Raw genomic sequence first — 71,541 nt, 5'->3', positions numbered from 1 at the left:
TAAATGTTGTGAGGGTATAGCCGAACAATGCTGGCTCCAACAAATCAGGGAGACAGTCGAGCGACGTCCGATTGAACCCATGCCTGGCCCAGCCCAGTAGCGGTCCAGCTGAAAGGGAAAAACCCTACTCCACCGCTTGGCATTCTCGCCCCACGATTCCGTAGAATTCGCCACGACTCTTCGCTCCGGCTTATAAATAGACCCTTCCGTTAGCCTTCATCGCTATCTTCGCTTTAGCGTTCTCACATCCGTCTCCTCCACTTCCTTCGTCCGATTCATTCCAGAAGAAAAACCCTAACCTCCACCAAAGCAAATGGCGAACAGTGGCGACCGTGGCAAGTGTCCTGCCGACGGGGAGGCTGAAGGAAGCAGAGCATCGCGCTGCCGGCATCGTGGGTACGATTCGGCTTTTTGCCCCTTGCAATTTTCTTGTTCATCTCTTAGTTTCGATTTTTTTCTTCCTCATTCATCAGGATAAGGGTCATCAGCTCTAGCCAATATCATCTCCTTCCTCCGGCAACAGCAGCTCAACCGGGAACTCCATCATCCGGCTCTTCCAGCTCTTCAAGCTCCTATCATTCCAATCCTTGGGGCCCGGCGGAACCAGCAGACGCACACCATCCGTACTCTCACAAGGAGGCGCTCAAGTTTCGCCAGGAGAGGGACGAAGCCCGGGAGGAGCTAGGCGACGTCTCTAAGAAATTCGGCATCGATCAAGCCGAATGGGAGGACCAGCGGAAGCAACTCTGCGACGCCATCATCGGTTTGATATCTTCATTTGGTTCTATCATTCTGGCTTCCCTTGCTTGCCGATCCATTTTTTTCTGCCCAGCTCTTTCTGCGGAGAATGACCGTCTGAAGGCGGCGGCGAACAAGATTGCCGACAAGGTGAATGCCCAGGGGGAGACATCCGAGGCACGCCTTGATGCTGTGGACGGCCGTATTGATCAGGCCGTCATCCAAGGTGTGCACCTTGGCGCTTCTCTCGGGCTGGCGGCAATGACCTCCCAAACCAACGAGGACTACTCCTTCCAGCCAGTTGGCTTCGTTGGAGGACGCCCAGATGAGATCGACGACATCGATGAGCGTCTAGAGGCCTACGATGATCATGCCGCTGCCCTTGCCGAAATCACAAAACCCCAGTCCGTCCTCAACAAGTTATTTGAGGAGTAGTTTGTATTAGGATGGACTTTTATGAATAATCTCGTCTTTTGGAAGAATACTTATTTCTTTGATTTTTTTCGGTAAAATTCTGCCTGCGACTGTCAGAAAAATGCTGAAAACAACCCAGTCTTGAATAAACATTCTTGTGCTAGAGGCGATGCAAACTGCATCGGCTATTTTGTGCTAAAGGTGATATGAACAATATCGGCTATTCTCAGTCTTATATCTGATTTTTAGGCTAAAGGCGATTTTCTCTTTATCGGCTTTTCTGATCTACATTCATGAACCAACCTCAACACTGGGGTAGTATTTCTTAAGAAATCTTCCATTGATAGCTCTGGTAAACTCCTCCCCAAATAAAGTCTTCAATATGTTTGCATTGCCAGGTACACATTCTACTATTCGGAAAGGACCTTCCCAATTTGGAGACCATTTGCCGAACGCTCTATCCTTTGTTCCAACTGGCAATATAGTTTTTCAAACCAAATCTCCTTCTACGAATTGCTTCAGCCTAACCCTTTTGTTATAATACTTGGCAACGCGTATTTTATTTTTCTCAATATTTTCCAACGCCTTGAGACGAATCAAATATAAATCTTCCAATTCATCCATCATCAGATCCTTATAATCTTCTTCTACCAATTCTTTCTGTAACACAACTCGCCTTGAACCTGACCGTAATTCCCATGGTAATACAGCATGATGCCCATAAACCAGTTCATAGGGAGACGTTCGAGTGGACCCATGACAAGCCATTCGGTAAGCCCACAATGCTTCATTAAGAACCAAGTGCTATCTCCTTGGTCTTTCATCAATCTTCTTCTGGATGATTTTAATCATAATTTTATTTGATGCTTCTGCCTGACCATTAGCTTGTGCATAATAAGGAGAAGAATTATACAACTTAATCCCCATATCTTTGGCAAAATCACAGAATTCCGAAGAAGTAAACTGAGTTCCTTGATCAGTTGTTATAGTTTGAGGAATCCCGAATCTGTGAATTATATATTCCTTAACAAAATTGATCATATTTTCTGATGTTACTTTCTTCAAAGGGATAGCTTCAACCCACTTGGTGAAATAATCCGTGGCCAAGAGTACAAATTTGTGTCCCTTACTAGAAGAAGGATTGATCTGACCAATTAAATCTATACCCCATCCTCTGAACGGCCAAGGTATGATTATGGGATTCATAGCAGATGCTGGAACCTTTTGAATATTGCCGAATTTTTGACAATTGTGACACCCTTTGTAATATTCAAAACAATCCTCCAACATAGTCGGCCAAAAATAACCAGTTCTCCTAATTATCCACGTCATCCAATAAGCTGACTGGTGTGCACCACACAATCCTTCGTGAACCTCATACATCACCTTCTTGGCCTCTTCTTGACTTAAACATTTTAGCAATACTCCATCGATGGACTTGTAATATAATTGATCATCAAGAAACACAAATTTGAGAGCTTTGTACCTGAGTTTTCGGGAAACTTTTTGAGATAGACCTTTCAGATAATTGGCAATTTCGTGTCTCCAATCACCATCTACTTGATCAGTATTTAAAACACCTTCTTCTATAGCAAAAACTTCCCGACTCTCTCGATATCCAGAAATAGCTTGAGCTAACTTATTTGCTTCTTCATTGCACTCTCTAGGGATATGATGCAAGGTTACTACCAGAAAATTCTTCAAAAGTTCTCTACACTCCTTATAATATTCTCTTAACACATTGTTCTTGCATTCATACTGACCATTCAATTGATTAATCACCAACTTAGAATCCCCAAAGATTTCAACAGCAGCGGCCTTCACTTCTATAAGAAGCCGAAGCCCTCTAAGCAACGCTTCATACTCTGCCTGATTATTAGTAACATGAAATTCAATAGGAACCGCATACTCAAAAGTTTTTCCTTGTGGGGAAATCAAGAGAATACCAGCACCACCACCTTTGTTATAAGATGATCCATTGAAGAACAAGGCCCAAGGCACAATGCTTATCGCCTCAACAGAAAGATCCCGATGTTGGGTAATAAAATCGGCAATAATTTGACCCTTTACCGCCTTTGCCGATTCGTACCTTAAATTAAATTCTGACAATGCTAAAATCCATTTGCCAATTCTTCCATTCAAAATTGGCATCGATAGCATATGTTTGATTACATCAAAACTAGAAACTATCACGCATTCGGCATTCAACAAATAGTGCCGAGATTTGATACAGGAGTAATACACACACAAGCAAAGTTTTTCTATAGCCGAATACCTTGTTTCCGGGTCTAGCAGCTTTCGGCTAAGCTAAGCTATGACTCTTTCTTTTCCTTCAAATTCTTGCATAAGGGCCGACCCTATCGTTAGGCTATCGGCCGCCACATACAACTTAAAAGGCTTGTCAAGTTGTGGAGGTACCAGCACATGTGGTGCCTTCATATATTGCTTGATCTCATCAAAAGCCTTTTGTTGTATGTCACCCCATACAAATTTTTGATCCTTCTTGAGCTTTAATAAAGGAGAAAAGGGTAAAACTCTCTCTGATAGATTGGATATGAATCTTCTTACAAAGTTGATTTTGCCTAACAATCATTGTAATTCTATGAGATTAGTTGGCGGCACAACTTTGTCTATTGCTTCCATGCTCTTTTTCCCAACTTCAATTCCTCCTTTATGAACTAAAAATCCCAAAAACTCACCAGCCGAAACTCCAAAGGAACATTTGTTTGTATTCATCTTCAATCCATGCTTTCTTGTGCACTCCAGAGTCTTTCTTAAATCGGCTAAATGTCTTTCATGATTTCTAGACTTGACTACTACATCATCGATGTAGATTTCTACAATCTTGCCAATCAGCTTGTGAAAAATATAGTTCATAGCTCTTTGATAAGTTGCACCGGCATTCTTTAACCCAAATGTCATGACTATCCATTCAAACAAACCAATATGACCAGGACATCTGAAAGCTGTTTTTGAAATATCTTCCATTGCCATAAAAATTTAATTATAGCCAGCATTACCATCCATAAAACTAATGACTTCATAACCTGCTGCTGCATCTACTAGTAAATCGGCAACTGGCATTGGGTAACCATCCATGGGAGTTGCCTTATTAAGATTTCTGAAATCTATGCAAACTCTCATTTTTCCATTTTTCTTGTATACCGGTACTATATTTGAAATCCACTCTGCATACTTGCATGACCGAATGAAGTTTGCTTCTATTAATCTTTCAACCTCCTTCTTCACATCGGCCAATACCTCCTCTTTGTATATCTTCCGTGGAGGTTGTTTGTAAGGACAAAATCCAGGTTTAATGGGTAATCGATGCTCAACAATGGAACGATCCAATTCAGGCATTTCCGTGTAATCCCAAGCAAAACAATCTTTAAACTCTTTCAACAGATTTATCAACTTTGATTTATATTCTGGGTCTAACTTCGCACTAATATACATCGGCCTTGGCTTAGAACCATCACCAACATCAATTTCTTCCAACTTATCAGCCGACATAAAACCACGTCCCAACTTTCCTTTGTTGCCATCGATAGGATTTCCCATTAAAAATTACTATGAGAGCCGACTGCTTGGATCGGCTATTGGCCCTCGCTGAAAACATTTACAGGACCTTCTTTCCACACTTTTCCGGAGAAACAATCAATGCCTTCATATTCCCAGTAGGTAGACTCTATGGCAGCAACACTTACCGAATCATCAGCATGTATAATTTCAACATCATCTCCAATCCATTGAATGAGAATTTGATGCATGGTTGAAGGAATGCAGCAATTAGCATGGATCCAATCTCTGCCCAAGAGTAGACTATATGCCCCCTTGCCATCAATGACAAAAAAGGTAGTAATCAAAGTTTTCGACCCAATAGTCAGCTCGACATGGACAGCACCTCGGGTATCGGAAGGATTGCCAGCAAAGTCCCTAAGCACCATGTCAGTTTTCAACAATTCTTCATTAGCCATCCCAAGCTTTCTAAAGGTAGTATAAGGCATGATATTGATAGCAGCCCCTCCATCAACAAACATCTTGGTTAAAGGCTTGCCATTGACATATCCTTTTAAATAGAGTGGTCTCAAGTGACGATTCTTGATTGGTTTGTCAAAAATAGCCTGCTGCGTTAATACAAGCTGAGCCATCAAATCCTGACATTCACTTTCATCAAAATCAGAGTACACCTCTTCTTGGACATCTTGGCTTTCGGGAGCTATAAACTCTGATGGGAGGAAGAAAGCCATGCAAGCATCAGCCGAAGGACCACATCCATCAGGCTTCTTCTTAGGACGCCATATTTGCTTTGTCTCAGTAACTTCCTGTTCCAACTCCCTATTCCTCAACCGTTGAACTCTTCTTTTCTGACTTTTCTTCAGGCCTGGAGGACACCACTGTTCTTTTTGCCATACGTATCTATAGGAATCAGCTTCTTCATCATGCACCCTATCATGTATCCAACCTTGACTTACAAATCTTTTCCTTTGCTGATTCTCAAAATCATCTATTTTTAGGCGCCGATCATCTTCAGGAACCTTCGTTCCAAGTCTTTCATAGATGGGATGGCGGTTGACTCGAGATTGCCTATATTCGGAGTACTAAGCACTACACTCCGGACAATTATTTCTTGCAGGCAACCTCAAGCCTTCATTCCAACAATGCCTAAAGAACAAACAACCCTAATGAGACTGCTCCTGTTCTGTCATGTATTCTTCTTGCTCCCTTCGGTATACCTCTTCTTCATACCTCCGGCATTCTTCCATAAACCATTGCTTCTTATAGTATTCCTTCTCTTGCTGCTCTCTGCCACTTGTTTAGCAAAATACATGATGTAACTCTGGGTTTGGAAGTTTGACCTTTCTCGGTTCGGCTATTTTGAAACCGAACTCGTTGCTGCAGCTCTCTACTGGTGATTTGCCGATCCGGGTCAATAGCACCACTTTCCTTTGCTCTATCAGAAGTCAACACCTTCACCTTGCCTTTACCTTTGAGATCATTGGCAGAGACCATATTCACAGAGAAAGAAATCATATTTTGTGGAAAAGGCTGATCATCAATTTTCATCTTGCCATCAAACTTCAAATGTCCCTCTTGGATAGCTTTCTGGATTCATATTCTGAACACTCGGCAATCATTGATAGAGTGAGAATTAGTGTTATGGAAGCCACAATACTTTTTGTCTTTCACTCCTTCAGGACGTAGCATGGGATGTCCTTCTAGCAGCTTGATGCGTCCTTCCTTCATCAATAATGCAAAAAGCCTGTCTGCCTTAGTAACATCAAAATCATAGGTTCCCTTTTATTGTTTCAACCAACGTTGACTAACTTGAGTAGGCTCCTTTGCCCAATTCAACTCAGCTGCAGCTATCTCATCTTCATCAATATACTCAGTCGCTTCATCCAGAAAACCTTGATACACCTCATTAGTGGCATTGTTCTTCTGAAAGCGGTTATCTCTCCTAAATCCTTGGGCCTGATTACTCATAGCTGCTAAACGCTGTGCAAGTTGGCCAAGATCATCAAACTCCATGCTGAACAACTTCTCCCTGATATTCGGCAGCATTCCTGCTATAGCTATTCCAGGTAGTTGATCATCTGGTAAATTCAGAGAATAACACATATTCTTGGTCTCCCTAAACCTGCAAAGATATTCCAATGGTGTCTCATTTGTTCTCATCCTCAGATTCATAAGGTCGACCAACTTCTTCTCATTAGTACCCATGTAGAAATATGAATGAAACTTCTGCTCTAGCTCTGCCCACGTACCAATGGAATGAGCTGGTAAAGACGTGAACCACGTGAAAGCTGGTCCTGTAAGAGACAAAGGAAAATATCAAATCCTCCAAGCTTCATCTGAAGTAGCTTCTCCAAGCTGCATTAAGTACCAACTGACGTGCTCTATGGTACTAGTATCATCTTGACCAGAAAACTTGGTCAAATCCGTTGGAGGCTTCACCCTTGGAGGTAACACAACTCTGTTGTACCACTCTGGATAAGGAGACTTGTATGAATAGGATTGATTTTTTTGGCTTCAAGCCAAACTGATTCTGCATCATATCAGCCATCCTGTGCATCAAAACATCAATATCTGAATCCTCATTTCCTTGTACTTGCACTCCAGAAGGCAATCCTGAAACACTCCTATACCCTGGATTTGGTACAGCATTGATAGCATTGTAATCAGTAAATTCTTGATACCCATCTCCATACATATTCTTCTGCAACCTGTTTGATGCTGGAGAAACTCTATAAGCTGAAGGTGGCACTTCTCCTGTGGTACCAAATGTCACCTGGCCATAGGTGGGATGTGATTGCTTTTCAGTGTGGGTCAATCCACCTATATTTGAAGTCGACGCTATTTCTTTTCCAATAGGCTTCTCTTGATGCTTTGGAACATTGAAAAGTGTCGGTCCGCTGAGTGGGCCAACATTTTCTTCAAAGTATTTATCAACCATTGGACCAAAAGTACTGATCATGATTGCCCGAAAGGTATTCAGAAAAGCTGTGTGATGATTTGTCATGGTTTCTCCCATGGCTTTATAGACCAGGGCTGCCATCTTCTGAGCATCCTCCTCTTCAGTGTAATCAGTCTGATGCGGAAGAAGAACCCTTGGCATTAACTGCTTTTGAAACACTTTATTGCTCTTGTTTTTGGAAAAAGACATCAAACACTTCCGTTGGTATTGCTCACATGCTTGTAGCACGAAATCCCTGTAATTATTTGGCAATTCTATCATGCTTACATCCAGAACATGATCATTGTTGATCTCAGACGTCATCTTGAACTAACAGATTGTCCCACCGAGCGTGCCAAAAAGTGTGTTACAAATATATAAAATATTTAAAAAAACATGCAACACCAGATAACTTAATGAATCTATTTAGATTTGCCATATCTAATAGAGCCGATAACTATCTTGCTTTCACTAAGCATATTGAGCAAACGCCTGCCGCACGGTATCTACTCATAAACAAAGCATAAGCAAAGACTTCTTGGTTGTCAAGCAAAGATCCGCCGCACGACCATTGAAAACAAACAAGACTACTTGCATCACGTCTAAATCCACCGCATGATACTAAACATGATAACAAGGTTGTCGGAACTTACGGAGGTCGACGGATCGATGACTCCTCTCGAAGAACTCGACGACACGACAAAAGGACTCGAAAGTTGGCACGGGGCCGGTTGTATTGATTTGGTTGTGAACCCCTATTACAATGGTCGAGGGTCAATATTTATACCCTAGACAAAACACGAGTCCTAGAAGACTACGATTTACAAAGGAACTTTTAAAAAACTTGGAAACTTACGATTCCTTACTCTAAACTCTCAGAGTCCTTTATTATTACAACTTTCATCTTTTCGATCGGCCTCGCCTGCCATCTTCTGCTTTCCCGAATGGAGTCACCGCCTTCTGGAGTAACCGAGCACACAAGCATTTAGCCGACCGCTTGTTTTGTTTGCCGAACACCCTTCTTCCCGCATGCGGGTCCACCTGTCATCCTCCAGAATCGACCAAAATCCAGTGTTAACAGTCATATTGTCATCAATCACCAAAAAGGGGGAGATTGTAAGGAAAATGGACCCTAGGTCCATTTACTTTGGATTTTGGTGTTTAATGATCAATATAATCAAATTGGACTAATGAATTTGCAAGTCTTTGTTTTGAGTCCAATAGGGTGCAAGACGTGACTTGGATGAAGGCGGAGTGATGATCCAACGATCAACTCTATAATCAAGGCCTTATAAGCTCAAGAGAAGACCCATGATATCAAGTAAAGTCCAAGCACAAAGATAGGAACCAAGCCGTACGCAAGATCGCAAAGCAACGAGCTCACAGAGGTGACCGGACGCTGGACCGGACGCTGGCAGAAGCGACCGAACGCTGGACCGGATGCTCCGATGAAGAGGCTTGGCAAACAGGCGTCATCAGTAGCGACCGGACGCTGGCGGCAAACCGGCCGAACGCAGGGCAGCAGCGTCCGATCGAGTATAGAGAGGTTCCAGAGCGGTGAAACTACAACTGGACGCATCTGGTGGTAGGTGACTGGACACTGGTAGTGTCCGATCAATGTTCATGGCTTCAACGATCGGGACGACCGGACGCGTCCAGTCAGGACGTGATCAGTGTCTGGTCAGTAGCAGAAAAGTAGGATTTCATCCCCAACGGCTACTTTCTCAGTGGGGCTTATAAATAGACCCCCCAACTAGCCATTTGAGGAGTGTGGAGCTGAGGAAACATAATAAGGGTGCTTGTACACCATTTTAGTGATCTCCACTTGCATAGTGCTTAGTGATTCATTAGGTGATTAGCGTCGGTGCTTTACAAAGTGCTTAGGTTGATTAGACCACCGCTTATGCACTTGCTCTAGGTTTAGGCCTAGTGTTTAGTGAGGTTTGCATACCTCTTACCACTCGGTGCTTGTGAGCACCATTGTAATACATCGGAGGGGCTTGAAGTCTTGCGAGATCACACCAACCGTGTTTGTGGTGTGGCCGCCACCGTGTACCGAAGGGAACAAGACCCGCGGCGTTTTGGCTGAAAGCTTGATAGTGAAGACAGCAGGGAGCATCCGAGAGAGGCTTGCCGGAAGGCACATCGGAGACCCACTTGAGCATGGGGAAGGCCCAAGGCTATCCATGGAGTTACCCGACCGAGAGCTTGGCCCTTGCGAGGGATTCCTTGCGAGGGGCTCCAACAAGGACTAGGGGGATGCTTGCGCGCTTCTCGATACCTCAGTAAAACTACCAGAGTCATCGATGTGAGTTTGCATATCTCTACCTTGCTCTTTAGCTTCCACATTTACATTGATTGTATTACTTCTTTTGCGGTAGAGATAGCAATACACTAGCAAAACCATAGTTGCACATTTAGATAGTTTATCTTTTGCACAGGTTTTGCTAAGGTTAGAAAAAGAGGCCATAGTTTAGAGTTAGAATTTTAAGTTGCCTAATTCACCCACCTCTTAGGCATCACGGTCCAGTTTAGCTGTAAAGCTCGAGGTGCGGTTGAACAAACTTTGATCATGCTGGTGAACAAAAATGTTGTAGCCGCTGGGGCGTAGGTTTCTTGTAGTCTAACCAGTTTTACTTACCGTTCGTTTCCGCAACCCTTGCTTCTAGATCTTAACGTGAGAGAGGGTCGGGCACAGAGAATGTTTGCTAGGTGGATATACTATTAAATGAGTTCTGACTCTTTCCATAGTTAAGGCTAAAAAGCTCATGGTGCAGGAAAAACTTTGATCATGTTGGTGAGCAAAAACACCGTAGCCGCTGGGGACGTAGGTTTCTTGAGGTCCGACTAGTTTTACTTAGCATTTGTTTCCACAACCCTCACTTCTAGGTCTTAACGTGAGAAAGGGTCAGGTATAGAGAATGTCTACTAGATAGATATGCTCTTATCAGCCCCTGAGTGAGGCCCGACCCCCTATCGTTGCTAGGGTCGGGTGTCACTAAAGATCGAGGAGTTGATAGCGAAACTGATAAGAGAAAGCGTGCGTAAATTAAGGGTAAAAGCGATATAGCTATTCGATGTTCCAAGCGATGACGAAGACTTCGTCGTCGATGGTCCTAAGCCCCTTGCCGTTGCTAGGGTTGGGTGTCACTAAAAATCAAGGAGTCGATAGCGAAACCGATAAGAGAAAGCATGGGTACATTTAAGGGTAAAAGCAACGTAGCTGTTCGATGTTCCTGGTGTTGATGAAGACTTCGCCGTCAATGGTCGTGAGCTTATAGGTGCCTAGTCAGAGCACCTCCATGATGACATACGGTCCCTCCCATGGTGGAGAGAGTTTGTGGTGGTTCTTGTTGCTCTAGATGAGGTGGAGTGCCAGGTCCCTGATGTTGAAGTCCTGACCCCGCACTCGACGGTTGTGGTATCGGCGCAACAGTTGCTGGTACTTGGCAGAGTGGAGGAGGGCAATGTTGTGTGCTTCATCTAGATGGTCCATGGCATCCTTGAGGGACGCCTCGGCTCCCTGTTCGTCGTACGCCCTGACCCTCGATGCTCCATAATCGAGGTCGGTTGGGAGGATAGCCTTTGAACCATAGACCATGAAGAATGGCATGTAGCCGGTGGCCCGGCTAAGGGTCATCGTCAGGCTCTAGAGCACTGTGGGAAGCTCTGTGACCCATCGTCTGCCAAACTTGTTCAATCGGTTGAAGATCCTAGGCTTGAGGCCTTGTAGGACCATGCCGTTCATGTGCTCGACCTGCCCGTTCGTGCGGGGTTGCGCCACGGCGGCCCAATCGACGCGGATGTGGTATTCATCTCAGAATCAGAGGAACTTCTTCCCGATGAATTGCGTGGTGTTGTCCGTGATAATGGAGTTTGGGACCCCAAAGCGACGGATGATGTCAAGGAAGAATAGCACGGCTTGCTCAAATTTAATTGTGGAGATCGATCGAGCCTCAACCCACTTTGTAAACTTGTCTATGGCGACAAGCAAGTGCGTATATCCGTTGGGGCCCTCTTGAGAGGTCCGACCAGATCAAGCCCCTAGACCACGAACGACCATGTGATTGGGATCATTTGGAGTGCTTGGGCCAGCAGATGGGTCTACCGAGCATAGTATTGACACCCTTCATAGGTGCGCATAATCTGTTCAACGTCGACTACTGTGGTCAGCCAATAGAAGCCTTGTCGAAACACGTTTTCGACCAGGGTCCTATGTGCGGCATGGTGCCCGTAGACCCCACCGTGGATATCACCCAGCAACTTCTTCCCTTGTTCGATGGGGATGCAGCGCTGTAGGATCTCGATGTGGCTTCGCCTGTAGAGCTCGCCCTCAACAATGACAAAGGACTTGGCACGATGCGTGAACCACCGAGCCTCCATTTTGTCCATTGATAGCGCCTCATGGGGGAGGTACTCGAGGTAAGGTGTCCTCTAGTTGGCTAGAGGGTCAGGCTCTATCGCTGGATCCTCGTCAAGCTCCATGACTTCGGGGTCGAATGGAGCTACCGGCTGGTTAGCCCCCGAGCCTAGGGCCGATGGCCCATCACCGGTCTATTCTAGCTCCTCATAGCGGACCAAGGGCTCATACTGATCACTGGCGAAGACGCCTGTCGGCACTGGCTCTCAGCCAGATGCCATTTTCACCAGCGTGTCGGCCGCCTCGTTGAGACATCTCGGGATGTGATTGAGCTCGAGACCATCGAACTTGTCCTCTAGCTAGTGAACTTCTCGGCAATATGCAACCATCATGGCATTATGGCAGCTTGATTCCTTTATGACTTGGTCAATGACCAGCTAGGAGTCACCCTAGACGTCAAGCCATCGGATACCCAACTCGATAGCGATGCATAGGCCATTGATGAGTGCCTCATACTCGGCCACATTGTTGGAGGAGGGGAAATGGATGCGAACCATGTATCTCATGCATACCCCAAGCGGCGAAATGAAGACCAGCCCCACGCCAGCACCTTTCTTCATCAACGATCCATCGAAGTACATCGTCCAGTACTCTTGGTCGACGACTGCTAGCGGCATTTGGATCTCGGTCCACTCCGCAATGAAATTAGCTAGCACTTGGGACTTGATAGCCGACCGGGGGGCATATGAAATGCCTTGACCCATCAGCTTGAGTGTGCACTTCATGATTCTTCCCGTGGCATCCTAGTTTTGGACGACCTCACCAAGAGGGAAGGATGTCACGACCATCACTAGATGCGACTCAAAGTAGTGACGCAACTTCCTCTTGGCAATAAGGACGGCGTATAGGAGCTTCTAGATTTAGGGATAACAGGTCTTGGAATCGAACAAGACCTCGCTAATGAAGTACACGGGACGCTGCAGTTTGAGGGCGTGTCCCTACACTGCCACTAGGGTGGCGCTGACCACTTGTGTGGTGGCCGTAATGTAGAGCAGAAGGGGTTCCCCGTCATTTGGGGGGACTAAGATTGGGGCCTTCGTTAGGAGCTGCTTGACCTTGTCAAGTGCCTCCTGGGCCTCGGGCGTCCATTCGAAGCGGTTGGCCTTCTTCAGAAGCTGATAGAGGGGAGACCTCATCTGGCGAGGCACGAGATAAAGCGGCTAAGCGCGGCGAGGCACCCTGTACCTCGCTATACCCCCTTTATGTTCTGAATTGGGCCCATCCTTGTGATGGCCGAGATCTTCTCTAGGTTGGCTTCAATGCCACGCTCAGAGGCGATAAAACCCAGCAGTATACCCCTTGGGACCCCAAAAATGCACTTCTTGAGGTTGAGTTTGATGCCATTTGCTCGGAGTTTTATGAAGGTCTGCTCTAGGTCGCCTATGACCTAGTCAGCCTGTTTGGACTTGACCATGATGTCATCCACATAGGCCTCAATAATCTACCTGATGAGACCCCCAAAACACTTGAGCATGCAATGTTGGTACGTAGCCCTCGCGTTCTTTAGGCTGAACGACATTGTGATGTAGCAGAATGATCTGAATGGGGTGATAAAAGATGTCTTGAGTTGGTCGGACTCTTTCATCATGATTTGATGGTACCCGGAGTACGCATCAAGGAAGCAAAGGGTTTCACACCCTTTGGTCGAGTCGACTACTTGGTTTATGCGTGGCAAAGGAAACAGATCCTTTGGACATGCTTTGTTGAGACCCATGTAGTCAACACACATTCTCCATTTCCCTTTTTTCATACAAGAACGGGATTGGCTAACCACTCGGGGTGGTATACTTCCTTGATGAACCCAGCCGCCAAACGCTTTCCAATCTCCTCGCCGATGGCCCTGCATTTCTCCTCGTCGAAGCGACACAAGCGCTGCTTCACTGGCTTGGAGCCTGGCCTGATCTTCAAGGCATGCTCGGTGAATTCTCTCGGAATGCCTGGCATGTCTAAGGGTCTCCACGCAAAGATGTGTCTGTTGGCGCGGAGGAAGTTGGCGAGCGCGCTTTCCTATTTAGTGGAAAGCGTGGTGCCGATGCACACCACTTTGCCCTCGAAGCCGCTGGGGTCTATGAGGACCTCCTTGGCACCCTCTACAGGCATGAGAGACCTGGTCGACCATTTGGGGTTGGGGCTTCTTCGACGACCTCCTCCCTGATGGCCGTAAGCTTTTTGGAGGCGATAATTACCGTGGCGTGTTCGCAGCATTCGACCTCGCACTCATAGGCGCGTTGGAAGGAGGTGTTGATGGTGATGGCCCCGCATGGACCCGACAGCTTCAACTTCAGATAGGTGTAGTTGGGGACAACCATGAACTTCACGTAGCATGGACGTCCTAGGATGGCGTGGTAGGTTCCGTGGAACCCGACCACCTCGAAGGTAAGGGTCTCCATCCTATAATTGGCCGGATCCCCGAAGGTGACAGGTAGATCGATCTACCCAAGTGGCACGGCCTGCTTTCTAGGCATGATGCCATGGAAAGGCGTCCCGGTTGGCCAGATGCGCGCTCGATCGATGCCCATGGCATTGAGCGTTTTAGCATACATGATGTTGAGGTCGCTGCCTCCATCCATCAGCACCCTAGTGAGCCACTTCGTGCTGATGATCGGGTCGACCACAAGCGGATATCTTCTCAACTGCAGGACGCTTTCTGAGTGGTTGATCCGATCAAAGGTTATGGCGGACAACGACTATCGAAGAAAGGAAGGTGCGGCCGGCTCGGCCGTATAGACCTCACGACACGCAAGCTTCTGGTGGCACTTAGAGTCATAGGCCGCCAACCCTCCAAAGATCATGAGGCACCCATCCAGCGTTGGAAATCCACCGTCCTTCCCCTCGACGTCGTCTACGGCCGGCTTTGGCTCCTTCCAATGCCCCCCTTGTTGGAGCCTCTGGACAAGAACCGCTTCATGAGGACGCAGTCCTTATATAGGTGATTAATGGGGAAAGTATGGTTTGGGCATGACCCTTCGAGCAGCTTCTCAATGTGGTCTGGGGTACCCTCGATGGGCTTCTGACCCCCCTCGTGGCCTACGGTGGCCATGAGCGAGCCCTCACACCATTGCTTGTTCTTGTTCTTGTTGGGACGGTTGGAGGCGCCTTCGCCGGCATCCTTGTCCCGCTTTGCCTTGCCTTTGAGGCCGTTGAAAATCATCCTGACTGCCTCCTCGACCGAGGCATGGCTGGTGGCGATGTCAATGAGCTCCTTGGTGGTTCATGGGCCCTTACGCCCTAGCTTATGAACTAGGGACTCGTAGGTGGTCCTAGACAGGAAAGCTCCTATGATGTCAGCATCGGCGACGTTGGACAGCTCATTGCACTACCGAGAGAAGCGCCGAATATACTCATGAAGAGTTTCCCTGAACTTCTGTTGCCAGTTTTTGAGATCCATGGTTTCCCTGGACGTGCGTATGTGCCCTGGAAGTTTCCCACGAAGATCTCTTTTAGGTCCGCCCAACTTTGGATTCGGTTGGGCGGAAGGTGTTCCAACCACGCTCGTGCCGAATCGGCCAGGAACAATGGAAGGTTGCGGATAATAAAATTATCACTGTCCGCTCCACCGGCTTGGCAAGCAAGCCGATAATCCTCGTGCCACAGTCCGGGGTTTGTTTCCCCGAAGTATTTCAGGATGTTGGTCGACGGTCGGTACCATAGTGGGAAGACAGCGTTGAGGATGTGTCGGCCAAAGGCCTGAGGCCCCGGCAAGTCGGGGCTTGGGCTTTGGTCCTAACCGTTGTCGTAGCGTCCAACATGACGAGGGTGGTAGCCACGGTTAGCCTCCTCCCTCTCGTCGCTGTGGGCACCCCGACGGGTATCCAGGGTGTTGCGCGCATCATGGTGGAGGCCGAGACGCTCATGCACTAGGACCGCGATGCGCGGCCCGTCGCCTTGCTGCGCCTGGTGGACTGATATGTCCCTGTCGGGTTGCTCTGAGGGCATATACTGGCTAGCATCGAGCTTGCGTCATCGAGACAACGAGCTCTCGGCCTGTTGCACCGCCGCATGCTCGAGTAGCGTGTGAATCTCGCGATGGGCCCGATGATTCTCTGGGGTCTTGAGCTCTGGAAGCCCCCGGAGTAAGGCCACTGCGGCAATGATGTTCTGGCTTGCCTGGGTGAAGTGTGGGAGGGCTTCATCGTCCTCGATGATCCTCCGGTTCACGTCATGGGCCACGGCATGCGCACGCCCACCGTCTTCATGGCGCTCGATCTCTTGCTCGAGCTCTGCGCGTTCCTGCTTGAGCTGGAGTCATGCTTCTTTGAGCTCTTAGTGTCGTGCCCTCAGCTGCTCTACCCGCAGGCAAGGCAGGGCCTCTGCATCCCCCTTGACCTCATCATCAAGGTCATATGTTGGGGTAGCCCCTACCTCATGGATGCTTTCGACGTATCCCTCGGGGGTACCTACCATGAAACATTCTCGCGAGGAGTGATGGCTGTCCCTAATGGAGTTAGAGCTGGAGGACGACTCTGATTCTCCCGCGAGGAGGTCGTGGAAAGATTCCATGACGTATTCAGTCATCCCCACAAACTCATCGTTCGTAGGGTGTGGGGGCGTGCGCTACGCCATAAGGTGGCTAACGGTCTTTGCGGCGTTGCACAGACTAAACGGGGGCGCTGTCTAGGCGCTCCTGATGAGGCATTCTAGGGAGAGTGGCTCTCCTCCGACAAGCTACATGATGACATTGGTGAACAAAAAGGTGAGGCAGCGTAGGTCCTCCTGAGACGGTCGGGGTCCTAGGAAGGCGCAGAGCTAGCGCTCTAGCCTCCTGTAATCAAAGCCGAGGAGCTGGTCGCTCCCGGGGGCATGGGCCTCTAGTGCGTGTAGCTGTAGCTCCTCAAGCGCCTCGGCGATCGCGTCGAGGCTGGCGGAGTGGAGAGGCTGGATGGCGGTGGGAACCTATGCCAACTCTCCCTCTGCCGTAACGATGAAGTCTAGGTTCCTGAAGCGCATGTGCATGCCTGGGACCCAGCTGACGCCATGACTAGCCATCCGAGGTCTGATGTGGACGTTGAGACGCACAAAAAGCCCCTACCTAGTGCGCCAACTGTCGGTGTTTTTGGACCACAGACGGGTAAATTTGTATTTGCGTGTCTGACTCGGATGGTGTGTACGGAGGACACAAGGTTTTATACTGGTTCGGGCGGAACGTCCCTACGTCTAGTTCATTGTTGCTCATGTTATTGGCACTTGGTTTGCAGTAGGGTTATAAACAGGCGAGAGAGGGAAAGAATCCTAAGTCTCTCGTGGAAGGAGTGAACGGGTCCTGAGAGCTCGATTGCCGCTCAACCGTGTGCTTATGTTATGCTCTTGTGTTTTTATCTCGTGGTCTACCCCCATTTTATGGGGTGCCCTACTTCCCTTTTATAGGCGAAGGAAAAGCACAGGTTATAGTGGAGAAAAAGGAGAAGAACGAGAGAGAGAGAGAGAAGAGAGAGAGAAGAAGGCTTCTAGGATTGTCGGGTCCTTCTTCTCCTTCGTGCGGGTCTCGCCAATCCTGTAGATGTCAACAGGGATGACTCCATGTCGTGGCCCTATTTGTCACTGGTGCCCTACACAGGCGTCATCTGTCGGTCATGGCATTCCACTCCATCCTGACGGACGTCGTGGTGAACTGACACGCCTGTCAGTGTCCGTACGAGGATTAGGCAGAACAGTACCGATACGCCCGACACTATTCTTGATGTGAATTGCCATGTATGGCCTGTCATGGCCATGGGTTACATCGAGGCGTGCCAGCCTCTTTCCTGGTGTCAGAGTTTTGACCCAAGCCCAAACGCTTGGACCTGGTGTGGTTGGCGGCAGTATGGGTCCTCATCGGACGAGACAGAACTCGCGTCCTTGGGGTCGGGCGAGACGGAGCACGAACCTAAGGGGTCGGGTGAGACGGAGCCCGCACTCGAGGGGTTAGGCGAGACAGAGCACAAACCCAAGGGGTCGGGCGAGACAGAGCCTGCATCCTCAGGGTCGGGAGAGACAAAGCCTGCGTCCTCGGTGTCGAGCGAGACAGAGCCCGCACCCGAGGGTCGGGCATGACAGAGCCCGCAACCGAGGGTTGGGCGAGACAGAACCCACGACCTTGGGCAAGACGGAGCCCGTGGCCTTAGGGTCGCTCAAGACCTTTTAATACGTCTCGAGCCATCTGGGAGAGTCAGCGTGGGCGCGAACCTCCTTGCTTCGGGTATCCCTAATAATGATACCCAGTAAAGATATAACCAAAAGTTAGCATCCCATCACGGCGACACAATCATCAGGCACCACCTTTTCTGCTACTTCGCTCGTCTCCACGATCCATCGTTTCCTATTATGATGTTCGTAGATGCAATGCAGAAACATAATTCACCAACGGCAACCGTAATTCTAAAAACACGACTACGCCTCGCAAGCTAACGGGCTAGCTCTAATGACTAACGTACTAGGCTACGTATCCATGTCATCAATTAAGACCTCATTTCTGAAAAATATTTTAGTTCTACAACCCTAAGGTACTTTGGCATTTTATTGATTAAATATATATATTTGAACTAGGGCTCATTTAGCTATCTTAGCAAACTAATTATTATAGAGCTACAAAAATTACAGTGAGCACCTAATAATGTTAGGAATTTACTATGAAAGTTTCAGAGCCAACACTATCACCAATTTATCACAATAATTCCTACAAGTTTGCGTCTTAACCATATTAAGCATCTCGAATTAATTAAATAACACCTAAAAATGCTATGACACTATTTGAACAAGATATACCGGTAGATATAGCATGATTTTAGGGACCTAACAAAATTAGTTTCACAATTTTTGGTTAACTACACAATTTTATATTGAATTTACAAGTTTACCTTAGAAACAAAATTAGAAAATGCTTAGAAAAGAAAAAGGACCGGTGGTGACCATTCGGCCTAGCAGCCCAGCGCGGGCGCGGTTGTGTGCGCGTCGCGACGGCCCAACGTGGCCCAAGGCCGAGGGAGCCTGCGAACGACGGCGGCTTTGTAGAAAAGCCCCTGAGCTTTTAGATAATAACATGACTACTATGCACACTATTCCTACCGACAGCGGTTTTGTAAACAAACCCTCGGTTGTTTCCACCTTTACCACGAGGAGGTCCCTGGGGATCCACGCGCTCGTCGGTGCAGCGACCGACGGCATAGGGCGATTACGTCGGGCCACCTAGGCATGCTACAACGGAAGTAAGGGGCCGACCACCATCTACGACTAAACGCGCAAGGATGGGTGGCGGTTAGCAACTCGGAGATGTACTGGCGCGAGTGGTAGCGGTGAGTGCTATCCGCGGTGGTGGCATGGCCGTTCCGATGACCTAGGGCACTAACGGAGAGATAGAGACGATGGGGAAGCACCAGAAACTCATAGAGCACCGAGCCGCGATGACAGTTGAAATCGGTAAGTGCTGAGGTGGTCCAGCCACATGCGCCCGCACCACGCGGCGGCACTCCAAGCCAGTCACCGACGCGTCACCACATCACCGATGAGTTCTCTGGCTAAAATAGTGCAAGCACCGGATGGAGGAAGTCAAGGCGAACTTAGGGTTACGAGCAATTGAACTATTACCACTCCTACGGGCCTTACCCCCAACTCTACCGGCTCGACGGCGCACCTGGTCGACGGCGAGCAAAACGTCGAATTGGTCGACTACAAGGCTCGTCTGCACCTTAGTGTGGGTCGGTTTGCTAGCTAGCTTCTAATCCTAGCCGCTGGGGTACTGAATAGAGGTGGGATATGATGGACTGCACGTTTTAAGCTTGCGAAGCGGCGCGGCTCCTTTGGCGGCAAGGGCAGCAGCTTCCAGGCCCGACCAACCTCGGTCGAGGCTGCGTTTAATGAGCGAGAGCATCCGCACGGTGCGGCTCAGAGGGAGCGTGTTATGGGGTGCGGGGATGGGACTGCTCGGCCTTGGCGAGACGCGGGCGGCAACAGTGAAGCAGCGATCGTGCGCGGGGGCCGTCTCGCAGGGCCGGTGCAACAAAACGACGTGAGGGAGGGCAGTGACACCGCAACAAAGGCATTAGTGCAACGTGACTACGGAGGCAGGCAGCGGCTCGGCAGTAGGTGGATTAAGCGGCGAGACGAGCGCCACGACGGCCAGACAACGACTGCCGCGGCGTCGGCTTGGCCCCGCGCATGGCCTGGCCGGTAGCGCGCATGTGGCAGCCGCGCAGTAGCAGCACCGCATCACCGCCTGGACCCACGAAAGACGGCTGGGGTCGACATAGCCCGACGTGCGGCCGGTAGCCAACGAGGTCGGCCAGCGGAGCAGCGGCTAGGCAGCGGCGGCGTGCTCACGTGGTGACTACGGGGCTCGGGATGAGAGATTGGGAACTACGCAACGCATGCTTTTCAAAGCAGACCGAGATCTACTTACTAATTCGTCGAAAGCTCAACCAAGTCCACGAACCCAAAATCAGCACTAACAGCTAGCTAACGAAGCAATTCCTACCACCAGAGGATGACCAGAGAGGAAGTTGGAGAGACGCCAAGATAGGTTCGTCGCGCCGAATGCCGGTTCACGAACAGAGCATCAACAACATGGTTTACATCGCGTTCTGACAATGTTTGGACAATTTTAAGTGGACAATGCGACACCCAACACATCTACAACCTACACCATGCTCACGTGCTCAGTTAGAAGCAACCAACAATGCAAGAATATGAAGCTAGTGTTTAAACATTTTTGTTTGAAATTAAATGTCAAGATAGCATTGTCTTACTACTTTTCTCATACTTAGAAAGGTTAAGGTTCACTTCGAACTAACAACCATTAACATTTTTGTTATAATTTTTAAAAGGTCTAAACCCTATTAACTCCAACCCACAGGTATTTCATGTAATGGTCCATACTTCATACTAACCTATAGGAACAAAATATTTAAGCATTAATTAATTATTTCGCCCACAATAAATCGTCAAAAATAGTACTTTAGACGTAAGTTCAAGTGTTTGCCGTCTTAACAAAAAGAGCTTATCTTAACTTCAAATTTGATTTTTTAGCTTCCAAGAACACTAGTTAACAATATTTATTTTGATTTTTCTCAACCACAAAAGTGAGTCGCGTGGAATTTATTTATTATTTCAGATAAGTTTTAAACTCTTAAATCCAAGAGACTTGTTTTGCTAATATCTTATGGGAGCAAGGAAGCTCGTAGCATCACATGGGTTACACCAACTGCCGCAACCGGACTACCCCGCCGGGGCCCCACACACACACGCAGCCACCACCACCCCGCTCTGTGCAAGTCTGCGTCCTCCAGTCCAGTCCTCATCCAATCACCCATCCATCCGCTTGCAGTCGATGTCGATCCCCCGATCTCTCCGTGCGGTGAGAGGCTCCGTCCGGACCGTCCTTCCACGAGACACGGGAGGCGCCCGGCCCGCCGGTCCGGCTGCGGCTGGCCATGCGCCCATGCCCTGCACGCGCCGTCGTCACCGCCCTCTTCCAGATCAGAGCGCTCCGTTCTGGCTCCATAGGTCACGGGTGGCTGCTGCGCCGGAGATCGAGGGCGGCTTCAGATTCGACCGCGACCTCTTCAGACTCCCAGGATCGGATCTACTACGGCGAAAGAAGAGATCGAGAAATATATATTGGATCGAAGTTTTTTTTTTACAATGACGGTTGGCGTTTGGATGCTGGAACAGAACCGAGGTTCGAGGAATTGTATGTCTTCTGACGATAGGAGACAGGGACCAAATCAAGAGGCTCTGAACCCAGCTCGCTGTTCTGTTCGTTCCACATGTCGAGGTCAGAGCTCGAACACACCAGCGCAGCACAAGGCGCTGCAGAGCTCGCAGTCGGAGAGGCTGACACGTACGTGCTGAGCCACACTTCGCTTCTTCCTCCCGCCGTGGTACATCACATAACTTGTTGGTCCACTATTTAATTTCTGCATGCTTGCATCCGGCAAAATCGCATATATTTTATACTCAGTCATCAGGTGAAGTCCTAAAAGTGCATGAATGCATGCAGTAATCAGATAGTATATTGCGAGTACAAGCCATGCTGTCATTCGGCATTAGTATACTCCTAGACATATGCACTGTGTGTCCGACAATAATGCTGCTTCACTCACGAGATGCTTGCTGTGAGATCCATGCAAGCTTTATTTGACAATATCACAACAGATTGGCATGTAGCAGCAGCATCTGCTCGGTGAAATTAAAGACAACAAGTACAGCCGACAGGTCCGAAGATTAATTGAAGTCATGGCAGCAGATAGGAACATTTTGCTTCTACAGACTACAGGCAGTAAACTTACAAAACGCAACTGGAACGTACTCCATGCTACGATCCGGCTAGCGTCTAGCGACCTGCAAGAGTCGCTAGTACTACGTACGTACGTAGCGTATGCTTCTACGCTCTGTTGTTTCGGTAGCTGTGGAGGCTCACGAGCGCATGCATGCCTCCAACTGGATCAATCTGACAGTATTCGTGAGATACAACTAGGCGAAAACATGCATGCAGATGCGGCTCCAACCCGTCGTTTGTGTCAGTCAGTCTGCCCGGCCGGGTAGATCGCCTGGGGGCCCAATTCTAGGTCGTAAACATATGTGGTGGTCAAGGCCCTTGGCGTATGGTAACCGGCTTTAGCATGTGACTCTTAGTTATATGTGAATTAATGCAGAGACCATAAGACTGACACAGCCTCACCACTTTGTCCATTTGGACACGCGTGTGTCGTCGTATTCTGGTTCTTCGACAGCGCTACAGCATGCAATTCTTGTTGGGCGCTAGACAGGTGTCTAGTATTTTATTTTTCTGTCGATCAACCTTATATTTATACCGTAGCTGATATATTTTTTTGGCAAGAAAATAGGTCATATGCAACCATCCTTTAAAGAGTGCGTAATAGCTCAATGATCAAGCAGCCCTTGCGCCAAAGATGAATGAGGCTAAGCGATCTGCCGAAGCTGTGGGATGTCAAACTGCATCCGTTGCGGAACGTTCAGGGAAGCAAACACAAAAGTAGGGGTGGACACCTATATATAGTAACAAAAAATTTTCCTATATGGAACTGTTATACAACTTTGTAGCTGACATTTTTTTATAAATGAAATCATTTATCGAAGGAAAAATCATGTTTGAATTTTTCAATTTGAAATTCGAATTTTTTCAAACAACCTAAAATGCTTTTGCCCTTTAGTCACAAGTAATATTGGGGTAGAGTGAAAAATCATGCATTGCTGCCTGGTGAGGGTTTCTCCAAATTTAAAAATTATTTTTGCTACTTTTTGTTTCAATTATGATTTATAGAAAACGATTTGTTGAGACAGCCGTCTCTATAAGTTGTTTATTTAATTTCTAGCAACCTAGGCATAGCAGACACCTCTAAAAAAACATCTACAACAACCGCCTCTAAAAAGTACTAGTACGTGGCGACAGGTATTGATGTCCTATCTGTTCAAAAGACGTTGACATTAACTGTGTATCTGTAGCACTATATTATCAAATCATAAACTAATTAGACATAAAAAATTTATCTCGTAAATTAGTCGCAACCTGTATAATTAATTATTTTTTAGTCTATATTTAATACTTTATGTATGTGTACAAACATCCGAGTGATAGAGACTAAACTTTGGGGAGAGAAACTGGTGTTGGGAAAACGCTATTGCTGCTCTGGCCTCTGCTGGGGGATGGTGATGATAGTAGAAGAAAAATAATGCGCGCGCGTGGTGGTCCAGCGTGAAGCCTCGTCCACCTAGCTAGCTAGCGCTGTCCGCTTGCGCGCGCTCGTGAACCGGCAGAGGGACGCTCGTGAACTCGATCCTCCCTCCCGTTTGCTTTTGTGTCCTCTTCATTCCCACGTACGTCGTCCTGGCCCTCGATGGCTGTGCTAGTTGGCGGTGTGATGTCACTAGTACTAACCCCTTTGTCTTGCAGCTCAGTGATCGATGGCTATTCGTGATCTCGATTAGCTTCTGCTTTTACGGGTGGGGAGCACAGATCGAGGAGGATTCTCAGGTCCGTACTCGTCAACGATCTTGGACCTGGCTGGGGACGGTGGTTCGGGGACGGCTTTCCCATATGATGATGGCCAGTGAATCGATCCGGACAGCAATCGCCTTTGGCTTATAAACCATACTTTTTTAATTAACGAACAATATTTTTCCTCTCACAACAAATCAGTCAACAGTACTTTCAGTCATGGTTTATCAGCTAAGCGAACAGGACAAATTTCATGGGTTCTCAGCAATCAGCATAATCATTGGAGGATACAGTCTGTTGATTCGGACTGGGTGAGGCCGTGAGTGCACCTATATACACATGCCAAAGTAACTGTACAATGTCCTAGTGGTGGGTTGCATTGATCGCCAAGTTATCGATTGTAGTTACCACCAGGCGCAAAGGGTGGACGCGGGAGCATCAGAGGAAAGCCGACGATGTGCACACCTAAGATGGGCCACGAAGGACATCAAGGCCCAGGTCCGGCAACTGTGCGTTTTCTCAGGTCCAGAATGAATTCGGTCCATGTAACAACGCCGTGTAGAATGAATTCGGTCCATGCGTGTCCGCTCCGGGAATCGGTCGTTTCTTCCACACGCTTCTTTCCCCAAGCTACAGTAGATCCCAGGCGAATCCCAACTGCCGATTTCCAACTTCCGCGTCGATTCCTTCTCGTCACCGGTGGCCACCTTGGCGCCGGGGACGGGGAGGAGTTGCGGAATCGATGGCCGGTGTATATACCCTTCCTTTTTAGCTTATGTTTGTGTAGGTTAGGGTTAGGGTTGGAGTCTTTCCCAAGCTTCTTCGACGTCAGCTATGTCGATGGTTGGCGGGTTTCGGTGGTGGTCTGTGGGCGGGAGGACCACAGCTGACAGTATCATCTACAGGAGGTTTGGCATCGACGATTTTTTCTTTGTTTCCTTCTTCTGCGTCGGTGCTCGAATCTTCTGTGTGCTTCTTTGGGTTGTTTGTGGCCTTCTCGTCAATGGCAACGCCGAATGCGTGACCTACAACATGACTGTTGTTCGAAGGAGACTCGGTGCGTTTACCGGTGGCGTTTTCACCGGGATTTTGTCCCTCCAAGGAGGTTTCCCTTGGAGGTTATGGATCCACTTGCTCCTGTATGCGGGCTGGTGTTCTTGGATCCCCTCTGTGGGATTGTTGCTTGTTGGCCAGAGCTTGCCGGTGATGCGACTGGTGTCTGTTTCCCGTGAAAGTGGGGGTTTGCCCGGGGCGTTCCACGGTTAAACAGCACGGTGTGCTGCTGACGGGCTTCAAAAATCAAGACTCGTTGTGTCGAATCGGGAATCGGCCGGAAGCTTCATTCTGGATCTTCTTCATTGCGGGAGATGGAGGACGAGGCTGCGGCAGCGATGGCCGGCGATGGCGACAGGCACTGAATGCTCCTGTAACGGACTTATGTGTAATTTTATTTTCTTTCAGGGGTACCCGGTCAGGGACTTGGATGTAAGCGTTCAACTTCTTAAAAAAAAAAAGAATTCGGTCCATGGGTTTCTTTTGTCGGTACAACCATAGCACTGTAGTACTCTCTAACTTAAAAAAAAATCAAAATGATTTATAAATTAGCACGGAGGAAACATATATATTCTTTGCTGTCCATAATCTAGTTTAATGCGCGCTCATCGCTGTCTGCTGCAGAGGTGACATTGACACCCTTGTGCAACCGGCTCACAGCCCCGATCGGACGTGTTTATTCTTCTTCTTCGGACTTCGCGTGTGACGGTGTGAGCGCCTCTCAAAAATTTGTTCCATCCGAAACGTTGACCAGAAAACCTGCACCTGCAACTGCTCGAACGCCTTGAAGAGTCGAAGGTTTTTTGGCCTGGTCAACACTGCGATATGGTAATTGGCAAACATGAAGCGGCAGCTGCGGCACCGCCGCACCGTCTCAACTACTCGCACTCGCCGAGAGTCAGCTCCGGAGGTCCTCAAACCCATGCATGTCGCGCGGCAGTGGCGGCACCTCTAGGCTCGCTGCCTCGCTGGCACGAGCGCGAGGGAGAAAAAGACTTGCCTTGTGCCGCGGGAGACGTGGCCTTTTTTCTATCTACCTCGGGGAATTGAGAAGCGAGCGCGCTCAGCAGTGCACGCAAAGGCTACCCAGATGGCGTGTGAGCATTCGGTTCCAATGGTGGTAGTTTTTGGGTAGGCAGGAGCTGCTCATCTAACTCCACACACAACAGTTGAATTATGTACTACTACTACTATAACACGACACAACGACGGGATTGATGCTACGTGGAACCTCTCCCGATTGACCGGCCACATAGCAGTAGCTTAGCTAGGGCCTACCAAACAAATTCTTTTGAGCCTTTTGACAGTACAACTTGAGCAATCAGCAGTCGAGTCCAAACTCCATGTCCAATGATACTACTCCAATCTCGTTAATTATTGTCCATGGATTATAAATATATCAGTAGGGGAATTTTAAGCTGGACAACTCGCGCGCGTTCCTTTCCGGCAGCAGACCCCACAGAATTCCCATGTGTACTCGTTGCGAATGTGAGCTCATGTATGAGCGTGTTAGTTTACCGATCCATCTGTCGAAATCTTTCCAACGCTGTGATGAGCAGGGTTTTCAATTTCGGTATTGCAAAAAATTTCGACCACCACCGAAACTACCGAATTTCGCGAAATTCGGTCCGAAATTTTCGGCGAAATTTTTTTAGAGACTAGCACATGAAGTATGTTTTTTTCTAAAAAAACATTTAAATCTAAATAAATATTAGTATGATTTATGACTACACATCTATTGAATACAAAAATATGCAATATAAACAATAAAAAATTGAGTCTAAAGTTATGTAACACATGTATTAGTGTATTACAAAATTTCAGGATTTTTCTTTCGGCCACCACCGAAATTATCGAATTTCGCGAAATTTGGCCGAAATTTCGCCGAAAATTTTGAACCCTGGTGATGAGACCATGGATCTTACCATGATGCCAAAAGGTGGCCTTTTTTTGGTAAGGATGCATGCAGTGACATAGGCATCCAAGTTCAGGGGCAGTCGGCAGATTTATTAGAGGATGCATGGTGCTCCAGCCCCTCTACCTGCATAAAATACAATGGAGCCCCACCAAGACAAAGGTGAAGTAGAAGAAGAAGAGGAGGAGAACAGGGAGGTTGAAGAACGAAGGAAAGAGATGGATGAGCCTTCTATGCTGTACTGTGTAATGTTGTATAAATGATCGATCTAAGCCAATGTCATTCGAGTTTTTTCCTCCTTTTCTTTTCTTCATTTTTGAAACATAGGACATACTCCCTCCGTTCCTTGTTAACTCTCACTTCCTGATAAGTCAAACATACTCAACTTTGACCAGATATATATAAAAAATATTAATATCTATGGTATATATTTAGTATCAGTGGATAGATTATTGCATCTATTTTTTAAAATAAACTTATTTAAAGATACAAATGTTACTAATATTTTCTATAAATCTAGTCAAATTTAAGAAAGTTTGAACATCACGAATATCATAGCGACACTTAAAAAGGGACAAAAGAAGTATATAGCATGAATACACATGCACTCTCCTTATATAAATATATTCGAGATACCGAGCTAATGGATCTTAAATTGAGAAGTGGTCATAGGCATATAAATAGTATGAGCACATTGCCTACTACTAATAATTAACCTAAAACACGAGCGTTTGTGTTGAGTTAGAGCAACTCCAGTAGGGGCATCCAAATCAAGGCTGCTACTTTTGATTTGGGTGATCTCCCTATTTTTCTTGGCTCAAATTTTTGCTTCTCCTCAATAGCAACACCAAAATTTGTAGGACAGATAGGACCCGCTCATCATTGTCTCTTTCTTCTTCCTCCTTCCTCTGTACAGGGACCGATCGATCGACTTCTTTGCTGGCCAGTGGATCTAACCGCTGTGGGTAGGGAGAGGGGGAGACTCGCCGCTCTGGAGGTGGCTGTCTCTGCCATGCGCTCACCCACGGCTCCCACCTTTGCTGGCCACGTGTGCTCAGCGCCTCCTTGGGGCGGCGCGTGTGTGCCTAGCTGCGGGCGGGACCTCCTCATGCGGGTGAGCGCGCTGAGGCAATGACCACAGGTGAGCGCTCGAGCCTTGGCCAGGCGATACGCTCGCGTCAGGAGAGCGGTGAACCACGCTCGCGCCATGGCCGGGCGGCGCGCCCGCGCCGGTCACGTGCGCCTGTACGAGCGCTGAAGTCCACTTTAGCTGCCATAGTGGCCTGTCCACGTACGTAGGATCCAAAATATAAAACGACGGGGTATGGACTCTTTATGCCCCTACTAATTCAGATTTTGGACCCATAAATGTACTTTCAAACCTGATGGACTAAACTCACACAGCCTCACTTGACTAACCATGCATTTTACTCAATATACAAATAGAGTAATCCCACATGTTCTTATAAAAAATATGTAAATATAGACACATGAATCCTAAAAAAATATGTGAGTTTAGCTACTTATAAAGAGCTAGCTTGTCTTTCTCTTTTATTTTTGTTAAATAAAATATCATATAAGGTAGCTTTTGAGGTACTATTGGAAGCAGTCAAAGACTCAAAGTCGGACTAGGCTGCCAGTGCTCAGTGGCTCACGTTTACGCGCGCAGAAAATGTTTATCCTCCTCACGCTGAAACGGAACGGTAGGCTGAGCTGAACAACTCACAACCACCACCATCCGGAAACAATTGAATACTCCCTCGATCCTAGTACGCGGGCGGGCAGGCGGCAGCATTCCCTCAGTCATGTCGACCGACGCAGACACCCAGCAGCTAGCCTATATAATAACATCGCCACCGGCACATACAGCACACACAGCGCAGCATTTTGCCGAGATCCAAGAGATTTTTTCTGTGTTTCCACGCACAAAGATTGTGCCCCGGTAGCGTTGCCTCTCGATCTTGCGATTGTTAGAGCTTGCAAGGCCAAGGACGATGGTGAACCTGGTGGCGGCGCAGAAACCGCTGCTGCACTTCCTGGTCAGGATGGCCGGGCTGCGGCAGCACACCGTCGACGTCGATGGCGCCGGCACGGTGCTCACCTTCTGGGTGCCCAAGGACAAGGTTCCCAAGGAGAAGGGCACCGTGCAGGACATCACGACGCCGGCACCGGCGGCGGCCAAGGAGGCCAGCAGGCCCGCCGTGGTGCTCGTGCATGGCTTCGCCGCCGAGGGCATCGTCACCTGGCAGTTCCAGGTTCGCTACTGTGTACAGATTCATATACATGTGTACGTTGGTTGGGTTCATTCGTGCTGTGCAGATTAATTAATACATGCATGCGCACGCAGGTGGGCGTGCTGGCGAAGCACTACGACGTGTACGTGCCGGACCTGCTCTTCTTCGGGGGCTCGACGTCGCCGTCGCCGGACCGGTCCCCGGGGATTCCAGGCGGAGTGCCTGGCGACGGCGCTCCGGAAGCTGGGCGTGGGCCCGTGCACGGTGGTCGGGTTCAGCTACGGCGGGAATGGTGTCGTTCAAGATGGCGGAGGCGCACCCGGACCTGGTCCGGTCGCTCGTGGTGTCGGGCTCCGTGGTGGCCATGACGGACTCCCTCAGCGAGACGACGCTGGAGGCCATCGGCGTCAAGTCGTCGGGCGAGCTGCTGCTGCCGGAGTCCGTCAAGGGGCTCAAGGCGCTGCTCTCCGTCGCTGCTTACCGGAAGCTCTGGTTCCCCGACCGCCTCCACAGGGACTTCCTTGAGGTAATCAGCCGGAGCAGCGAGTGACGTAGTGAAGCTGTGCCTCTGATCGTCTGATCTGTGGTGGTTTGTGCACGCATCGGCATCGCAGGTGATGTTCACCAACCGCAAGGAGAGAGCCGAGCTGCTGGAAGGTTTGGTGGTCAGCAACAAAGACGCCACCGTGCCCGTCCTGCCTCAGGTTTGGCCACCGCTCCCGCTCTACTACTACTACTACTAACCTCTCTCTCTCTCTCTCTGGGTGTGGCCATGTCGCCGGGATGGTCGTCGTTATATTTTCCACGAAATTAATGGAACATGGCTTCCTTTCCATTTCAATCTTAAAGCCAGCCTGTTCGCACGTTGGTTTCAGCTAAGGCTTATCAGCCAGCCAACATTGTTTTTCTCTCACAACAAACCAGCACTCGTCAGGCTTATCAGCCCAAAAACCAAACAGCCCGTTAGACTGAACAGTGAAAACCATTTGATTAGCTAGTTGCTGGGAGTACTGTACTGGCTAGGCTCATCAAGTAAGCATTGATTGTCTCCAACGAATCCCTGTACGCAACTGTGGAACAGTGGAGTTTTCCTCAGCAAGTGCATGGTGCTGTACGCAGCGTTAATAAGGCTTCCGCGTGCCTTCGAAGGTCGTAAATGATCGTGGATTATTTATTGTTGGCTGATTTGGTGTGAGAGAAAAATACTGTTTCTGACTGGAAATTTGCGATCATTTACACGACAAAATGACGAAGTGAAGTGACTGCTACAGACCTGGAAATGGCTACTGCGCTGGCCCCGGCTGCACTGCACTTGAATGGAGTGGAAACAAGCGGACCCCGTTTCAGTTTCTAGCCTTCTAGGCACACCAATCACTCCCAGTGGCATGCCCAAGGAGTAGAAATTAATGATCTAAATATTAGCAACATTTATATGTTTAAATAAGTTTATTATAAAAATATATTAAATACTAATTATATATCATAAATATTAATATTTTCATATATATATTTAGGTCAAAGTTAAAGCGTTTGATTTTTTCTATCGGAAAATGTGAATTGCACTTATCTTCGGATGCCGGAGAAGTATTTATAACAGGAGTACAGGCGATACCGATACTGTTGTGTGCGATACTGTACATCCGAATTTCTTTTTTCATTTCGTCCGCTTCTACCTCACAAAGTCACGAAGATGGTGATGAGATCCCCGCTTGCTCTGCAGAAAATACTTCTGCTGTGGGGAGAGAACGACAACATTTTCAACATTGAGCTCGCCAAGGACGATGAAAGAGTAAGTCTGAAACCAGAAGCATTCCACCATAAAACCGCGCGTGCATGAAGCATTATCTTTGCTTTCATATGAGCCAAGATGGCTGAAACATCTCCGGATCTGTATATTTTCAGGCAGCTGGGCGAGAAGACGACTGCTGCAGAGTATAAGCAAGGCAGGCCACCTGGTGCACCTGGAGAGGCCCTTCGTCTACAACCGCCTCCTCAAGGAGTTCCTGGCGTCCGTCACGGCTAACCCCCAAGGAGTGACAGGGGATTAGGAAGGAATTGGAACCGAGTCCGACTAAGTTGGCCGCCTACGTTTGCCATGAATTCTGATTAATTCCAACACAAGTCTGCTCTGTCGAAATAACTAGAGAGAACGGATAGCCACCACCCCAATATGTCTATTGTATTATTGTTGTTGTTTGAGAAAGATTCTTCTGGCACGAGCTTAAGTGCAAGAATCAACGCTTCTCCCTTGTTACTTGTCTTGTCGCTCAGGATCAACATACTACTGTCGGCAGAATTATAAGTGCCCGAGTGCTGAATTATAAGTTCAGCCTGAGAAAGCTGCTTTAGGAGCTCTACCAAATATGCCCTGATATAATACGTGATCCATCACCATCTAGGAGTTCAGTTATATCTGTTCTGGCATTCATAATAGATTTGATTATTTGAGGAATTGAGATCTAAAATCAGAAGCCAAGGCTATTATGGGTCAATCTCCGGTCGATTTCCATATTATGGGAGTAATCCTTTATAGCACTAGCATTTATTAATAGTGTTATACAAGATAATGAAGCAACTTTAAATATTAAAGTTAACAATAAAAAAGAATAAAAAAAGAATGAGAGAGGAATTGATCGAACAACCCTGCCTTATTCACAACTATTAAAAAGAATAAAAGAGGATCTAGAATACCTTATATTTTGCTACAGTTTTTGAACCTTGGATCCCTTATATTGAGGATGGAGGGAGTGGATTTTTTGACAAGTCCCCCAGAGGACGAGAGTCCCCACAGATACCGGCAAGACCAGGGAATAAAAGGTTACAAAACGGAGTAAACTTCCAAGGTACGTAAGAGGTGCAAAACAGGAACGCCAACAATAGCAACACAAGCACAGAAAAAACAACCACAAACAAGATACATGAGGTGGAACAACAAAGCTACAGGCTTCAACATAACCTCCCATGACCAAGACTGAGGAAGCAGTATGTAGTTAAGGTTGGACAAGCCCAATTAAATTCAACAAGATACCTAGCTAATCATGGATATTATAAAACCACAGTACACGCGGTCAGTGTACGCTAGTCAAGAAATAACCTAGAGGCCGTACACCTGGTGCATGTGTTGTTGTGTGCCCCCGAGGAATGTCGGGTTGGATTATCGAATATACTTAGCACATACGAGGTTGAGGTTATAGCAGCCACTCTGATTTGTCTTTACATACACAGCACAAGCGCTCCATATTAGATATGCCATGTGTTTCCAGCGTTCGTTTCCCTCGGCATCAACGGCGACGTATCTTTCAAACGCTACCCACCAGCAGAGCACATCACTAATATCACCAGTCCAGAGCACGCCCAATTAACAAATCATTCTTCTCTGGAATGGCAAGTTCGTTCACGCTGCTCATGCTCAGAGTCATGATGATGTCACCAAAACTAGACATCTCGATCTGCGCCAATGGCAACTTGTGTTGTGCTACCTGAGTCACTATCATAGCGAGCCTGGATGGAATAACTGATCACACGGCATCTTGCGGATATGCGCCTCAATGTCCACCGTTAGCTTCGTTCGACACGAGGGCTTTTTGCCTCGTCCCGTGCAGGCCAATTTCTCCCCCTTGGCTTTTTATCGGCCAGAGTGTCATTTTTTTTATGGCTTCACAGATTTTACCGTTGTGTTGTGAGGCTGCCACGCGACCTTTCGCTGTGCTGAACGTATCGACGTTCTCGGTGTAGTGCACCCAATAACCTGGCCAGCTTCCACGGTGTATTGTACGTAATGTGACGCAAGACACTCTACTTTTAACCCACGAAAAATCCGGTTCAATTTTTTCTCCTTTTTTTTTGAAAGAAAATTCAGTTCAGTATTTTGGCTCACTTCTGTTAGGAACGATTGAATGTGTACCTCTCTGTGTGTAACCCGTAGATCCGGGTAACATTCCATTCGCCGTGCGCGGTTGCGCTGTGACCTCACGGACGCCGGTGTCGAGGCAACTCCGACTCGGTGGCAAGGTCTAGTGGCCCGGGTGGTGACCTGCAGGGGAGACGGCGGAGTCGGTGTGCCATCCCGTCACTGGCAGCACGCTTTAGGATCGGATTAGGGTATCTCTGTAGGTGGGTGTGGCGGCTCCAGTCAACCTCCTAGTCCGAGCCCTCACCCCCACCTTCCTTTTATGTGTGCTATGCGACAGGGGCCCTCCAACTGAATTAGGGTTGGGCTCCCCCGATCAGGGAGTAGAGATATGGCCCAATAGGCCGTTGGGCCTATTGGTGGAGATCAACTAACATTCTCCCCCTTGATCTCATTCCATCTTTCACTTTCATATCATTTGCTTTTGTTCATTCCATTACAGATTAGCTCATAGAGCATGTCTCATCGTCACGGTCCATTGCCGATAGACTTAACAGCTACAACTCACTACTCTGTTCTGAAATAGATACTTATCTTTGGGCCTTCTTTTGTCCAGGAATATTTTAGGCTTTCCCTTAAACCCAAACTAGCTACATGTTCTCTGAACACCATGTCCTCTGAACATGTTGGGTGGTAAGCCTTTTGTAAGCGGATCCACGAGCATCCTTTCTGTTCTTATATGCTCAAGACTTATGTACTTGATCCCAGACTTTATCTTTCACAACATAATACTCTATGTCAATGTGTTTGGCAGCACCACTTGACTTATGTTGTGAGCATACTGTACTGCCAGATTATCATCGCAGTATTACTTTAAGTGGTCTATAGATGTCGTCAACCACCTTTAAACCGGGTATGAACTTCGTTAGTTAGTTCACCTGCCCGTTGCCTCATAACACGTTACAAACTGTCATATATTGTGGACGATATAGTGACAGTTTGCTTTGAGCTTTTCCATGAAATAGCTCCTCTTTGCGAGATGATAGAAAATCCACGTCTGGATATGTATTCACTCTCGCATAATCAGAATCTAAATATCCCACCATGTGGAGTTAATCAGATCTTCCATATGTCATCATGAGGCCTTTCGTTCCTTGCAAATAATGCAAGACTTTCTTTACTAATTTCAGTGTTCTATTCCAGAATTGCTCTGGAATCTGCCAAGTAAAACCCGGTAACAAATGCAAAGTCAGGGCGCGTACATACTTAAGCATGTTGCAAGCTTCCGACAGCTGAAGCATATGGAACCACTTTCACTTTGTCGATTGAGCTCATATTGGTTCCTAGGGGCATTGAAAATCCCTATATCTGTCGCCCTTGACTATAGGAGCAGGTGAGGGACTACATTTGTGCATACTGAATTTCTTTAAGATCTTTTTCATGTATGCCTTTTGTGACAGTCCTTATACCATTTTTTTTCTATCTCGGTGAATCTCGATTCCTAGAATGAACGAGGCTTCATCAAGATCTTTCATATCAAATTTCTTTGTCTCTAGTAGTAGACTGACATCACTACTAGCAAGTAAGATATCATCTACATACAGGACAAGGAAGATAAACTTCCCATTCTTAAACTTTGTATTGATACAATTGTCCTCTACATTCTCTTTACTTTGTATAGACACAATTGTCCTCTACATTCTCTTTAAAACCCAAAATTCTTTATTGTCTGATCAAATTTCAAGTACTACTGTTTTGAAGCTTGTTTTAATCCATAAATTGATTTCTTTAGGCGGCATCCCATTCGTTCTTTTCCTTCCATGACAAAACCTTTCAGTTGTGCCATGTAAACATTTTTCTCTAAGTCGCTATTGAGAAATGCCGTCTTTACATCCATATGATGTAATTCTTAATCGTAATGTGCCACTAATGCCATTATGATTCTGAAGAAAACTTTACATGGGACTGAAGAAAAAGTCTCATTGTAATCAATCCCTTCTATTTGCACAAAGCCTTTTGCCACAAGTCGGGCTTTATATCTCTCTATATTCTCTTGAGAGTCAAGTTTTGTCTTGTAGACCCATTCATAGCCTACTGTTTTGGCTCTTTTAGGAATTATTTTCAAATCCCAAACTTTATTGGCATTCAATGATTTCATTTCATCTTCCATGGCCTCAAGCCACTTTGATGACTGATCACTACTCATGGCTTCTTCAAACGAGGCTTTGATAATCCTTCCATTTGAAATTCTTTAGTGTTGTACACTTCATAATCAGTAGGAATAGCTGATTTTCTAACTTCTTTGAGACCTTCTAGGGGCCTCCACATTTGGCACATCTTCTGTTTGAGGCTGTTGTTGCTCCCCCTTATGTGTGGCAATTGGTTCTATTGGATTCCTGAAGAACAGGTTCCTCATTTTCATTCATTGTTACCATAGGTAGGGATAACAACTAGTGCTGGTACCATAGTATCTAGCACTGTCGGTGCAGCTACAACAGGTAGTGAGAAAATTGGCTCATGAATCATTGGAGTGGGCGCTTACACCCGCTTCACTTCAAGGTTAATTTCTTGAGCTACCATGCTCCCCCTCATCAATTCGTCCTCTAGGAAGACAGCTTATCTCGTTTCCACAAACTTTGTATATCTCTCTGGACAGTAGAAACAAAAACCTTTTGACTTTTCTGTGTAGCCAATAAATGACAACTTACTGTTTTGGGATATAACTTCCCAATGTTTGGGTTAAACACTTTAGCCTCAGCAGGGCTCCCCCCCACACACGCAAGTGGTTAAGTGAGGGTGTTCTTTCTATCCACAACTCATACGGTGTTTTGAGCACCGACTTTCTTGATACTCTATTGAGAATATGAATGAAGGTTTTAACGTCTCCATCCACAGGCTCAACTATAAGGTAGAGTAAATTATTATACTGCCCACCTATATTCATCAGGGTACGATTGATTCTTTTAGCTACTTTATTCTGCTGAGATTCACCCGGTATAGAATACTAGGGCTACTATGCTATTCTTTTAGGGTATGCCGACCGTAGTACTCCACCACGGTCAGACCTGACTGTCTTTAATCTTTAATATCTTAAATTTATCCAATACTTCTGTTCTTTCTTTGATTGGATAAATATAGCCATAATGGGAGTAATCATCTGTGAATGTTATGAACGAATCATTACCATCCACACTCTTTACAGGAAACTGACCACAGATGTCCACAGATGTCTAGTGTGAATAATCTGTAGAATTCCTGCGCTTCGTTTGTCATCTTTTCTTAATTCTTTTTATATACTTTCCTTTTATGCATTCTCTGCATTGTTCTAAAACTGAGAGCTCTAATGGAGGAAGAATATCATTCTTAACTTGTCTTTCCATTCTTCCCATTCGAAATATGGCCTGAACGATAGTGCCTATAATTTTGACAACGCATTGTGAGCTCTCTTATGCCATTATTTCTAGAGTAACACTCTGTCACCAGCTGCTTTATCAGCTGAGTAGCATATTTCTTTGAAGTGTCAGTGAACTGACTCTTTATTCTATCGAGGTACTCGGTGACCATGTCACATTCTAGGATTAAGCCCACAATTGCAGGTTCAATCATATTCTTTATCACAGCCAAACATTTCTTGTTGGCAGTGATCCACTTTCTATGCTCAAAAGCCATAGGATATCTTTTGAGATTCAAAATCCTTTTCTTTAGTTGCCCAAATGGCATCATTCTCTTTTGTCTCCCTCACCGGTGCCACAATCTCAGTGAAACACGGTGAGGTGACTACCCAGTCCACCTTAGATAAGATGAAAACCAGGTCAAAACTTTTCTTAACATAAAAACAACACCATTTGCATGCCTTGATTCCAACGTTGGTCAAAATCAAAACATATAATTATTCTTACTAATTCTACATCACCGTTGAGCAGAAATAGAATTAATGCATAAATCATTAACTTTCACAACTATTCTTACACACTAATTCTACATCACCGTTGGACAGAAGTATAATTAATGCATAAATCACTAAAATTAATATCTGTTCTTATACACTAATTCTACATCACTGTTGGGCAGAAGTAGAATTAATGTATAAATTATTAACATTACGATATTGTTATTAACAACGTTGGTCAGAAAACAACAACATCATAATCATATCTAAACTCTTTTCCTCCAATACCACATTGGTTCAAAATAACTGGAGAATCAATAATTTCTTTAGCAGCGGAAAAACTTTCTTTTTCTCCAATTAAATACAGCATTGGTTCAAAATAACTGGAGAATAAACAACTTTTCTTTAGCTGTGGAAAATTCTCTTTTCCTTGAATTTTACCCACAGGGAAAATTGTATTTTTGATTTCCTTTAATCCATTAATCAATTTCCAGGAAATAAAGATTTACTGGAAAAACTTTTCTTTTTCTCCAGTTAAATATCACGTCGTTTCAAAATCACTGGAGAATATCCTTTTTCTTTAGCAGCGGAAAAACTTTACATCAATTTCTTGAATTTTACCCACAGGGATAAAATTACTATTTCTATTTTTCTTTTGAGCCATTTTACATTTTCAATTTTCCAGAAAAAGGAAAAAAGAAAACTGGGTTCTTGCTCTTTACTGTTTTGGCCTAAAACGGCCCACGGCCCACAGCCCACACACCCTTCCCGCGCGTTCCCCCGCGCCCAGGCCGCAACCTGGGCCTGGGCTAGGAATTCGGCCTGGCGCGCGCACCCGTCTGGGCTGAAAGCCGGCCCGATCAATCGGACGGCCGAGCGGGCATTTCGGCCGGTCAAAACCCCAGCACCGCTCGGCTCATCGCAACCCTAGCTTCATTCGCCCCTTGCCCTTCTCTCTCTTCGCTCGCCGCTCTCTCTTCTCTCTACCTCAGCGCAGCCGCAGCCACTGAGAGGACACCGAGCGGGAGTGAGCAAGCGAGCCATGGCGCCGTCGCCGGCCCCCTCGCCGGCGCGCGTGCTCCCCGACGGGTGAGCACGCCGCCGTCGAGTGGCCTGGCCGCGACGCCCCCTTGACCGAGCCCGGCGAGCAACTGCCCCCGCTCGGCACTTCTTCTCCCGCGCCGGCGAAGGGACGGTTCGCCCGGTGATTAGGGTTTGGATTTTTCTCTTCTTTTCTCTGATTTGCTGTTCTTCCTTTTCTTTTCTTTGACATCCGAATGGATCTAGGGTTAGGTTCTCCTTTCTTTTCTTTGACATCCGAATGGATCTAGGGTTAGGTTCTTCTCTTCTTTGGATTTTTCTTTTCTTTTCCTTTTCGGAGTTCATCCGAATAGGTTTTCATCTTTTTCTTTCTCCATGCGAGTTAGGGTTAGGTTCGGTTGAACCCATCTTTTTCTCTTTGTTCTTTTTCTTTTCGCTTGAATTTCCTGAACAGATTATCCCCGTTCTAGGGTTAGGGTTTCGGCTCTGTGAGCCTAGGGCCCTATTTCTTCTCTGATACCAATGTTAGGAACGATTGAATGTGTACCTCTCTGTGTGTAACCCGTAGATCCGGGTAACATTCCATTCGCCGTGCGCGGTTGCACTGTGACCTCACGGACGCCGGTGTCGAGGCAGCTCCGACTCGGTGGCGAGGTCCAGTGGCCCGGGTGGTGACCTGCAGGGGAGACGGCGGAGTCGGTGGGCCATCCCATCGCTAGCAGCACGCTTTAGGATCGGATTAGGGTATCTCTGTAGGTGGGTGTGGCGGCTCCAGTCAACCTCCTAGTCCGAGCCCTCACCCCCACCTTTCCTTTTATGTGTGCTGTGCGACAGGGGCCCTACAACCGAATTAGAGTTGGGACTCCCCCGATCAGGAAGTAGAGATAGGGCCCTAATAGGCCGTTGGGCCTATTGGTGGAGATCAACTAACAACTTCTGGTACCACTGAATGGCCAGCATGACAGTTGACAGGTAGCGAGCAAATGCCGGTAGTTTCGATACAACTTTCCTCTCGATCATGCTGGGGGATGCGTCGGGAGAATTAGACGCACATGACATGACTGCAAATGCAAACACACCAATCATGTACCAGAATTAGACGTACATGCCAAGTACATTCGGTCAGCAGCCACCGCCATGAACCCTATAAATACGGGACAGATGCATTGTAGGCGCCTCCACAGCCATCACATACACATGCTCCCGAACAACAAAAGCACAACGCAGCAGTCCTCGCAAAAAGAGTGTGAGGCCATGTCCACGGAGAACTACGACCCCTACTACCCCGACCAGCCGGTGGTCGACCAGTACCTCCCGGTATGGGCCAGGCAGCCGGCGTTCGGCCCCAAGCCCGCCTTCGTCTGGGCCGACGACGATGACCGGCGTGCCGGCGGTGGTGGCACGCCGTCGTACACCGCACTGACATACTCCGAGCTGAACGCCGCCGTGGAACGCATGGCTCTGGGCCTCCTCGAGACAGTACGCAGGGGCGACACCGTCCTCCTGCTCGGGTCGCCAGGCCTCCGCCTCGTCAAGCTCATCTTCGCGTGCCAGCGCGCCGGCCTCGTCGCCGTGCCCATCGTGCCGCCCGACCCGTCCAAGCTCGGCACGTCGTCCGCACTGCAGGGCGCGGCTCACGGCCATCTTCTGCGCGCCGTGTCGCAGACGAGGCCGGCCGCGGCTGTCGCCGACGCCGGGTACATTGACATGATCATGGAGTCACCGGTCGCCGCTCTGAAGCGTCTGCGGTGGGTGTCGGTCGCCCACTTGGAGAGGGAGAGCCGTGGTGGTTCGGGTGACGTGGCCACCGATGATGATGAGCCGCCGGGACGACGGACACGGACGGCCTATAGGGGCTGCGCGCCGGGCGAGACGTACCTGATCCAGTACACGTCGGGCGCGACCCTGCGCGCCGAGGCCCGTGGTGGTCACCGCGGGCGCCGCGGCGCACAACGTGCGCGCGGCCAGGAAGGCGTACGACCTCCACCCGGCCAGCGTCATCGCGTCGTGGCTGCCGCAGTACCACGACTGCGGCCTCATGTTCCTCCTCCTCACCGTCGTCGCCGGCGCCACGTGCGTGCTCGCCTCGCCCGCGGCCTTCCTCAGCCGCCCGCGCCTCTGGCTCGAGCTCGTCGCCGAGTTTCAGGCCACGTGCACGCCCGTCCCGTCCTTCGCGCTGCCGCTGGTGCTCAAGCGCGGGGTTGGCTCCGAGCACGGCACGCGCCCGCTCGAGCTCGGGAGCCTACGGAACCTTATCCTCGTAAACGAGCCGATCTACAAGTCATCGGTCGACGAGTTCATGGAAGAGTTTGGCCGCGCCGGCCTGGACGCGTCGTCCATCTCGCCGTCCTACGGACTGGCCGAGAACTGCACATTCGTGTCCACCGCATGGCGCGGAACGGAACCGAAACTTTGCGGTGGACGGTTGAGCCTCCCGTCGTACAAGAAGCTACTGCCATCCGCCAGGCTTTCTTCTTCTTCCAGCGAGGAGACGGAGATCGATATCGTCGTTGTTGATGGACACACCGGAGAGCCTGTGGAGGACGGCGTCGAGGGGGAGATATGGGTTTCCTCGCCGAGCAACGCGTCGGGCTACCTCGGGCACCCGTCGTCGGCGAGCCGCGAGGTGTTCTGCGCGAGGCTGCCAGGGCGAGCCGCCGGCCCGAGTTTCGTGCGCACGGGCGACTGCGGCGTGGTGCGCGGAACGGAGCGGTATCTCTACGTACTCGGCCGGAGCGCGGATGCCATTGCCATCGACGGGCAACGGCGGCGCGTGCACGCGCACTACATTGAGACGGCGGCTTTCGGCAGCTCACCGGATTCACTGCGTGGCGGCTGCATCGCCGCCTTTGCCGCGACGCCGTCGCCTTCGTCGTCCGTGGTGGTCGTCGTGGCAGAGCTGCAAAAGGGGAGAGGCGGCGGCACCGTGCATCTTCGTAGCATCTGCGACGGCATAAGACGAGCCGTGCGTAAAGAAGAAGGTGTAAATGTTGGGTGCGTCGTGCTGGCCGAGGGCGGTGGCGTGCCCAAGACTACGTCAGGGAAGCTGCGACGAGGCTCCGCGAGGGATATGCTCGCCGGCAAGCTGATGATCCCCAAGGTTTTCGAGGTGCTCTACGACTATGACGAAAATGCCAAGGGCCGCGCCACGTGGGTACGAGGTGGCGACAAGGAGACGGAGGTGCGTGGAACGAGCACTAGTTGGGTACTGGGAGACGCCGGAGGGGACACCGCAGGCATGGTCATCATGGCCAGATCAGGGAATGCAAGTCACCGCCTGCGTTTGCAATCATCTCTCTGAACTGAAGCTTAGTTGCTTGTGCAACTGACGAGACTGCAGTCCAGTGTGAATTGTGCGGCCATTTTAATTTTATCCTTTTGCTTTCTTGCATGCGGCAGAGAAAAATCTTTCTACGACCAATATACCAAACTACGTAAATAAACAAAGTAATATACAGACGCAGCTTCGTTTTTTATTGTCCATTCATAAAGAAGGCAGATGAATGGATGCATGGCATGGCTTCTCCACATGATGCGCAAGACCACCCTCGCTTGCTCCGGGCATTGTTCTCGTCCACAACCATTCCATCCGTTCATATTTGTAAAAGAGAACCGAAAATAGGAGGCAAGTCCCTCCTATATAAATGCGAGCGCTCAATCGATCATATTCATTCAACAGGGATCACATCCTCAATAAGTCAGCAGAGCGCCGAGGCGAGTTAGAAAGATCAGCAATGGCGAAGTTTTCTAATAGTGCCATAGTTCTCCTAATGCTGCTCATCGCAGCATGGAGGACGACGCCGGTGATGTCCCATGCCAAGCCGACCAAGCCAGCGGAGCCGGAGCTAGACTATGGACCCAGCTCCGGACGCCGGTAGGCACCGTGAAATATTCTCATTAATCCCCCATTGCCATGCATGTAGATTGCTCATGCCTTGAGCTGCTCTTGGTCTCTGCTTCAGATATATATATGCAGTAACTAATCTTTTCCTTTTCTTTCTCGGGGTTTGATCAGGGTGAAGAATGAGAAGGCGGCAAGCACGCCAACACCAGATCCGGAATTTACCAAGGTGGCTGGTGAGGCTACACTTTTGCTCAGGGCCAAGCAAGAAATGTCAAAGCGCATGGTGAAGCACATAGAGGGCATCGTCGCAAACGTGAGATTCGCGTTCCATCTGAAACTGATGCTGCTGATCAAGTCGGCGGAGTTCATGAGGGCCATGGCCGGAGAGGTCGCGGAGCAGATGACCATACTTGGCAAGCAACACGCTAGTGTTGCCTCCGCCGACATCATTGCAGCGCTCAGGCTTCAGCAGGAGATTCTTAAAAAGACCACGGAACGTTGCAAGGCTATCTCCACCAATGCTGCAATGGCACAGAAGGCCAAGATTGAGATGTTGAAGGGCGTGGCGCACGACCTCTGCACGGTTGCAGGAGACATAGCCGTCAGCATGTCATCGCTAGCTGAGGTTGCAGCAGGTAATAATAATGCTTAATTAATACCGCCTGTTGTCAATATATATATAGTCACCTCAAGGTTTAGATATATCCTCCATCCTAGTTAGTAACAGAAAATACATTAACTTAGAAAGGTAAACTATATCAATAAATCATGCCTTGATTATATAACATAGTACTCCTAGCCATATCTATAACAAGTCAACAACAACAACAAAAAAAAGAGGATGCAAACAGGCACAATTAAGCGAGCAGCATGGCTACAAATACACCACCACTAATGTTTGTAGACTTTTAACATATAATGAAATGTGACATAATGTTTTTGCTTACATTGTAGGAGTGTCTGGTCGGGTAGTAGTTGGTGTCGATATCAATGTTCGTGCTGATATTGAGGCTAAAGCTCTGGCTAAAGTTGAAGCTGAAGCCGTTGCCGATGCTCAAGCTCTGGATAAAGCTGAAGATGAAACCGTTGCTGCGGCTGGAGAAGAAGCTAAAGCAAGTAAGAGCAGCAGTGTCAGCGCAGGTGGCGATGCTGGAGGATATGCAGGCGGCAAAACTAATGCTGATGCAACTGCTTCTGGTGGCGGGAAGGCAGGGGTCGATGCCGGTGCTGGAGTTGGTGGTGATGCAAGCGTTTCTCGAGGCGCAAAGACTGGAGGTGGTGTAGCTGCAGGTGCAAAAATTGGCGCTGATATAGGAGGAAATATTGATGGGGGTGCTGACGCTAGTGCTGGAGCTGGTGCTGATGCCAAAGCCAAAACTGTTGCTAAGGGTAAAGCAGGTGCACGTGCTAAGGCTGGTGTTCCTGGGGGTGCTAGAATTGGTGGTGGCATCCACTTCTCTGCAGGTGCTAGAATTGGTGGCGGCGTTAAAGGAAAAATTGGTGGAAGCGGCAAAGCCAAAGCTGACGCCGGTGGCAGTATCTCAAAGAGTGCTGAAGTAGGTGGAGAAACTGGGGGAAATGTTGGTGGGACTGGCAAAGCTGAAGCTGGTGCCAATGCGGATATTGGTGCTAATGTGGGTGCTGGTGTTTCTGGAGGTGCCAAAGTTGGTGGTGGCATTGGAGGAAAGGCAGGAGGGAATGGAAATGCATATACTGGAGCTGATGCCGGTGCAGGTGTTTCAGGTGGAGGATCTGGTGGCGCCAATGCTGATATTGGTGCTACCATGGGTGCTGGTGTCTCTGGAGGTGCCAAAATTGGTGGTGGCGTCAAAGGAAATACAGGAGGGAGTACTGGAACTAGTGCCGATGCAGGTGTTTCTGGTGGAGGACCTGGTGGCGCCGATGCTGGTATTGGTGCTACCGTGGGTGCTGGTGTCTCCGGAGGTGCCAAAATTGGTGGTGACGTCGGAGGAAATGCACGAGGGAGTGGCAAAGCCTATACTGGAACTGATGCCGATGTAGGTGTTTCCGGTGGAGGATCTGGTGGCGTCAATGCTGGTAGTGGTGCTACCGTGGGTGCTGGTGTCTCCGGAGGTGCCAAAATTGGTGGTGGCGTCAAAGGAAATACAGGAGGGAGTACTGGCACTAGTGCCGATGCAGGTGTTTCTGGTGGAGGACCTGGTGGCGCCGATGCTGGTATTGGTGCTACCGTGGGTGCTGGTGTCTCCGGAGGTGCCAAAATTGGTGGTGGCGTCGGAGAAAATGCACGAGGGAGTGGCAAAGCCTATACTGGAACTGATGCCGATGCAGGTGTTTCTGGTGGAGGATCTGGTGGCGTCGATGCTGGTAGTGGTGCTACCGTGGGTGCTGGTGTCTCCGGAGGTGCCAAAATTGGTGGTGGCGTCAAAGAAAATGCAGGAGGGAGTATTGGAACTAGTGCCGATGCAGGTGTTTCCGGTGGAGGATCTGGTGGTGCCGATGCTGGTATTGGTGCTACCGTGGGTGCTGGTGTCTCCGGAGGTGCCAAAATTGGTGGTGGTGTCGGAGGAAATGCAGGAGGGAGTGGCAAGGCCTACACTGGAACTAATGCCGATGCAGGTGTTTCCAGTGGAGGATCTGGTGGCGTCGATGCTGGTAGTGGTGCTACCGTGGGTGCTGGTGTCTCCGGAGGTGCCAAAATTGGTGGTGGTGTCGGAGGAAATGCAGGAGGGAGTGGCAAGGCCTACACTGGAACTAATGCCGATGCAGGTGTTTCCAGTGGAGGATCTGGTGGCGTCGATGCTGGTAGTGGTGCTACCATGGGTGCTGGTATCTCCGGAGGTGCCAAAATTGGTGGTGGCGTCAAAGGAAATGCAGGAGGGAGTATTGGAACTAGTGCCGATGCAGGTGTTTCTGGTGGTGCCGATGCTGGTATTGGTGCTACCGTGGGTGCTGGTGTCTCCGGAGGTGCCAAAATTGGTGGTGGCGTCGGAGGAAATGCAGGAGGGAGTGGCAAGGCCTACACTGGAACTAATGCCGATGCAGGTGTTTCCGGTGGAGGATCTGGTGGCGCTAATGCTGATATTGGTGCTACCGTGGGTACTGGTGTCTCTGGAGGCGCCAAAATTGGAGGTGGCATCGGAGGAAATGCGGGAGGAAGTGGTAATGCCGTTGCAGCTGGAGGAGCTAAGGCTGGAGGGAGCAAATCATCAAGGGGTGGGTCGGATTTTGGCTATGGTGCATCGAGCAAGGAATTATAGATGATGATGGCCACAGTAAGAATGATGCATTCAGTATGCTCGGTCCCAAGGAATTTATTCCTGTAATTTTTGTCACCGTGTGTTGTTTTACCGCGTACCAGTCAATAGTGTGGAGGCAATATGGTAACTCCTCTTGACTGGACAATACAATAACCTTTTGTATATTTTATTGTTTATTAATTAACATTGCCATGTATGTAAACCAGAACGGCTGAGGCTGATTCTCATGATAAATATGACATTTCTAGTTCCATGGCTTCATCTTGATATTTTTTTCTTCTTGATATTGTTTTCTTGAAACGTCCACCCCCTTCAATCACCCCAAACGCACCACCTCGAAAATGTCAGACAGACTAATAACGTGTAAAAAGCAACTAAGTGTATTGTATATTTGTATTAGATAACCTAGCATACTACAAAATTTGAGTTCCTGACTTGCACCAAGTTAAGAGAAGAAAAAAGAATGTAGTACCGTTACCGGCCTTTTAGATGAAGCAATAGGCAAGCACATAAGAATCGACCACCGAATATCAACAAGGGGTCGTGTCTTTAGAAAAAATGATCTATGTTGCACTGCTGCGGTCAGGGCTACCCATGTGATCTCGTTACAAGGATGAAACTGGCAAGCTATAGTGGGATGTCATTGTCTTCTTGTTCCAGTGTGGGGGATCTGGAGGACATTATTGTTCCAACCACAGAGGCATTGGCTCCTCACTCCACAGTTAGGCCGCAATGCCGCTAGAGCATTACCTCGAGTGCCCATACGTCTGCTTAGTGGAAGTGGATCCTTCACTAGTTTCCTGCAAGCTCGGCTTGCCCGCTTGAAGGAACCTGCAATGTAGTTCTGCACACAGGTAGATGCTCAGTGCACGGAACGGAGGCACAATAAGGTGCAGAAGGCAACGGATCGCCATAGTAGCAGCAGTAAACATGGGAGGAGACAAGGTCCGCGACAACCTACGGTTGTACATCAAAGAGCAACTCTAGTATGACCTCTACTTAAACCCACCATAAAACCAAATTTTAGGACTTAAGATAAAAACGGAGGTCCAACAGGACTTCTATTAGAGCCCTCAAATTTGAGGGAACCCTCAAATCTTTCTTTGGCCCTTGAATCGCGATTACAGTCGGTTTCGTGCTTGCGCTTGGTCCCGCTCATCTCCCCTGCCCGCCTTCTTCCCCTCCCACGAGCGCCGCTAGGTTTCCTAATCCCGCACGCACAGCCCGCACCTCGCCGTATCTCCCACGCGTGACTTCCTTCCTTGTGCGGCCTCCGGTTGCCAGTTCCTTCCCTCTCCCGATTCCGGTGTCCCTTTCCTTCCATGATGAGACAGGTTCCTTACCTCTCCCGACGTGGCGCATGTTTTGGCCAAGAAAGCCAATGATAAGTGGGTCGGTCCTGGGTATCATTCTCGGTTGGAATGGATTTGCGGCCTCTATTTTAAGGGTCAGTGCAAGAGTGCATCCCAAGACCTCAAAAGTGGGAGAGTGCTTAAATAAAAAGGGCTACTGTTGAATTTGCTCAACGGGAAAAATTTGGGACCGCAAAGGGTGCCATTGTACAAAGGGTTATTTGGATTGGTACCATTATAATTCTCAGAACTTTGAGATGTACCATTAAAATTCACCTATTCTGAAACTTGCCATTACAATTCTTCTTCTACCTGATACTTGCCATTTTCTATGTCTTCCGGGTGTCTGGGCCCACTGTCAGACCGTATACGTGTACACATCTTCCGTATGGACCAAAACACCCCCGACTACTTCTCTCCCTCCACTCACTGACGTGTGGGCCACACACGTCAGATTCTCCTTCACACACCGGCCACTCCTCCCTCAGCTCGACCGACGCCTCTCTCTCTCTCTCACACCAGCCACTCCTCCCTCTCCCTCCAACCACATCGGCGCTCCTCCTCGTTCCCACACCATGGCGGTGCCCTTCCTCCCTCAAACGACGGCGGCACCCCTCCTCCCTTTCACTCCCACCAAGGCGCCATGGCTTGACCACGACAGTGAGCACGGCCCGTCTCGCCCGGCGACGCGCATGGGGGCGCGGATCCGGCCGCCACCTCCTCCTTGGCGGCGGATCCGGCCCCCTCCTCCTCCCCGTCGGTGGAACCGGCCGCCACCTCCTGCTCGGCGGCGGATCCGGCCCCCTCCTCCTCCCCGACAGTGGAACCGGCCGCCACCTCCTCCACGATGGTGGATCCGGCCCGCTCCACCTCCCCGACGGCGGAACCAGCCCCAACCTCCTCCCCAGTGGTGGATCCGGCCCGCTCCTCCTCCCAGGTGGTGGATCCGGCCCCTACCTCATCCCCGGCGATGGATCTAGCCCCCACCTCGTCCCCGGCGGTGGATCCGACCCCCACCTCGTACACGGCGGCGGATCCAGCCCCCCACCTCCTTCCCGGTAGCGGATCCGGCCCCATCCTCCTCCCCTGCGGTGGAACCGGCCGCCACCTCCTCCTCGGCGGCGGATTCGGCCCCCTCCTCCTCCCCGACAGTGGAACTGGCCACCACCTCCTCCACGGTGGTGGATCCGGCCCGCTCCACCTCCCCGGCGGCGGAACCGGCCCCAACCTCCTCCCCAGCGGTGGATTCGGCCCGCTCCTCCCCCCCGGTGGTGGATCCGGCCCCCACCTCGTCCCTGGCGGTGGATCCGGCCCCCACCTCGTCCACGGCGGCGGATCCGGCCCCCATCTCGTCCACGACGGCGGATCCGGCCCCCACCTCCTTCCCAGCAGCGGATCCGGCACCCTCCTCCCCGACGGCGAGCGGATCTGGTTGAGGAGGCGAGCGGCATGGATCCGGCGACAGTAGATCCCAGCGGACGAGATCCGACGGCATGGATAGGCTTGCTGGAGGTTGAAGGAGAATCTAACGTGTGGGGCCCACACGTCAGTGAGTGGAGGGAGAGAAGCAGCCAGGGGTGTTTTGGTCCATACGGAAGATGTGTACACGTATACGGCCTGACAGTAGGCCTAGACACCCGAAAGACAGAAAATAGCAAGTATCAGGTAGAAGAAGAATTGTAATGGCAAGTTTCAGAATAGATAAATTTTAATGGTACATCTTAAAGTTCTGAGAATTGTAATGGTACCCATCCAAATAACCCTTGTACAAAGGGAGAAGGCATGGGCTTCTTTTTGTGTACCCAAACTAAGAAATTATCTGAACAGTTAATTAATCAAGAACCCAGTGTTGCAACCCAGGATTCACTGGCACTATTTTACTTTGATCAATGGCTAATACGATCTAAAACGAAAGAGAACCTTCGCTCACTGTGCTACCCAACGCAGCATGACTGGAATTTGTTCATTTACACCCAGAAACATTTTTCGAGAACATGCCCGACCATATATTTTGTTCAGATGAAAGACAAATGACTGTTGCAATGAGCAACAGTACAACGACGCAGCCTCGATGAGGGCCTCGAAGCGCAAGGAGACACCAAATCACCAATACATTATACATGGAGGGACATGACCTTGCACCACAATCAAAGGAGATTTCAACGGATAGTCAAGCAACTAGAGAGCACGAAGAGAAATTGACTACCCAAGCTTCAAAAGCGACCAGCAGACCAACAAGCAGATGACTCGGCTCCAAAGAGCAGCAATGCCCCCCCGCCCAGCAATGGTTCACAGCGTGGCCTGGTGGCGCTCACCCAGGAAGGTTGATCCAGCCGGGAGCTGCCTGGCACAGACACTTTTACCAGGGTTAGAACTTAGAAGCAAACAGGCCCTAGTGTAGAAGTTGCCCACTAACCCGAGGGGTGGCATTAGTGCACTTAGGTTTAGCTCTGGTGGTTTACCTAAGGACCAAAAAGATTTGGACCATACGGGAACAACATTGTTACGTAGAGTAAAATGCACCATGACTCCTCAAACTTTTGGAGCATTTCCATTTGAGTCCTCCAACTAAAAAAGCGGCCATCTGGGTCCTTAATCAACTGCCTTCGCACACCAACGGTCCAAAGCCCGCCACGCTAGCGCCAGCATCTGACGTGGCCATGCCACAGTGGCACCTGGATGCTATGGCCGTGCCACGGTGGCAGGTGGTCGACCTGCAGCGCATTTGTCGCGGTCCAGGCACAGGACGACCATCGCCGACGCGCCCGCCGCGATTGCGGCGCTCCTTCGCGGGCTTTCCGTGAACCACACTCGCGTCGTCATCATGTACGACATCATCAATGCCCTCGCCGCCGAGGAGGGAGACGTGGTCGCCGCCGAGAGCAAGGAGATAGACGACGTCACGGAGAACCAGCAGGAGGAGAAGCCGGCGAGGAGGAGGACTTGGCCGCCGCCAAGTACTGTATTTGTTTCGTTCCTTATTTGCATGTGCAGGAGTGGCTACTCCATCTCAAGGACGGGATCCATGGCATCGCGTCGCTGTCTCGCTGATGGCATCCATGGTCAGCGCCTTCTTCCTGCTGCTCAACTCGAGCGACTTCTTCCTGTACCCGAGCACGGCCGTGATCCACACGTGCATGTGCGCCATACGTCGGTGGCCGTCTCCACGATGAGCGAGCTGTTTGGGACCAAGAACTTCGACATCCTATTGCCAACCGTTTCCATGCCTGCGACAAACTCAGCGTTCAAGATCGACGGAGCACCATTGCCTCTGCTAGACTCGCTGGTCCCATGGTAGGACTGGCTGTAGCAGCCACTACTGCTTCTGCTGCTGCTCTGCGCCACCTCGGTCCATTGCTCGCCGGCCTTCGGATCCACGCTGTCCGCTAGGACGCTTTGGGCTGGCAGGGTCCATTGTCCGCTAGGCAGACGTGGTGGCGTCGGCGAGAAAGAACGACAACAACGATGACCTGTTCGATGGGGAGTGGACGTGGGCCGACGGCGTTGGCGGCGGCTACTCGCTCTACAGCTCCGCGGCGATCTGGCGCCGGGGACGGAGACGCGCCCTGCGATCATGAAGTAGTTCTCGAGCGGGAGCTACATCACCGCGCCGCCCTTGAAGTGGAGCGACAGCTCCGGCACCGCCGCCACCCCCGCGTCCGCCACGGGCGGGAGCAACGTTGGGTCATGGTACGTGAACATGGTGCTGGAGTAGGACAACTTGGGGAGGTGGAGCTGCGCGGGCATGGACGGTGTGCCGCGGCCGAAGCCCACGGGGCCCGACGGCAGCTGGTGCACGAACATGAGGCTGCACCCAAGGACGAAGCCGGGGACGGCCCGGCCTGGGCATTATGTCTGGCGACAGCGCCAGCGCCGCCGGGAGCGCGAGGCCGGCGTCGCGGCCGTGGTGCTAGTTCGGGAGGCATGGAGATGGACGACGCCCGGGCCTGGTTGCGTCGTGGAGGGACACCGTGGCGAGGAACACGAACACCAGGAGGAGGACGAGACGCCCCGCTGTAGGCCCACCGCCAGCTGCTATGGCGTGGCCACATCATCAAGTGCCACCGTGGCCACACGTCATATGCTGGCGCTGACTCGGTGGGTTTTGAACGGTTGGTGTGCAACGGCAGTAGATTAGGGATCTAGGTGGTCGGTTTTTTAGTTCGAGGATCCAAATGGGAACATCCCAAAAGTTTAAGGACTTGGCGTGCATTTTAGAAATACTAAAAGAACCATTTTAGAAATAATCCACCGTCAGTGCACTGCCACCGAAATTACTTACAGCCAAACCACGCAAATGTAGTTGTTGTGATAAAGGATATGCTTTTAGTCTAGTGTATCAAGAAATTAGTAGGCGAACCACTCATGCAAGTAATTAGCAGCAGCGAGCTGATTTCCTATCTGTCTACGATCACCAGTCACCAACTTATCATTGCTACGCCTACTTCTTTCCACGGGGCTTTCCTTTCACATCAGATTCCTATGAACCAAGACAATGACAATATAAGGAGAAACTGTTAGATAAGGAACAGAACAAAGGATAGCAAACGTCATCCAAGAATAAAGGCAGCCTGGGCATGTAATATTTTAAATTTACACATTCAACAGCTATCCTTTCTTACATCTAGCTATAAACACCTAAACCCACAAGAGATTAACCAACGAAAACTTCTAATCATTCAACAGCATTATCTAAACAAAATCAAATGAAAATAAACATATAAAATTATACAAGGCATTTTGTAAAAAATCAAACCTGTACACTATGTAGAAAGATATTTGTCTTTGCAGTAGAAGGATTGTGCTTCTCAGCACCCTTGCTCCAATCATAGCATACCTAAACAAACGAGAGCATCAGCAAATTTGGATTTCTAGTCCACCTGTCTCAGCAAGAGGAAATAAACTAAAGCCTGAAAAATCATTAAATTTGCAGACTAATAACTTGAGGAAATTCAAGCCAAGTATGGTTGATAACTACTATGAAGCATGTGTATGTAGGAACCTCTCCACCTTGCACCCCCAATAGTATAGTGGTTTAACATAAAAAAAATTATATTTACAGTAACCGTCCGGTCCCCTTCTTTTTAATATAGCGGCAGCTCTCCTGCTGGTTCATTTTTTTTTAAATATACTATATTATATATTTCCAAGAAGTCAAACCTATTTGGTAGGATTAAACAATCAGGACACAAAATCATTCAGCAGTATGACACTACTATAAGACTGGGAATGCAGAAGAGTTCATTTCCTATAGGAACATTAGGAAATTCTAGTGTTATATGTACCTTCATCTTAGCTACTACTCATTATAATTCTACCTATATAACAAAAATACCAAAAGTAACTAGGTGTATCTGATAGTCTACAGATGCTGACAACAACAAATGACCTACCGCATAAGCAAATATAGAGCCATCCTGATTGAATGTACTGCATGTGATGGGTGCTGGACACTTATTAAAAGCCTGTAAAAGAAAATGGCACATCAGAGGTACATATTTAAATGCATAGAAATTTCCTTAATAAGGTTCCGAATTGTTTGGCAATATCAAGTATAAGCACACTTTTTCCCTCTAAATGACCAATCACTATGATACACCATACACACTACTAAAAAAATCTTTTCATGGTGTGCATCATTTGCCAGTAATATTTAACACCAGGCAATGAAATATAAACATAATAATAAGCAAAGGAAAACATAGCATAGTAGAATTGGAATTTCATGAAGTGTTAGTGGTTTTTCTGCTACTCGTTAGAAAATAAAGTACCCTTGACAGGCATGAGCAGTTTTACAACTGACTGTCATGAACAAAGAACTTCAGTCTGGAAAACTTCAAAATGTTTTCTGTTCAGGTAAATCTGACTTTTCAACAAATCCTAACATTCAAAAAATGGATATTGCTGAAGGAAACTGATTTTACTTCGCAAATATATACCACCCTGTGTCCCAAATCATAGGTCGTTCTAGATATATAATAAATTGGAACGGGGAAGTATCATTTTGGGTTTCCAATGCAACACTTCCCAGAAATGCATAAAGTATGTTGGTCAAAGACAAAATGTTTAACTGCATACATTCTAGAATAAAAGTTAATTGACTGGATGCAGTAGCTCAAAGAACAACAGCCACAATGCCACATTGTGTGACTGTCACTATATTATTATTTACCTATTCAATTTCATAAAATGAGTTTACATTAAAAAAAATTATACGTTAAAAGCATGACAATAAAAGTACTCAGATCAATATAAAATGTGTAACGTATTTTTAAAGAATATTAAGGGAAACGCGACCTTCAGCCTTTGCTTACTGTCCTTGTCCCAAAAGTTGAAACCTCCATCAGAGCCTGTAGTAGCGAATGTACCATGAACCTGGGTAGAATGCATACCATGACAATTAGAATTGCTCTGAATGGACAATGAAGTAGTTGTTGACTAATCTTCAGTTGGTTAGCAAGTATTCAGTAGTTATAGTTTAAATGAACATCCAAGGAATTGTGAAGTTTCTACCCACAAAACTTTATTCAATATGATAAAGAGATTAAAACAAGACATTTGAATAATATATTATAGAAGGAAGAGGTCTTACAGGATGAAAGTTCAATGAGTTAACCGAGTATATATCATTGCCATCACGGTGACACTTGAATGTGAAGTTTTTTCCTTGCTGAGACTCATCCACGTGATGGACACCGACTCGTCCTTCTATAGACCCAACCTTAAAATCAAAACAAGTAAAGGGTCAATCAGATGTGCAAAATATTTTTAAAAGTAGTTGACCATTTTCCTTCTGCCACAAATCACTGATCCAACTTCGGAGAACAATACCAGACTAAAACAGTAAAGAAAGGATGATAACAACAGGCACAGACAAACAAGAAAAAGGATAATGTATATATCACAGAGTTAATAAGCTATATTCATGGCGGACACATTGGGAGAAATTTTTCAACAAGGATTTAAAAAACCATACTGATGAGGAATTAAATGAATTTCTAATGGCCCTTGTGTTCAATTCTAAAGGGTCCGTATCTCCACCACTTTTTAAAAAGAAAGCAATGATATGGCAATAGTCACCTTCCAGTCTGGGATTGCATGATGAAAAAATCAACACAGGAGTCACCGTTAAAAAGTAGGTGTGATGCTTACAATGATAACTTTTAACTTGTATCTTGTTTTACGGAACAACCACAGTACACTGTTCAATATTTACCTCCTTAAGATTATAGTAATTCTTTACAACACTGTTCTATCATGTTTCCAAAAAATAGAAAACAAAAAACTATATGATATTATGAGATCAAAGCCCACTAGCTTTTTTTTCGTTTATCTTGTGCTCTTATTTTGTCAACCCATATTGCAGAGATGTACGCAGAAAAGCAAGTGTAGGGCATTACCAAAAAACCTTGTTGATCAGGAAATGCAGCAAGACACCTTGTCTGGAGCTTCAAAGGTGATGTAATCCTCTTGAATTCAGCCTTTTACAAGGTTAGAGAATGTCAAAAGTGCAAATATGATCGAGATGTACAGAAGTAAAATATTTTAATGGATAAACCTGCATACTTCAGTAACATGAAACAAGGCAACATCAGTTTATTACTTGCTTATCTTTGCCAACAGAAAATGAAAAGGGACCATTTTGTATCCTCATGTCATGTTTTTTTTTAAAAAAAAAAACATAACACATTTGTGATTGAAAAATATATTACTTTTCTGTTTTTCACTAACAAAATTTTCAGCAAACGAGTGGCAGACTAATTTCTTCCACAGTTTCATATACTCCCTCTATTCCAAATTATAATTCATTTTGGCTTTTCTAGGTACATAGTTTTTGCTATGTATCTGGACATAATGTATATCTAGGTGCATAGCAAAAGCTTATACCTAAAAAAACCAAAACGCCTTATAACTTGGAACGGGGGGAGTACAATTGAATTGACTGAAAAATGAAATGGATTGAAGCACTGAATGCAAGGGCAAGGGTTATAATTGATATCTTCTGACCAGGGTAGAACTATACTAATGAATTGGTCTCAATGTAACGTGATACATTCAGAATTTCAGATAGTTTTAAGTCGAAATTCTCAAGAACGAGTCCTGATTATGCTCTCATATATCAGCGACCCTAACAGATAATATATCAGTATTCATGAAACAAGGCCTGGTCACATATTTGATCAGGTTAGAAGTTCTAAATCCTTACAATTATTGAATAACCAGAGTAAAAGCCAAAACATCTAAAGGGCCACAGAGGAGAAGAGAGCAACATTACCTGTGGATTCTGCAGATTGAAGACTATTGTGTTGCGATCAGCAGTGCCAACCACCATGAGAGGATAAGAAAGCGAAAGAGCATAGCAACGCTCAGGAAGTTGCTGAACATGCACTGGTTGGGGTTGCCTAATGTCCCAGTACCTTAGCAAATGGAAAAATGGTTGACAAAATGAGGACAACCATTATGATAATGACAGACTGACGATTACGTTCTTTGCATTTGTAATTATGTAAGCAATTAGGACATCAAACTGCTGACCTACAACTACAAGTCAAGTCCTACGACACTATGTGGTTCTTGGTGATAAGCCCAATGTTAAGGTTCTCTGCAAATTATCTATGAAGAAATTGCATTACCGCTCCTCCATTATTATGCAATACATCACCATTCACCAGCAATAAAACATTGGACAGGACTAGATGTCAATGCACAAGTTGATTGTAGAGGAATATCAAATTTCAAGAAAGAAAATGTGGATGAATCTAGTGTGTTTTGTCGAATTTCCGCACCTCAAAGTCTTGTCCCAGCTCCCACTGACAAGAAGATTCATCTGTGGCACCCAAGCGAGTTCTTTAATAGGCGCCTCATGCCCTGAGAAAGCCGTGGGCTGGCCACCTGAGAGCAGAGGCCACATCTTAACCTGCTTATCACAGCCTCCTGTGAAAACAGTCATCCCATCATCCTTCCAAGCCGAGCACAGCACCTGCACGAAACAAAACCAGCCTGCAGGTCACATACAGAGGGCCCAGAATTAAGACCTCTAGATTCATGATCAGTTAATATGAGCAAATGCTAAGACCAATCACTTCTGGGGAAAAAGGTGCCAGGACAACACAATACCGGTTGATCGTGCGAAATGGAGGCCTTCGCTTGGCACGCCCCACCAGCCATGACCTCCCAGCACAGAACCTGCACCCAAGTCCCAACACCAAAAAGGCCAAGCGCATTTAATAACACAAATAATAAGTATATTTCCGTATATGCACTATACAGGCTTCTGATGCCTACGGCGGCGACCTCACCTGGTTGTCCCATGAGGTAGAAACGAGGTGGTTCGCCTTGGGGCTGAAGCTGAGGCTGGACACCGAGTCCCCAGGCGCCGGAGTCACCTGTAATAGACAACGGAAACACCACCCGGTCAAATCGAACCCTGGGGATTGTTTTTTTCTTTTCACCCGGCAAAGCGGCCGCAGGAGCGCGCGCACACACCTCAACGGATTTGTTGGGGTTCTGGTTCGCGGCGCTGGCGCCGGCGCCGGCGGTACCGAAGCTCGCCATTGCGGTCGGCGGGTGGGGTCGGGTGGCGTTCGACGAATTTGGGAGCGGAGAGGCGGGGAGGAGGGAGGGAGAAGGGAGGCGGGGATTTCGGAGGTTTTGGGGGAGGGTTTTGGTTCGGTCAGGAACGGAGTCGCGTGAGATCGACGCCCCGCGCGGTTGCGCCAGCCCGCGGGCCAAAAGCTGGTCGCGTGGGATGGACGCTTTCTGTGTGAAGCGCGGTTGGGCTTCTGGACCGGCAGTGGCCGCCGCGGGCCTGGTGGGAACGTAGGACTATGCTAAGGCCGTAAGGCGTGTGATTCATTGGTACTTGGTAGGCCTTGTTGGTTTGGGTGGCGGCGGCGGCCGGCCGCCCGACCCGGCTCATTTGGTCTTGGTCTTGCCGGACTGCGGGCCTGCGGCTCGGGGCTGGGGGCGACGAGCCGCCAGCCTGGCTCGGCCTCTGGCGGCTGGCGCCTGCTGCTGCTGCTGCTGCTGGAGGCGTGCGAAGACGCAACCTTGGCGCTGGACTCTGCTGTGTGTGCCGGCCTTGGCCCCCTTGCTCGACTGCTCCTCTGTGGCGGAACTATAGGGCCTAGCGTCGCTACGGTCTCCAGCAAGCTAAGATGAACTTGTTTGGTGGCCTATACTATTTAAGTCTGGTTTGTTTGGCTGGCTGATTTGATTTTGATAGAGTCACCTCTTCTTTGTGCAGATGAGTTTACCACCTTTGAGTCAATTCATCAGGCATGTGATGAGCACCACCTTCTGCAGCGCGACATGGTCAATTGCCCAGCAGCTAAGATTTTTTTTTTAATTTTAACACTTTTTGAAAACTAATTTTAAATCTAACACTATCGGTTTTTTTAAAACTAACATTTTTGGCCGCGCCTATTGCCCTGGCGTGGCCAAATGCCTGTGCCACGCCATGCATGATGACGCGACAGCGGGCTGACGTGGCGACGACCGGATTCGCTGACTGCTGATGTGGCCGGCCTGCCACGCCACCGATCTTGGCGCGGCAGAGCCGAATATAACCCCCGCTGTTAGTCCCACCTGCCCGAGCAGCAAACCCCGCCTGCCCGCGCTTGGTCGCTGCGCCTGCTCCCCGCCCGACCCTCTGTTGCCGCCTCCCTCCATTCCCTTCCATTCCCCGGCCATCTCCCTCCCTTCTCGTCCTCATTCAAGATAATGACGCACATTTTATTTTTGTTTGAATGGTGGATATGATTTTATGAATGGGAGTTAAGGTTAGGAGAAAAATTATGTTTGGGAACTATGGGCTACGATTTGAAGGAATATATTAGTTTGATTTTATCAATGTTAAGGTTAATTATTTAGTTAGAAGTATGTTTACCATGTATATTTTTGTTGCTATAAGCGTTGGTTACATTATTTTAGTTGTAATGCAAATGATTATATTTTACATTAATTTGCGTTGTTTTGATTTATGTTTAATTTGAGCCGTTTTATTAGATGGAAGACATGTTTCGGGAGCAGTTATGGCGAAAACGGAGTCGTTCTAAAGAATTGTACCCCGACGAGTCTAGCAAAGATGCCCCCGTCCCTCCTGAACTCCCTGTCCCTAACTGTGACTATGGACGTCCGGCCGACGTGTTTCAATTGAGACATCCGGACACAGCGGCTCGTTGCTTCTACATGTGCAATCGTTTTAATGTAAGTAATTATTTCCATATATTTTTCTTCTTCATTTGTATTATTAGGTTAATAATATTTTATTGAATTTTTGTTGTGTAGGGCCATGAGAGGTGCTTTCTCTTTTAGTGGATCAACGGTACAGATAAGTTTGACCCCAGGTACCTCCTTTTCGATGATTGATGGAGAGGCCGATATCCACGAGAACACTTCGAGCGGTGGGTTCCACCTCCCCTGTAATAACCCAAAAATCCATACACCTAAAAATACCAACTATAAAATTTTTCTTAGAACAACCATGTGATGATGAGTGTCATGTATAGTAACCCAACCTAAGAGATGCATTAGGTCTAACCCCAACCCAAGTTAACATATAAGCATGGCATGTCATTAGTTAATTGTGATTATTTAAAATCTAACTAATAAAGTGTTGCATACATTGATTATTCAAAATGTGATTTGGATTTTCATTTGAGTTATGATATGCTTAACAACTCCAATAAATTAGGTGCACCAATTTGGAATTCAAATTCTAGAACCAAATTTGAATTCAAACAAAAGAGATGAAATGAAAAACAGAAAAAGGAAACGAGGAAGAAGGCCTCGTAGCCCAGGCTGCTCGGCTTCACGGCCCAGCCAGCCCAACCGCGCCCACCTTGCACCGGCGCGCACGTATGCAGCCCACGAGCCGGCCCAGCGCGTCGCCCACGCACGCGCACCCGTCTGCCTCGCTCGCAGCCACTGCCCGCTGGACCCCGCATGTCAGCCGCACCCCCCGTCTACAGTGTCGTCTTCCTCACCGACGCCTCAACCGCCTACGCGACCGGCGCCCGACAGCTGTGGTAGGGGCGGGCCAGGGGGTCATGCCCGGGACATGACCCTGTCCCCTTGCGCCGCACCCACGCAACCCCGCACCACCGTCTGATGTGATGCACAAGCCTCCACCGCACGATGCCATCCGCCATGGGAGGCATGGCGCTCGGCTATAAAGCCAGCCCGCATGCCACTCACGCCCAGCGCCCTAGCTTCTCCCTCAGCCTCCGCCGCCGCTTGGTAGCCCAGCAGTCGCACCACATCGAGAGTAGAGGGCCGAGAAGGAGATTGTGAGAGGAGGATCGGAGCCCCGCGCGCTGCCGAAGTCGTCAGAGCCGAGGGCGACGGTCATCATGATCACGGGTCGGCACTGCATGGCACTACTTCCGGAGCTACACGGCCGCAACTTGACACTGCACCGCCATCCTTTCTTCCACAGCACCCACGGTGAGCCCCGATTCATTCCCTGCTCGCCACTTGACCTTGCTACTCCGGCCATGGCGCTCCATACCGTAAGCGCGTAGGCCAAGGCCATCCCCGGCCTCTAGGCACATCAGCACAGCACACTCACATTGACCATGACCATCCCCGAGCCCTTGGACGCTGTAGGCCTCTCCAGGTTCCCCGGACGCCGTGGCCGAGCACGCATGCCGCGCTCGCAACGCCGCCGCCATGACGTAGCCACCAGTCCGAGCACCAGACCACAGGTCCGAGCACCCGACCACTAGTCCGAGCACCAGACCACTGGTTCGAGCACCTGACCACTAGTCCGAGCACTAGACCACAGGTCTGAGCACCCGACCACCGGTCCGAGCACCGACCACCATGGCCAATACCGCTAGGAGCGCCTGGCGCCTCCTTGACTCGCCTGTTCCATTCGCTGAAGCCACGAGTAACTCACGCGCACGCCGTGACCACCCCGTAGGAGCCCATAGTGACCCACGCGCCTCGCCGTCGTCACCATGTCGCCATGGCTGCTGGGAAGACCCTACCGGCCACCTAGAAACCGGAAGTCCTGCCCTGAGCTCTGGACGCCCTCGCCGCATCCACATGGATCCGTAGGAGCCTACACGCCCCACTGTGACGCCCTCTGAGGCCATAGCCACCACACCGACGCCACCGACATGATCGGAAGGCCGTCCACCGTGGCCAAAGCCACCGGAGGCCCTGGAGGACCCCTCGACCTACCCAACATGTCCGCTAGAGCATTGTGACGCCCATGCGCACCATAGAGCCGGCCAATGCCGCTGCACCCACGCCATTCCCGCACGCCGGTTGTGCTCGAGCCGCCGTTCGCCGTGACCAGTGACTTAGGATGCACCATCCGTCGCCCTGACTCCACCATTGCAGTCGCCATGGCACGGGGAGGCTTTTCCCCACCTCAATTGGATGCCTGAGCCATTGCGGGAGCTCGCCGGTGAGCACGTCACCGGTGGGAGCGCGCCGTGGAAGAAACAGAGGAGAAGGGGCAAGGTGAGCAGCGCAGCCCTACACCCGGTGCACATGAGCCGAGCCGAGGAGAAATGACGATGGGCTCGGTCCTCCATGGACCCTGCCTTAGGACCATGGACCAGGAGCGCTGGTCCACCGTGAGCCACATGGTGTGAGCCGTGCTGTGGACGAAGCCCAATAAGAGCCCACGGCCATGACGTGGCTGCGCCATAGCACACCACGTGTTTGGCCCGGCCCAGCCCACACTGGCCCAACCCGAGCCCACCAAGGCCCGTTTGAGACCCGGCACGTATTGACCGTTGACCGATCAATGTTGACCATTGACCTGGCCCCACATGTCAGCAGCACAGACATGCTGGACCCACACGTCAGATGCTGACGTCATGATGACGTCACGAGGGACCCACATGTCTGCGACCCAAGAGCCCCTAGACCCACCTGTCAGCTCGGAACCAAGACGATGATGTCATGCTGACGTCATGCTGACGACAGCATGCCACGTTGATCAGTGACACCGTGACACGTGTCAGCCCAAGATTAATTCAGCCTTTATTCAATTTCAGAAAGGATTTAAACTTCAGGAATTCATAACTAATTCATACGACCTCGGAAAAATACGAGACCAGGACCAAAATTCATCTAAAATCAAGCTCTACGCAATGAACCCATGTTTGAGTGCATTTGGCTCTTTTGAATTTTCATTGCTTCTTTGTGCTATTCTATAGACGTCGCTAACGTGACTATATTACGATCGTTTGCAGACTCGGAGGAGAAATAGATAAACGAGGATCGTGAGTACCGTGAGGAGTACGGAGACGACTACACTGAAGGTGCCACATCCCATCCAATCTCGTAGCACCTATTACGCATGGCTAACATAGAACTGCTATTGCTTTACTTTACTGCTACAGTCATATTATAATAGGACTTACATGGTAGTATGCTTGCTTGAAAGCCTTTACCTTGGCACAACCTTACCCCTGCATACCCTACTATTAGGCTAGACACACGCTTACTGCTATACATTTCATTACTTATACCTCTGCTACGCTTATACTACGTGCGTGGTGGATACTGGTGTTATTGGACCATGGGGAGAGTGCTGCGTGTGTGACTTGGGTGTGTGGAGGGTGAGGGTTGTGTCGACCAAGTTGGAGTATACGACGAGCCTAGGGCAAGTCTTGCTATGGGATGCTACCTGGGCACCCCTAGAAATGGATACCTATGGTGGGTAAATGGTATATGAGGTGGACCTAGGTGTGAACCTGTGATGGGTGGAGCCCGGGATGGAGGTGTTGTGGTGGCACGGTAAATGGAAACCCTGATGGAGACATTCTGGCTTGGTCATCCCTAAGGACTTACTAGTACTCAGATTCACTGGGAAGCCTTATGTACCACTCACCCTATATGGTGCGGGACGGCTGGACTACTTGGTAGGATATTGCCACTACTGCTAGGTTGATAGCGGACAGTGTAAGGAGGTACGAGGCGCGGAGGATCCCCCCACACCCTTCCGAGACTTCATGGAGACCTTGTGGACCTGGCTCATGACTCACAGTTTCAGCCACCCCAGACTTGACTTAGGGTGAACTAGGGCTGAATGGTAGAGTAGCATTATCCTAGGCAGCAAGCGGCTGGAATCAGCCTAGTTGACGACGGTCAGCGAGGAAGGTAGATCTTGTGGTTATGTAAAACCTCTGCATAGTGTATGGTTGATCGATCAATACATGTGCCGACTTGTCGGCTATGGACCTTTCCTAGGTTTTGCTTAAACTAGATAGTGAGATGAGTCCTTCTTTTCTTTCCCCGTGAGAGAGTGTCGGTCGTAGCCAAGGGCTATGGGCCTTGAGACAGTGTTGAGAGGGAGTTGGCCTATTGACTGAGCGATGGTATGGTATAGTGATGGTATGGAGATGGTGGTATGTCGATCCCAGGATCGAAACCTGGCTCGGAAAAGGGAATGGAGTGGAATGTGTGTGGGAATGGTGTTAAAACTTGACAAAATATTATTGTTTACTGATATGCTAATGCATAGGAAACCCCAGCCTTATAGGTTCACTTTGCTTATACCCAACTTGCATCCAATTTCCACAAAGCAATGCTCATAGGGATGGGAGTGGCCGGTACAAATCGTACTGATAAATTTTGGCACACAGGTTCTGCTGAGGAGTATAGCTCCGAGGAGCTTGATAGATGAGGGGTTCGTGCCTACGCTCGAGTTTGGCGATCTTATCATCAATCTGTTCTGAATGAATGCTACTTTTGATTCCACCAATGCGGCGATGTAATAAATTATGTAATTCTGCACTATTTGTACTCTGATATTATCGTTGTATGGATGTGATATTCGACTGGAATTTGGGTAATATGATCTACAACGATCGTATTACACTTCGACGCTGTGGATTTCCCTTCGTGGAAATTGGGGTCGTTTCATCCCCCTAACCCCCTCCAATGACGGCTAAGGAGAAGCACTTAACCGTAGTTAGACGACTCAAGGAACCTCCTCTGTGTGATTGCGGAGACCGAGCTGTGATAAACCCTGACAATACGTTGGAGTTTGTGTGTCTAAACAAGCATGAAGTAAGTGCAAAGTATATGTATTGGAATGTTGAGCTATATGTGTTCATGTACTAATATCACGTTATTTAGGTGTATTCAATGGCGAAGTGTCGTTTCAAGGAGTGGTTGTATGGTCCTAAGAAGAAATGGCCTAAAGAACCTTCAAAGACAAAGCAAAAGAAGAAAGAAAGGTTAATTTACAAAGCCCCGCCAATCAAGTGCGAATGTGGTGTTAAATCCAACTATGGTCTAGTTCCTTTAGAGCTTGGAATAGGTCATTATTGTGGCCATATGATTGACTATGATGAGGTTGGTTATTTTTGTGGTAACCATGAAATTATATTTTGTTTCTTTTGCTAAGACATATATGATATAATTTTTTGTTTGAACAGAGCACTAGGAAATGCAGGTGGGAATGTTATGATGGTCAAGCTAAGTTCTTGGATGAACTGAAGGGGAGGCAAGTAATTACACGGAAGAGGGGATATGGATCTGACTACGTCAACCTTTTTGTTAAACATCACAAAGATAAGATGCGTGAGTTTGCTAGACAGCGCGGTATTTGTAACCCGATCGACATTGGGCTTGAGAAATGGGGATTGGAGAGACGAATGCCATTAGAGGAGGAGAGGGCAAGGAAGGAGGCAAGGGAGGAGACAAGAGTACGTATGCAGGTTTTAAACGAGCAAGTTGTTGCATTATGTGCTAGTGAGTGCTTGAAAGCCTTTTTTTCGTTGCCTGATTTTAAATGTAATATAATTGCATTGCTAACTGATTGCATTTTATACATGAAGCGATTGGATGCAGCGAGGACCATGCTCCAGAGGTGGCTCATGCAAGGTACGAGGAAAAAGTTAGATGGGCATAGAAAGCGAGCTAGTCGCACCGTTGAATCACCGATTGTGTTGTCTGATGAAGGGGACGAGGATAAGGACGACACTGCCAGACTCAGCGAGCTCATCGCTCTAGCAGAGGCGGGCTTGCAGGTGGAGGAGGTTGAAGACGATGCTAGTAGATTGGTGAGCTCATCGCTCTAGCAGATGTGGGCTTGCAGGCAGAGGAGAATGACGACGCGTTCTTCACTCAGGCCACAGAGGCCGTAGATGAAGCGGAGGCCACTTACTATAGGCAAAAGGTAGATCAGGGCAATGTAGGTGAGGCTAGCCACAGCTACAGGGTTGTGGTTGAGGATTGGTACTCAAACGACGAGTTGCTTACTCAGTATATTTCTGACTGAGGGTTTTTGATTGCGCCGTTTGTTAGTTCCATGTTTTATTAATAATCAATGTAGCTATGTAGTAGAAATTCTATTGTGTTGTCTTATATTCCATTTGAGCTACTGATGTATTGCCCATATATCATGTACTCAGATTACCCATGGTCGATCTTAAGTGATCACATCTGTTTGTATCATGCATTGAGAATTTCTAAAATGAATGTAATCGAGTGAAATTATCTCGAATACAGGTTCTGCCGCGTCATAGCCTAGGTTCTGCCGTGCCATAGTCCACGGTGCGTCAGTGACGCGCCATAGACCATGACGCGACAGTGACATAGATAGACAATGGCCAGCCTCAATTGGGCTGTTGACGGTGCTGTAAAAAACTACAAGTGCTGCCGCGACCGTGCATAAGTTGAAACTAATATAAAGCAAATAAATAGACGACAAGTTGCCACATAATATTTTCATTGGTTTATAAGGCTGCAAGTTTTCGAGGATAATATTCATTCAACATAAGTTCGACGTAACGAACTAAGTCCTAGGAATGTAAGGATCCCTCGAACACCTCTTGAAAACCTCGTCGTCCGGTGAACGAAGGGGGTCGTCGTACTCCACCTCAAGAAGGGGGTACAGCTGGTGCGGTGTGGGCGGGGCCATCCTGTTACAAATTGATAAACAAAGGGTTAGAGTATTCAAATTAACAATATTCAGATTTACATTATGTAGCATTGCAAAATTTGAACTACTTGTTATGCAATACGAACACAATATGAAATCACCTGCTGCCCTCATCTTCTATGCCTGCTAGCCTTGTGACGAGATTATTTGCAAACGGAGCAAAGATTCCTTCCATGGGTCTTGTTGAAGTCTCCCCCGTCGTACATTTCTTTGTCATACCCTCTCATAGCGTCCATGTCCCCCTTAAGTTGCTTCTTCTTTCACCTACCCTTCCCTACCTTCATTCAGCCTGTTCTTTTGGCTGTGGCTTGTCATAAACAATCATAAATTTCTAGCCAAAACAGTATTTTTTCTCTCACACAAACCAGTCAGCAGTACTTCTTCACGAACCAGCAACGATACGAACCAGCCAACCGAATAGGCTCATTAGATTCAGATGCGACATGTAGTCATAACCATTATAAGGTGGCCACTATGTCGGGTCAAGGTATGGCTCGAAGCTCATCTCCCAAATACTAACGGTGTTCGAACGGAGATTAAAGGGTGACATATATAGTAGATCCTCATAGTTGTACCCACGAACCCTGCAGGCTGTGATCATATGAGAGCAAGGGGCATGTATGATCTGAGGGACGTTGCAACTACACTCTACCTTTTCAAGATCAACTCGGTAGTTTCGTCCACCATAACATTCGCCGCCCAAGCTTGTGCCACCCTTTCCCCATACACTAAAGATATGGCGGCGGGGTCCATACGGCTCGACGGTGTGCTGCTTGGCCAATTCCTTGGCCTCCTTCAAATGTTCAACTCCGGCCTTTCCAAAATGCCCCTGCTCAGCTATATTCCTCTACGCAAGTTTCCACCTCTTCACAAAATTTCTATTGCACTTATGAAAGGAGAACTCAACAATTCCAAACACAGGCAATGATCGAACTCTGGTGAATACACAGTTGAAGGACTCTGAGGAGTTAGTGGTCATGATGCCATACCTGAAACTCCCCTCATCATATGCTAAAGCCCACTGAGCCTTCTGTTCCATCTGCGCCTCTAACCAGGCCTTTCCCGCTGCATTTACCATCTTGTCTAGTTCTCTCTTTGTCTCTTTGAACTGGTGCTCTGTACGTACACAACATAGAGCCTTTACCTTGTCACATACCTCCTGCTTCTGCTGATGCCGCTAGAAATTAGCGGCAAAGTGTCTCATGCACCATCTATGTACTAGAGGCGGGAACCTATCTATATGCTCAGCTGCAGCATTAAGAAGCCCTACGTGACAGTCCGAGATCAAACATATAGTGTGAGTTGGGCCAAGCACTTGTACACATAGAAGCCGCATGAACCATGACCACGATTCATTGTTCTCTCCCTCTGCCAAAGCAAAAGCTATGGGTACTATCTGGTCCTCAGGATCAATAGTAGCAGCCATCATCAAGGTGCCCCTATACTTTTCTGTCAAGAAAGTGCCATCAACAAGTACGACTGGCTAACAAAACTGGAATGCATGTTCCGTTTATGCGAATGACCAGAACACACGATAGAGGACATGCCTCAATGGGTCTCGAAAACACATACCTCCGGTGTCCACAAACCATTTCAAGCCAGGGTTATAGTAATGCATTACACATAAGATACGGGGCACTCTGTTGTACCCTTCCTCCTAACTACCCCATCGAATCACCAGAGCAATTTGCTTAGCACGCCAAGCCTTTTCGTACGTCACATCGTACTTAACGAATCTAGATATGGACTGTTGTAAAGAAGACACCGAAATATCGTTATTATCATCAACGAGCCCCAATATACGATGGGCAAGGTAACGTGCAGTGAGCTACTGATGATTTTCCTTCCCCCTATTGTCTAGGCAAGTGTGGGGTTAAACCACTTTAGATATCCTCCACTTGCCATCACTTTATCTCTTTCATGCATTTAACCTCCACATACAACCATTTTTGCATATCACGTGGTACCTCAACTCCTGGTCCGAATGAGTGACGGTGTACGGCCTATGGTGGTACACAGCATAGTCCTGAAGGAAGAGTTTCATCTCTGACATTGTGTTGAATATCATCCCATTCCTAAGGGTTTCTTTCTCATGATCATACAATGAATTCCTATACATCTGGAGACCGGTGTCACAAACTGCCATATCCGTCATGCTGACATCCCTATAGTTCAGAACGCCCCTGAAAGGTACGTTCTTGGACCTTAGGTTCTCAAGCTCAGTCACTGTGTAAGGTGGTGGCAGAACATACTGCTGCACTTCGCTAATTCTGGCCCATGAAACATAGGGGTATCATCTGCAGCCAAATCTGTGACTAGTCTACCCTGAGCCTGGACACCATGCAAAACCTCAGTTGGTACTGGTAATGGCATAGTATGAACTGGTACTGGCATGGCATCAGCCGGTGTTGGCATATCATCTATACCTCCTTGGTCATCATCAGAATCATTAGAACCGCTGCTAACTACATCATCGATCCTGTCCTCCTCCTCATGCTCCTTCTCTTCCTGTTCGAACTCATTCACATCGAAGTCATTGCTTATATAGCCTACTATAGTTGAATGAAACTGCTCTAGTGTCAACTGATCGTCCAAATCCATGTTATCCTGAGTTGCTTCCCCTTTGACCCTTATTTCTTGTTTATTGCCTCCAAAACCATCAATGGGCAGGCCTTCCTAAACACCCTGCATCCTGTACCTATTCTCCACCACTACCTTAGCTATGGGCACATTAGAACCTTGGAGAATCCTAGTGTAGCGGGACTAGTGAGCAGGGTCATGCAAGGGCATGAGGACATAGTGTGCCCTAGTCTTCCCAGTATCAAACATCCCCTTCAGTGTGAAATCACCGCCAAACTTTGCATTCAAACGGATACAAATGTCGTTGAAGTTAGGAGGTTCATCAAACCATTCCAATTCTTCTTCCATATCCTCAAACATACCATCTTCTTTCCTAACACTTCCTCCGTATAAAACTCTAACACAACAATCCATCTGCAAAAGCATTTTAAAAAACTTCATCAAGTCATCAAAATCGTCATATGTAATGTCCATAGTAGTATTAATACCTATTCTAACTATAACTATACTAAATAATCTAATATTAACGTATATACAAGGCTAACTACAACAACTAATTAGACTAAATCCAATGTATAACTAGACTAAATAAATGTACTAACTAAACTACCTAACTTTACTATCTATACTAACTTACTAAACTAACTTTACTAACTAAACTAACTAATTTTAGTAACAATACTAACTATACTTTACTATTTTTACTAACTTTATTAACTATACTAGCTACATTAGGGGAGTACCTCACGGCAGCGGCGCTCGTCCTCGCGACGGTGGCGCGCTAGACCGAGCCGAAAGGCGCAGTCCTCGGCGGGCAGCCACCGTGTGTGGCTGGAGGGGGTCGCACGCTGGTGTGCGGGCGCGGTGGCCGCACCGGGTAGCCGGCGGCCGTGCCGTGCCAGCGTTTCGTGGCGCGGAGGCCGGCGTGCTCGGCGGCGGGCAGGGCCGGCGTGCTGGGCGGCGGGCTGGCGCGGGCGAACGCGGGCGTGGCTGCTAGGCGCGGGGTTTGCTGCTCAGGCAGGCGGGACTGGCCGCGGGGGTTATATTCGGCTCTGCCGCACCACAGATCAGGGCACAGCACTGCCACGCCAAGATCGGTGGCGCGGCAGGCCCCGCCACGTCAGGAGTCGGCGAATCCGGTCGTCGCCACGTCAGCCCTCTGCCGCGCCACCATGCATGGCGCGGCACAGACATTTGGCTACGCCAGGGCAATAGGCGTAGCCAAAAGTGTTAGTTTTTAAAAAAAAACCCGACAATGTTAGATTTAAATTTAGTTTTTAAAAAGTGTTAAAATAAAAAAAAATAGCGGCCAAACGCCACTACAAGGCCAAAGAAGCCTCGGACGAGCATAACCAGATCGAAGACCGCAGTCCAGTTTGAAGAGGTAGAAGACGTGGCCATGTCCCATGGTCTCCAGACTCCATCAGCTTGACGTCGGCACGATTCCCCCAGGTCGCGGCCCCGCCTTGGCATGCACGGCCACGCCACCTGAGGAAGTCGCCCTCCGCGGCGCACACCATGACGCGCTCCTAGGGACGAGGACGAGCCGCGCTCCCAAGCATGGCCGACGGGGACAAGCTCACGCAGGGAGGGCCGCCAGAGACGGCGCAGCCGAGGAGGAGCTTGCATAGGGAATTGCGCAGGGAAGCCGTGGCTGAGAGCAGAGAGAGCATAGGTCGCGGACAACGCCGTGTTCAGGTAGGCGCCCAGGGGCGGGACCGCTGTCGTCAATGAAGCGCGCGTTCCGAGAGGAGCATGGGAGGAAGACGAGCTTCCGGCGCGCCGCTAGGTGACCCACCGCGCCTTCTGTCCCCCATCCGCGTGAGGTCAAGGCCGTGCCCCTACTGCACGAGACGACCACCGCGCCGTGCGAGGTACGGCTGGGCGACCCTGCCGCCGCGAGCGAGGAGGTCGATCGGGAGGTGATGGGAACTGAGTCTTGCGCCTAGCCAAGCCTGGCCACGAGAAAACGAGATGGGCATCCGTTTCCAACGAGCCAGGCCAAGGAGTGGTCGGTGGCTAAGCTGCACCTGGCTAAAGGGTCCCATAGGAAACCAAACAACTCTAAGGTGGCTTCTTGAAGTCTGGTACGAGGTTGGCCACCTAACCAAACAGACTTATAGTGCAGATCTGGTGAACTACGCCAGACTCTGCTGAATGCGCCGTCAAGAGAGCAGATTTGGTGGGTGGCACCGACCCCCTGCGCCCTGCTGGTGCTGGCGGCCCACGGGCGGACGCGGAGTCGTGTAGCGGATGGGGTGGGGTGAGCGAGAGGGTCCGAAGGTTGAGTTTCTGAGTATACGGCGAACATGCCCGTAAGTTGTAACAGAACTACGTAGCAATGCTAGGACATTTGAGAATTATTTTGCTATTTAATATTAGGTAAATAATAGTACATAATCTCTGTCCTAAAATAGAAGTTGTTTTCGTTTTCGAGAAATCAACTTTTTTAACTTTGACCAATTATATATAAAAGAATATTAATATTTATAATACATAATTAGTATCATTGGATAGATCGTTGAATATACTTTCATAGTAAACTTATTTAGAGATATAAATGTTGCACGTATTTTTTACGAACCTAGTCAAAGTTGAAAAAGTTTGATCTACACATATCCCATAATGACACGACGTTGATATTGATGGAGGGCCGTTGAAATGGATATATTTTAATCTTTACTTTCTTATTTTTAGTCATTGTAAAGCTAAAATTTTAGAGTTTTAATAAATTTATTTATTATTCTTAATTTTGTAGTTGATTGATTGACGGTGGCAAATGAGGTTCCTGCCGTCTCACGTGAGGGCTTGTCCAACGCGCCAATGTGGCGTGCCCCCAAATTCCACCTCGGCTATGGGTATCCATATCATCTGGGCTAGTGGCCTCACGACCAACAGAGACGTCTGCAGAAGCAACATTGGGTTGGTCTAGAGAAAAGCTGAGGACAACACTCAAGCAAGCGTTGGAGCGAGAGAGTAGTTCCTTGGTGACGTACGTATGTTACAGCATAGGCTAAAGCGAAGATGCAAAATGGGTATGTGGTCCCAATGCAACATAATATATTAAGATATACAGTTGAATTTTGAAGCTGCTCTTTTACTGCTCTCATTGGAAGATAAACTGCCTAGGTACACTAATCAACGCCTCGTACGCTGAAAGCCCTAGTTTGATTTTGGTTAATTGATGAAACCTATTTAGACTAACCCTATGCTCTAAGTGTGGAATTGAGATAGGTTGGTCCAGCTCAAGTGAATGAGCTAGGTGGCACTCATGGATGGGGATGGCCACATGAAATGAAGTCCATGGTGGTGGTGTGGACATGTGATGATAATCAAGCTCCGGGACTTGGAAAAGAAGAAAGGGAAAAATAAAATGGGCTCAAGGCAAAAGTAATATCTATAGGGCCGTTTTGTTTTCAGTGATAAGACACTACAGAGAGTGTGATCACAGTTAGGATAGATAGTCGTACTATTAAAAGGGGACCTCTTATCAAACAACTCGATCATCTAGTGCCACTAGGTGTTGGAAAACATGCATATGCATTTGAGGCCTAGTGCACAATCGGTGAGAAGTGATTAACCTTTAAAAAATAATTGTGAAAATGCTAACACACTTGCACGTGATGGTGAAACACTTGGAGTATTAGCACATTTGCAAAGGTGATGAAAAAGGTGAAGAAAAAGAAGGCGTTGCCGGGCTCGGTGTGCTGCCCCGAAGGCACCGCCATGCCCTGTTTGGTGCACTGCCACCCCTGTGGCGGTGACCGGCTATGGAGGCCGAGGGGGAGGTGTTCTGGTGGGGCACCGCCACCCTGTCCGGTGGCACCAGCCCACCAATGCCATGTCCGGTGACCCCACAGAAGCTGGCTCCAAGGGGTAACTGCTCTATTTGCTTGTGGGCTTATAAATAGAGTTTGTGGCCGGCCTTGGCCACTCTCTTGGCACTTTCTACACCTGTATACACCCTTTGGGAGCTAAGCACACCACTACACTCACTTGCACACTTGATTTCATCATCTTGAGTGAGATTAGAGAGCCTCTAGTGCATTGCTTAGTGTTCTAGCATCTTGTGGCACTAGTTGGGCAATTTGGGCTGATGGAGATCTTGTTACTCTTGGTGTTTGCTGACACCTAGATGGCCTGGTGATTGGTAGATCGTTGAGCAAAGGAAGGTGATTATCTCCATCTCCGATCATTGTGATTGTAAGGGGTTCTTGTGCCTTCCCCATCGGAGCGCCAAAGGCAACTCTAGTGAATTGCGCGTGGCTTGTGGATCCTCATCTTATGTTGGTTGTGTGGCACCCGGTTGCGGGTTAGGCGTGTGATACCTATTAGTGCGTGAACCTCTAAGTGAGTATATCACCACAATGGAGACTAGCTTGTCGGCAAGTAAGTGAACCTCGAAGGAAAAATTAATTGTGTCATCATGGTCTCCTTGGTATTCTTAGTATTCATTATGATTGATCACTTTCCATGGTGGTATATCAGCTTTACCACTCTCCTGCTTTACTTTGTGTATTTACTTGTGTAGAGCTTGTGGTAGTTGTAGCTAGTTAGTGTAGCTAGTATAGATCTTTAGTTGTAGTTCTCTTGCTAGCTTCATCACCTAGGTGTAAATTAGTGACTTAGCCCTTGTGTGATATACTAGAGATCATAGAAATTAGAATTGGGT

General features: G+C 48.4%; 4 protein-coding genes and 1 pseudogene across 4 annotated transcripts; 4 read left to right on the top strand and 1 right to left on the bottom strand.

Moving 5' to 3' along the window:
• Positions 1–28,814: 28,814 nt before the first annotated feature.
• On the top strand, positions 28,815–31,523 carry LOC136458551 (uncharacterized; annotated as a pseudogene).
• A 7,671-nt stretch (positions 31,524–39,194) lies between these two features.
• LOC136458550 (uncharacterized) lies at positions 39,195–41,241 on the top strand. Its single transcript, XM_066458498.1, is given in 2 exon segments — positions 39,195–39,845; positions 39,847–41,241. Coding segments are annotated over 2 exon segments (2,046 nt in total).
• A 385-nt stretch (positions 41,242–41,626) lies between these two features.
• On the top strand, positions 41,627–45,284 carry LOC136456268 (uncharacterized). Its single transcript, XM_066456067.1, has 3 exons — positions 41,627–41,814; positions 41,956–42,419; positions 42,739–45,284. The coding sequence occupies exons 1-3, from the start codon at positions 41,675–41,677 to the stop codon at positions 45,021–45,023; spliced, it is 2,889 nt and encodes a 962-aa protein (XP_066312164.1). The 5' UTR covers positions 41,627–41,674; the 3' UTR covers positions 45,024–45,284.
• A 1,938-nt stretch (positions 45,285–47,222) lies between these two features.
• Positions 47,223–47,843, top strand: LOC136460791 (dirigent protein 10-like). The gene has a single exon (XM_066460360.1). It carries the CDS (start codon positions 47,223–47,225, stop codon positions 47,841–47,843), a length of 621 nt encoding a protein of 206 aa, XP_066316457.1.
• Positions 47,844–50,606: 2,763 nt separating this feature from the next.
• LOC136458549 (protein RAE1-like) lies at positions 50,607–55,994 on the bottom strand. The gene is made up of 11 exons (XM_066458496.1): positions 55,862–55,994; positions 55,675–55,761; positions 55,493–55,561; positions 55,162–55,355; positions 54,651–54,792; positions 53,776–53,856; positions 52,968–53,096; positions 52,673–52,750; positions 51,769–51,840; positions 51,132–51,212; positions 50,607–50,855 (listed from the first exon to the last, which is right to left on the bottom strand). Exons 1-11 carry the CDS (start codon positions 55,928–55,930, stop codon positions 50,817–50,819), a joined length of 1,041 nt encoding a protein of 346 aa, XP_066314593.1. The 5' UTR covers positions 55,931–55,994; the 3' UTR covers positions 50,607–50,816.
• Between the last annotated feature and the right edge of the window lie 15,547 nt (positions 55,995–71,541).

The sequence above is a fragment of the Miscanthus floridulus genome, chromosome 6 (genome assembly GCF_019320115.1).
Source record: "Miscanthus floridulus cultivar M001 chromosome 6, ASM1932011v1, whole genome shotgun sequence".
Taxonomy (NCBI): domain Eukaryota; kingdom Viridiplantae; phylum Streptophyta; class Magnoliopsida; order Poales; family Poaceae; genus Miscanthus; species Miscanthus floridulus.
Note: the sequence above shows the minus strand (reverse complement) of the source record. Positions and strands in the feature narration are given on the sequence as shown.

Bases quoted from the DNA above. Each gene is read 5' to 3' on its own strand.
- LOC136456268 (XM_066456067.1), top strand. From the start codon at position 41,675: ATGGCGAAGTTTTCTAATAGTGCCATAGTTCTCCTAATGCTGCTCATC. The intron at 41,815-41,955 runs GTAGGCACCGTG...GGGTTTGATCAG, and splicing joins GGACCCAGCTCCGGACGCCG to GGTGAAGAATGAGAAGGCGG. The intron at 42,420-42,738 runs GTAATAATAATG...CTTACATTGTAG, and splicing joins GCTAGCTGAGGTTGCAGCAG to GAGTGTCTGGTCGGGTAGTA.
- LOC136460791 (XM_066460360.1), top strand. From the start codon at position 47,223: ATGGTGGATCCGGCCCGCTCCACCTCCCCGACGGCGGAACCAGCCCCA.
- LOC136458549 (XM_066458496.1), bottom strand. From the start codon at position 55,930: ATGGCGAGCTTCGGTACCGCCGGCGCCGGCGCCAGCGCCGCGAACCAG. The intron at 55,762-55,861 runs GTGTGTGCGCGC...TGTCTATTACAG, and splicing joins ACCCCAACAAATCCGTTGAG to GTGACTCCGGCGCCTGGGGA. The intron at 53,857-54,650 runs GTAATGTTGCTC...ACCTTGTAAAAG, and splicing joins TCAATCTGCAGAATCCACAG to GCTGAATTCAAGAGGATTAC.